Source organism: Punica granatum, chromosome 2 (assembly GCF_007655135.1).
Source record: "Punica granatum isolate Tunisia-2019 chromosome 2, ASM765513v2, whole genome shotgun sequence".
NCBI lineage: Eukaryota > Viridiplantae > Streptophyta > Magnoliopsida > Myrtales > Lythraceae > Punica > Punica granatum.
This window is the reverse complement of record NC_045128.1, coordinates 27318809-27390897: the sequence shown is the minus strand read 5'-3', so window position 1 is coordinate 27390897 and position 72089 is coordinate 27318809. Positions and strand designations below refer to the sequence as shown.

Here is a 72089-nt window from a genome sequence, read left to right as displayed (position 1 = left end):
CTCCAATTGGCCCATTGTACATATTTTAGTCCAACCCATCAAACCTTGGATGTCAACTACCTCAGGTGCCTATAGTTATTGGCAGTTGACAGTCCAAAACATCTCATGTTTAAACACTTACGTGGAAAGATCACTTAATCTAACTCTCGTCTCTATGTATTCACGACCGACAACGAAATAGACCAAAAATCCCTAGGGAATGCTTGGGGGAGCGCCATGATAGAGGTTCCTAAACCTAAGCCATTTTTCGACTTAATGTATCAATCTTGGGATATTTTCACTGAGCAATCTATTTACTATTAAGTTTCACTTTGCACATCATCCGTTCGATATATATCACACATCCCATGCATTCAACACATCAAAACAAAAAATAAAAGGCTTGATCATGGGCTTATCTATGGGCCCAATCTTAGCCAAAAGGATTGAGTATGGGCTTTTTAGGTAATTTAACAAACTTCAAGCTCCAAGTGGACTCCACCACCATGGGCTTTATTCTTGGGCTTCTAGGCCTCCCTCAGTGTCTAAATCTTCTTTGGGCCTCCATACACTATAGAAATTAGTCATTGGCATGCCAAGGCGAGACCTAGAGCTAATGAGCTCTCTAAGACCAAAAACTGAAAATTAAATAAATTACAACAAAAAATTTAATTAATTACAACCCATTGCAGAATAAGTTACATAAAAAAAATGACATAATCAATCACATTGATTTTCTAAAGCCCAAGACCATCCTCATGCCTTGAAATTTATATGAGGAAACAAAGTAAGAAAGAAATATAAAATCATGCCTGTTATGTAATAATTACAAAACCCTCCAAATATCATATATTTGGAAACATCCAAATCTTGAAAGTTACCAAATATCAAACATCTGGTAAATCTTCCAAATCTATCGTATCAAATATTGATACCCATAAAAGCCAATAGAATATCAAATATCCTATCTATCCATAAAATCCAATCAATACCTCATATAAAATCTATCTTAAGATTGTCTCAATATCTTATATTTAGATTACATAATATTCAGTTACATAGATTTTCTTTTCTTATTTTAGAAAATACTAAATATCACATATTTAGTTTATTTCAAAATGCACCAAATATCACATATTTAGTTTCCATGAAATCTATCTTTATGGATTTTATTATGTTAACATCTCAAATTTCACATATTTGATAACTTCCTATTTTAAAAGATATCATATAACTCATATTTAATAAATCCTCCAAAATTTCTTATCGATATCTCATATCAATATGTTTCCATAACTTACTAGAATATCAAATATTCTATCTCTATAAAATCGGATTTTATAGATATAAAATTTTGGTAAGAAATTATTCCGGAAACTACCGAAAATATCAAAAAATTGCCCATCACGCGATCGACACTATCATGGGACAGCCGCCGCGCCTCAGCTGTGTCCTGGCCAAGAAGACAATCGCCCCGAGATGGCCGTGGCCAATCAACCGCTGCTATTGCGCTGCCGAGCCAGACATCCAGGTGGACTGAGATCCTCAGTGGCTGTGAGTCTACACCCATAGCCGCGTTTTGTCACCGACCCTGTGAAGAAGGGTCGGCCACGAGAACCGTTCACATGTCTGTTTCGACGTCAACCCCAAAAAATTCGATAAATCCGTAATCTTCACCAAAATCTAGGCACATCTAACATATTCAATCGAAGGCGAAGGCGGCTCTAATACCACTATTGGAAAAAAACAATCAAATAGGATTAAGCTCAACTATCTTCTACCTCTAAATACAAAACATCGTGTGAGTGTCTCGATTGTCAGATTGAGTCTTATGTCGAGGGAAGAGAATACAAGTATGTGATTAACCGTAACAGCATGTGCATAGCATGTATTTATAGAGGTTTAGAGATAGATTACGTTACCAACATGGAGAGATACTTGATATATCATCAGATCCCATATCTTGATATAATAGAAAGTATATCTCATAATTATTGGAATTGTCCTTAATCGAATGAGCCGCAAGGATGGCCTTCGCTAATGGGCCTCGCTCGAGGCATCTGAACCTGCGTAGCCTATTAGCAAATTGAGCCTCAAATAGCTTCGTATGGCTCGCTGGGCCTTGTAGGCCTTATCGAGTTGGGGGCTCGGAATCCTGTCCCCAGCAATGTGTTTAGGTATCGGCTAGTATGGCTTTAAAGGGAATTGGTGTTGCTTTGTGTGTGTAGTAAAATAAATTGAGTCTTAATTGGATATTCACGCCAATTCGACATTTAATTTCACGGTTGAGGACTCTCACCGATCTAGCTAGTCAAATCTAGGACTTTATGGAAAAGGCCTTCAAGGTCTTGGGGGATCTTAGGAGGTTTTAGTCTTTCTGGGATTTCAACTTGATTACTAGTATAATAAAAATTGTAATGAAATGGAGAAAATGAAGAAATGGAATAAATTTAGGTAGACATAGAAAGATGGACTTGGAAGTTTTTTAGGATTAGGGACCTTACACCCATTTTGATTTTGGGGCTGTAAGCCCGTCCTAGACTTAGATCCACTCGGCCACGCGGGCCTTTGACACGTTTTGCTTTAATTAGGCAGAGCCCCCGACCCACATTGAGACAATAATTGGACTTTAAATCTGGGAAGGTAGAAGCAAATCCGTGAATAGGGCGCTGATTCAGGCGAAACTATGTCTTTCAAGCTTTAGTTTCGTAATAGGGCCCCCAGGTCCAGAGAATAGGTTCAAGATTGGTTCTTAATCTCCCAGGAAGTTAGTATTAAGACCCCTTCAGCGAATTAAATGAGTGGCTTACCGAGCTATTAATATAATATAATGGCAACTCAATCCCATCTGAGTCCCAATCTAAGATCGGACTAATCTAACCACTTTTTAAGTCATATTTCACTCCCTACACTCCCCGAATAGCCATAGAATTTTATTGGCCCCCAGGCAGTTCCATCTTGAAAAATTCACTCACAAATTAGCAATTGAAAACTAGCTAAAGTTTCGACTTTTTGTGTTGATTCTCACAAATGACACCAATATTACGAACTTCGAAATTGGAGTGATCCAGGTGCAATCCTCCTGAGTACTTCTGAGGAAGACTCTTCAAGCATGAACCTCGTACGCCTACATAATGAGAGATTTGGGTGGTATTCCAACTTCTCTCTTCAGTGTTCAAGCCATTAAGAGCTCTAAGGAATTATATTGCAAGTGCATACTCTCTAGAAAAGTTGGACATAGGCTCGGACAAAGATATATCATTTTACCAAATTTACCAGATATTTAGGATCTCATGTCCATATCGTATATATCTTCAATTAATGGAAGAATCCCAAGATATCCACTTTTTTATTAGCCTTTGAGTGCTGAACCAAAAGCTCTAGGCCGCATCACCTATCGCCCCTTGTTGGGCTCTGAACAGATATTCCAAGCCCATGTGCTATTTCAGGTTCAAGAATTTCGATCCCTAAGAAGAACCTTTTTGAAAAATTAGAATTTCATGTTCATGCAAAAATTTCAAGCTCTGAAAAAAGCTGAAAATTGTACCCTAAACAAGGGAACCATTTCTCATGTTGCCCATTCTTTCCTCGCACATCATTTGCTCTACTTCTCTCACGATGTTAGTCGTCACATAGTTGCACTTTCGATCTCATCTCCTTCCGATGCTTGATTCTAGCAAAATTATATGGCTTATTATATATTCTATAACTAACATGATCTCATTTAAAAAATTAAAGTTATATTATCTTTTTAGCTGAAATCTTATCCGAGAAGATTTGCTTAGAATTAAAATTTTGACAATTTATTGGAAAAGTCAACTCAAAAGTTCAAAAAAATTCATTTAATAATTTTTTGAGGCGGTCAAGCCAAGCCACCCCTTCTCTGCTTTCATTAATATATATATATATATATATATATATATTGAATTAACTTATCGATGCAATTTATTCCTAGGGCAGTCAAAAGATTTTTTTATGTAAAGAGTAAATTAACAAATTGTTTCCCGAGATATGCATGTTACATTAAATGCTTCCTCAACTCATTTTTCACATCACTTTCAGCTCGTACATTAAATATGCCGCTCGATCAGCCAGCCATTAAAAAATGAACTGAAAGCATTGAAGGGGCATTCTTTTATTACTTCTTACCTATTATTATTCACGCTTTACTCTCTCTTTCATTTCTTTATACTATTTCCTCCTCTATTTTTTTCTCTCTCTATTACATTTCTTTTGTTTCATTTTTTCGTATGAGTCATTTCTTTTCTTTCTCTCTCTATTTCCTTCTCTATCCAATCTATCCTTCCTTTCTCTTTCACTGAACCAAGAAGACAACCAAAAACAAACTGGAGATGCAAAGCGAACATGAACGAAAATCCATTGTTCTACCAAAATAATGTTCCAAAATTTCTCAAGTTTCTAATACAACAATCACAGCTAAGAAAATCGGATAAGAAGGGATTTGGGGAGAGAAGGGAACCAAAACTAGTGTTAGAAAACGTGAGATTGTTCTCGAGTTCATCAGCGATAGGGTGAATGAATCATAATGATCTCGATGAGGGAAGATGCACAAGCTCATTATCGAACTTCATCTCGCCATCTTGGTTCCTTCTTCATTCTTCTCCTTGTTTAAAATGTTCACGAAGGGCCAGATAGCGGGGGACCACCCACTGGGCCCACCCTACTAATCATCACCACGAACTAACTTTCTGCAAAACAAACCGAAATAGCAGAGCAGACTGTTAAAGTCCCATCCACTGATCACATTTAGACCTTAAGCAAGCAGTCAATCTTCAAATACAGAAATTAATTTATAATTTATCACCACTACACCAACGTAAATCAATGCGAAATGAAAGCAGATTATGTGTGCTGCTTTATTGCTAACTACTGGAACACAAGAATGCAAATGAAACAGTAGTGACAATCAGATTAGCATCAGGATTACCATTGAGCAAATGGAGACCACCATTACATGTGTGCAAAGCATCGAGCTGCATGAACACAAACCGAGCTCTACCCCTTCTTCCCTTTGTTCACACATGTTTAGTTACTAAATAACCTCCTGGTAGCCCCAAAGCCTTGATTTGAAGCCCCAAAGTTGTATCCACTAGGGACCAGACATCATGAACCCATAGAATCACCCAAAGGACAATACAACAACGGCCATAACCTAATTCTAGTCATGTAACCATATTTTTGAACTTGAATGACCCTATTCCAGCTCTGCAATATCAGCCTTCTAACCCATACATATACTGGTTGAGTAAAGCTCGAAACTTTATCTGAGAACCCCCCAAATCATCCATCGTTTCTCCTTAAAAAAAAAAAAAGAATTGCAGAATGTCAAGTTTTCAAAGAGAAGGAGGGAAAGGGGAACACCGACGAAGGGGGCAGCCCCGCTGCAGCTGCACACCAGATGAGCTCTGACAAGGTTGCTTTAGGGAGGGGGCAGATCGACCCTGGAGGCAGCCCCCTCAGGCCTCCTCCCCCCCGCAAAAAAAAAAAAAAAAATCTAGCCGGACGATTCCAATGCCTTCAATGAGGTCGCCTCGGGCTGTGGCAAGTGGGATTGCTTTACCGTCGGTATTCCCTCGTCAATCTGAAACGCAGTTTCTTCATTTCTTTTTTTCAACTTTTAAATATTTTGCTTTAGTTTAAACATAACCTTAAAGAATTAAAACGTTCAGGAAAGAAATGAAGGAAAGAGAACATAGAATAAAAAATTGAAGGAATAATGTCATGTCATAGTGTTTCTGCTTATTTGTTGACAGAAGATGGACGGAAGGCCCCTCAGATGTACATTGAAATAATCAAGGGTTGGATTGATATAAACAATTACTTAGAGGTAATTTTGACTTACAATCAATCTCTCCACTGCCAATTTGATAATTTACTCTTATATAAAAGACGCGAAAATTTTCTTTAAAATATATTGGAAGAGGAAATTAGTATGCTTGAGAAGGAGATTTTAAGCTATTCTCAACCTGTCAATTTTGCCACAATCGATTAGATACAGAGACATTAGTTAATACTCAATTTTTGGCAGTTCTTCATCAAGTGGGTCGGTCAGTACCGCGTGGTTTTTTTTCAATAATTAAACATACGAACGGGTGACACCAATGGTCACTTCTCTTTATGAATTTGCAAATGTTGTCTTACTATTGGATGATACCCATGGATGCCGAACCGATCCCATAGGATAGCTTGCTAGTCTAACTAGGTGCCTAGCACGTAACACATAATCCACATGGAGGGCACGTGTCTTCGTTACTAGCATTTACTAATGATTATGAAATGTTTTACAGGAGAGTTCGAATACTATGGGCTCGATGAGACTAACCGAGCATGATAATTGTGGTAGGATCATAAGCACAACTTTTCAATTCCTCTGTCTCATGTGCCTAAAACAAGCAAAGGATAAGACTCGGACAACACTGATGACCAAGGAAGGAATAGTTCTATCACTAGTCGAGTCCTTCTATATGTGCTGTTGTTCAATAACATTTGATGGAAAATCGGTTCTCGATCATGAAATTGATCATTATAACTTGCACCAACGAAGATGGGGTCTGCTTGCTCACCGGCGATGAGGTCGCCATAACAGATTTGGACCAACGATGGGAAAGTGGTCACAGGGCCTAGCTGTTCATGGGAGATGGGGTCGCTAGTGAGATGGTAGTTGTGACTCACTGGAGATGGGGCTGCCGAGGAGATGTGAATGCATCTTTCTCTGGACTTGCTTGGCGAGAAGACAAAGTGGGTGGAAACCATGGTGCCCTAACTCCCAAATCAACATTCTCTTCTTTTTCCCTTTTTTTTTGGTTATTTGCAATGAATGGAGTGACAATTTTGTCCCTTTTAATATAACATGTGAGGGGCATGTGTCTCTTTTGACTGAAAATTTGGCCGGAATTATGTCAAGGGTGCACCTTGCTTATTTTTCTGTAAAGTTAGGGGATAAAACAAAATTTACCTAATAGGTCAGAGGGTAAACTACATTTAACTCTTTGAAATACATAGTGAAATATAGTATATCGTTTAAATATAGCGTAATATAACAAAACTATAATTATAGTCCGATATCTTACTAGAGGGGAAATATTAAGGAAACAATTATATATATTTTAGTCATCTCACACTAAGAATCAAATTTGAAAGTAGATCTTTTTTGCTCATGCAAACTTGAAGGTAGGTTTTTTCTTCGTTTTCAGTAAGGTTTATTACAATACGCGTTATATCTTGGATACTTTCATTGATTGGAGGTTGAATCATATTTTTTTCATTCGTTTTTATTTATTTATTTTTCTCAATCATTGAATTTTTCTTATTTTCAATAAATTTATTCATAGGTCATTGCACCGCATTAAGATCTAATTGTTATTCTATTTTCTTGTGATCTCTTCAATTGTTAAGAGTTGGAGCTTTGAATATTTACGTACTTGTCATGCTCCTACTGTATTATTGGTTGGAAGAATTTTTTATTCCATTATGAAGAGTTGCAATTGTTATGTGAGATATATATTTTTTTAAGATGGCAATTGTCATTGTGTGATTTATCAAAAATTGAGTTGAATTGAATATTGAAAGTAAATAAAATAAAAATTATGGTCATTGTCGTAGAGAAAAAATTATACGTTTGATTAGATACCTTTTTCAGTTATTTATTTTCCTAATAAATAATTATTTAAGATTTACATTTTCTTATTTTTGAAAAACCGACACATTATTTCCTTTTCTCCACAATATATTTAGGATATTAAAATTCCGCTCTTGGTAAAATATACTTTGCTGTTGAACTCATTTAAATTTACACAATATAATTTTCCTGAATAAAAAATTCACAATGTATTTAAATTTGATATCACTTATTGTAAAAAATTAAAAAACATTCCCGTGCAAAGTGCGGTTTATCACCTAGTTATATATTAAGAGAGTTATACCAGTTTTTTGTTATTCAACTTTTTTGAAAAATATAATTATTATAACGTTGTATGTATGGCTTAATCTAGTAAAATCCCTAATAGAAGGAATGGGATACTTATTTGAAATATTTTCAAATCTTGGATTACCAAATAAATATACGAAAATGTAGCCCAATCGTTTGATATTTACTTTTATGATCAATTTTCATCCGATAAATGAAGTTAATAGCTTTAGTTCGAGGAAAAAGTTCACTCGAAAATATGAGTAATAGATTTAGAGAGATCTATACTCTACATTAACTATTGCAATAATTAAATAAATTCATTTTGCTTCATAAAAAAAAGTTTATCTATACAAATCAACCATAAATAATAGCTAATGAGCTCTTGATCTGGTTTTATAATATCGATTTTATCATTTTTGCTAGAATAATATATTATGGATCCTAAATGAAATTAAATATCTACTCAGATTTGCTCCATATATTCAAAACAGGCATTTATTAGGAGTCTTTAAATCAAAAACGTGCAATGCACAGGCACATACACCTAGATATATATTGAACATGCACAATGGGATAATCGAAACCATTATTTTACTTAAGATGTGCGTTAGGGGCCATGGTTCAAGACAAAGATGGCGGATTCCACCTATCGCAGATGTCATACTTGGCGTTGACGGGATTGAACAGACATGGACCATCTGGTATTATACTCCACATGCAGGCGACGCACCGATCTACATCTCTTTTCTGGACATATATATCGTAGTAATGGAATCCTTCATCCCACTTAAAGCTACAGAAGAACAACGTATTCCTCCAGAAACTGGGATAGAAATGGAACTGAAAGCGACCTTGAGGATGAAGCAGCTGAACACCGAGATCGTCATCCTTGGACTTGCAGTGGACGGTAAGATCGGCATCAAATGGAAGATCATTAATTATCACAACGCGTTGTTCGGGATATGTCAAGAATCGCTTCCATTGCGATGAAGGGGAGTGCAATTTCCGCAGCCCAAGATCTGCTCCGCTCGTGCTCTCGAGTAGAAGAAGCACCGTGAATATAATCAGAAGCCTCATATTTAAATTCATTCTAATGATCTTTTTTTTTTTTCTCAAAATTAGGGGTGAAATGGTTTAAATTTCACCATTTATAAGGAAGGGAAAAAAAGGCTAACCATAACTGGCCATAGGGTTTTGCAGAAAGGATTTTCAAATGCAATTCTTTTCTTGGGGTGAGTTTTCCAAATTCATTTAAGCTGTTTCATATTATAAATCCAATTATATAGGGCAAGTCAATGAAATTAAAAACCTGTTGCTTATAGGGCATATAATAATAGTAATATTATTATATATGTCAGTTTAGTGATAGTCTCTAATACTTGATTTTTGAACGGTATTTTCATATTTATATTCATTATGATAGGGTGATAAGTCTCCTACAATTAAATGTTTTTTTTCTTTTTTTTTCTCCTCAATTAAAAAAAATTATCTTAAGAAAATGAGATTATTACGCTAAATATCTCATGATTTCACCTGTTTCTCAAATATATTTCATAATTTTAAAATTACTTAAAAAAGTCCATAATTTACATATGGTTTCAAATTTATTCTAACGTTAATTTCTCTGTCAACATTTAATGTTGCTGCTGACGTGAAATATAAGTGGGTCCATCTTATCGACCCTTAAAGCCAGTGGATATTGAAATGGAAAAGTAAAAAGCAACAAAGGTAAAGAAAAGAGAGAAGAGTATTGTTTTCATCTAATTAATGGATGCATCAATTGTATATATTCGTCGGAATTTTTTACAATATAACAACATGTATCGACAAATATTTATGAGAGATCTGGAGATTTATATTCCTAAAATTCATTTCTTCATCGATATGAGTTCGTTTAAACAGTTCGGTACTTGTTTAAATAAGGTCTTAAATTTGAGCTCTTGTGAATACAGAAAATTCATACTGGGAAAGTTTTACTCATTAGTGGTTTTACTCATTTCGACATGATTAACGAAGAAACTCCCAACCGCAGTGTCCCTATATCGGGTGCACAATCCACCTCCTCCTTAGGTCGGTTCAGGTTGGTTTTAAAAAACAAAATCTTGGAAGTGGGCTCCTTTCGGACAGCTGTGACTCATACAAACGGGCCCTCGCACTGTTTGGGCCATCCTTGCCCCCGTCAGCTGTGCGCCTGCCTCGACCCATTTCTATTTCTTCGGCCTTTGTGTCCAAACTCTCATACTTCCAAATTCATTTTTACCGAAATGCAAAAAATAAGTGTAAAATATGGTCATATATTTTAAAATGTTTATAAATCCGGAAAACATATCCGAATCCAACTCAAATAACCTCGCATGCACCCGTTTAACCCGACCATCTTGGGTCAAAGTCAAACTGCACCAAGACAAGGTAATAGGGTCTTCAAACATTGACTGGCCATAATTTTCTTCTATGGAGTTTGAAATTAATTTTAGGTTCAATGCTAGCCTGTATTTATGCACCATACATGAATATATGAATATACTCAGTTTTTTCTTTCGGTGATATTTATACAACAGTGATTACACTACAGGACCCTATCTGCTATATTAGGGCGAGCGGGTTGGTAATAATTTTTTTTTATTTAAGCATAAAAATTGATCACTAATTTAATTAACCTTTTTTTATTTGTGAAAATATACATGTACTAACTTTTTCTAGTAAAAGACAAGGTTACGCCAACCTATTGACCAATGAGATTAATCTTTGCTTTGGGTATTGATCACTTGACCATGCCCAACGAATACTTTTAATGAATTTTGTACATGGACATTGCAAGTAAAATTAGTCCCTTAAAATTATCGAGACCACTTAAGGTCTATTATATTGTAATCATGGTTTTTTAATTAGAAATATTAAAAATCAATCAAGTTAAGTGAGAGAAGTGACGGCATTTATACCATATGATTATATTAATTAATATAATTTTTTAGGAAATCTTAATCATATATTGACAATAGAGATTTCGTAATTTTTAATCCCATATGATGATTGCCGCAGATATCATACTTGGAATCGACAGGATCCCAGACAGTGGCCATTTCACATTTGATACTATACTATACACGCATGAGACGCGCCGATATATGTCCCTCTTCCCAACAGATACATTGTATTGATGAAATGCTCTGATCCACTGTGTTTCCGACGAACCAATTGGGATTGAAATGAAATTGAAATCGCCCTTGAAGTTGAAGAACCTGAAACCAAGATCGTGGACCATACAATCCTGATCATCGGGCAGATTATTAATGAGCACTTCAGGATAATTGATTAATCGGTTGGATTTAGCCAAGGCGAGTTGCCGGTTACGCAGCACAAGATCAAGATCAGCTCCATTCGTGCTCCTTAACAAAAGAAGCACCATGATTATGGTTAGATGCTTCTTCTTTAAATTCATTTATTTTTCCGTCTTTGATAATGCAGCTTCGCCATATACAGCGGGCGATTTTACATAGAGGTTTCCCAAAGTTAATTCTCTTTTTTCTGGTAAATTATCAAAAATTGATTGTGGTTTGGACTATTATCCTTTTTCCTTCATGTTCATAGCTATTGTGTTTGTGTATATATATATGTAGTACATGATTTCCATGTTTTTATATCTATATCTATATATATATATATTGTAATCTGAATGTGCATCAGAAAAGTACTTCATTAAATTTTTGATGACAGAAATTTTATTTTATACTATCATACGTTAAAATTTTGATTGTTATTTTTGTTTTGTTGCCCAAGATTATACTGTTCCTTTTTCTGTCATTTTAACAATTTCATAGCTCTCAACTTTAGTCCTAACATGGAATGAGGTCACGCAGACTCTTAAAACCTTTTTCTAATATACTACTTTAAACTTTATATGCTTACGAAAGACGAGTCATTATCTAACCTGAAAACTTAATTTGATATGTGGAAAAAATTCAACCATGCATATGATACAACCAAAGTTTTCTCTTTAATTTTGCTATATCGAACTCCTGATGTCAACCTCTCAACCAAGTTTTCATCAATGAAAGATCTCAAATGCATCCAGTTCTATGAAATCTGACATGATATCGGAACAAACGGGTAACGGTTCGCATATGCTCTTTTACGGTGGAGTACATTCAACGAAGTGGACATTGGCCGTATCTCGTTATTTATATGAGGATCTAAATATTTTTCAGGCGGGGATTATTGCAAATGTCCTGTCATGCATTGCTCTTTTTAATAATTTGACCGTGACAAGTATTATATTCCGTAACTAGCGGCGCACTAATAATTAATTGCCGATGCGACCGAGATAGATAAATCATTTGCTTCTGCATAAAGCGATAATCCGGACACTAGATTACAAAAATAAGTATTTATTTATCAACATGGCTTGTTTCAGGTGATTTTCGTTAACATAGGGTCTTGAATTTAATTCTTGTAAGCACAGAAAATCTAAAATTGAGAGAGCCTTACATCTTAATGATAGATCTTAGAATTTAAATTAGCCTGGATTTATTGAGAATCCAATCACTAGGTGGTGCGCAAAAAAAAATATATATATATTTATTTTATGAAAAAGAATGACTAAGAGGAATATAATTTGGCCATAGACAAAAATCTTTTGACAATATAAATTTCAAAATACAAATACACACTTAGGTTGTGTTTGTTTGAACTTAATTTTAAGTGCTGAAAATTTAAAATCTAAATAGAATAAGTGCTTAATTGATTAAGTGAAAAGTGTTTGGTTGGATGAAAATTATAAAGACCGAAATTATATTTAGATAAATACCCAGTACTTTAACTTCTTTTCACTTTTACCCACATATTATTTAATTTTTTAAAATTCAGAAAATTTATAAAGAAAAATTGCAAAGAAAAAGGATTGAGGGTTTTGTTTCAATCGGAGAGGGAGGGGAGGTGGTGGCCCTCGATTTCGGCCACCACCGCCGTAATCAAGGTCGACGATGACGTCAAGGGTCATTGACAACCTCGCTTGAGTGGCGGTGGTCGGGATCGAGGCCACCATTGTTGGGAATTGGGGTTCGCCCCTCGTCTCTCTCTTCGATTTGAGGGGGGTCGAACCCCGATTCTCGAGGGGTCATCGGCGACCTTGCCTGAGCGGGGGTGACCAGGATCGAGGCCGCCGCCACCCCTTGCCTCCCCCCCACCCCAAAGAACAAAAAAAAAAAAAAAACCCCACTTTCTGATTAGATTTGTGAAAGGGGACCAAATCGAAATTCAGAAAAGTACAGGGGTACTGCTGTAAATATTAAAAAGTTTTCCTTGGACTGAGCGCATTAGATCAGAAAGTAAGTATAAATTTTCTACTTAATTTTCAGTGCTGAATTTGACTTAACTTAATCAATTAAGTCAATTTTATTTGCACTTACAAAACAAGCTAAATCTAATTAAGGCTGAAAAATTAATTTTTAACACTTAATTTAAGTTATCAAACAAGCTCTTAATAATTTTTGTCTATATATTATTACTGAGATTAAGTTTTTTTTTTAAATAACCAAATGATAAGGGTTGAAATTATATTAATATTCATAGATTCTTCTTATTTAGAAGGATCAAATTCGAAATTTTACTTAAAATAAATAGATGCCGACCTACCTGTATTAACCACAGTTGTTGAAGGTGCTTAATAGCTGGTTAAAGTAAAAACAACAAATTTTACCTACGATGGGGTCCAGTTTGCTTCAATTGGTATGGGATTCGATATCATCAATTCTGATGCCAAATTCTGATTGAAGACAAATTCTTTTACTTAGAGTCAAAAAACAAATTTCTATGGGCCTACATAATAGACGAACATCAACATGTAGGTCACAAGGAATCTGGACGTCTTTTACATATAGGTATATTATTATGTATTCTTTCTTTTCTTTTTTATTTTCTTTCAATGAAGAAAATAATTATCGTCAAATTTCAAATTAAACCATTCATCGGCTATGATGGAAGAGAACCAAATTTCGGAGAGAAAGCTTTAAAAAAAAATTAAAAATGATGTGCATGTCGTTAAAAGACATTCTAAACGCCTGGTCAAGATTGTAAAAAGAAAATATTTAAATAATTATGAAAATTGTCTAAGTACTGTGTTTAATTTATTTAAATGTTACGATTATCGGATCGATAAAAATTAGAAAAATTTATACCCGATTGACTTTCTTTTTTTTTTTTTTCAAAATAATGATGAATACCCAACTTCATCCTTTTCATTAGTAGAGAGAATCCAGACTAGACCAGGCAAAGACAATGCCTACGAAAGAGTTTGCCCTTCATCACTTCTAGTCCTATAATATACTTATAGGCTCGAGATATGGTATCACTAGAATTGATAACTCATCGTACTTTGTCTGTTAAATCTATTGATTTCCTTTGTTAACCTCCATTCATCAATCTTAATAGCTAATTAAGGGAGTCTCTTGTTCGATTTTACGGTAAGCATTTCAACAATATGGATGGTTCTATCAGTAACACGAATATATGTATTGGGTGACGGTCATAGTACCGCTCCAATAAAAGAGTAGGGAAAACCTTTAAATGAGCAAATCACACGTGATGATGTAATGATGAAAAACCTATAAGATTGTTACAATTAAGAATATTCAAGAAAGACCATTACAAATCCGGGAAGAAATTCAAAGTACATGAGATATATACTTACAAGATACAGATCTTTGTTTTTATTGTAAATATTTTGTTGGGACCGGTACTAAGGCTGTCACTAAATAGGTTATTATTTGGATGGAACACTATATTCAGCTGATTAGTTGAGTCTAATCTCATTCAAACGTCGCCTTAACCTTGTCATGGTAGTTTTGAATAATCGTATATATCACGCAAACCTAATTAAAAATTATTAGTTTTGAATTGCTTCACAAGATGAATGAGACGACATAACTTTCGATAACTCAGCTCTTCATCACCCTCCCTAATCCGTGATCTAAGTTGTTAGGCTCAAATTTATGAGTTCTTAAAGCTATCGAGAGCCTGATTGAAACAGGTTCAATAGTCATTATCGCTAAAAGAAGTTGTTCATAAGAAATTGAAGGATTCAAAAATGCCAAATAAATTTCCCTGGAAATGAAAAGTACATTAAAAAGGGAAAAAAAAAGCCAGTGAAATGGTTTATTGAAATGAAAATCATCATCTGGTAAAAGTACAAAATTCTCTCTGATGCCAATACTATAAAAGCCATAGACAACCACAACAGCAATGAAAATGATGTCTGAGACAAATATTGGAATGCAATGAACATTACACGTAATAGCCCCCACCAACCAAACCGTGAACCCACATAAGAATCTCAACAACAGTGGTTTTCTGTCCCCTCTCTATTCACAAACCGAAATGACGATGCTCGATCAAATATCGGCTGCCCATGTATGTGCTCAAACAAGATAAAAGGAATTTTCTATCGCAGATCCGACCTTCTCACAGGCTAGGCGAATCACAACGGCTGGATCTAGCAGTTTTGGTCCCAACACGTCCAACATTTGTTGTTCTCCTAGCCTAGAAAGATTGGGTCCATGATAGTGTTTTCACCGAGTATTGCAACCACCTCATCAAGAGCTAGCATCCATCCTGCCGGCTGCTTGCACCCTGTGGTGGTGTTTCTTGTAATGCCTCCCACCACCGTCGAATGTGACAGGATCAAACCACCAAAGGCCTCTTTAGCTTCTCGGGAATTAATCACACACTCCAAGGGGGGAACGCGGTACCGTGTCCGATCATAACAGTACGAGGAAGTCATGTGTTTCTTCCTCGGCCCCTCCATTGCGATTCTCTCCTCAGCCGTGAGCCCAACAGGGGGTAACATCGTCACAGACAGATGAAACCTTCTCTATGGGGTCCACTGCAAAACCACGGAGGACAAGATCGGTGAAAGGGGCAATGCAAGGAGAGTACTTGTAGTTCACGCAGTATTTGCCTCCATTCGTGGTCCAGTCCAAACCATCCCATATAGTTGCATAGAGCGACATCGGTTTGGATGGAAACGCCCCATGCATGGCTTTCATTCTCTTCACTCCTCTGATGGGCACATTATAAGATATAAAATCTACAAGCAACACCAAAAGGACTGCATTTAGGGATATACAAAGAAAGACGGATTGAGCAACGTATTCTACACTTAGCAACAGATTGCCATTCCTTCATCAAACGCGTCAAGTAGTGCCGTAAATTTTGTTGGAGGATATCTAGTGAAAGTTCGGAAACACTACTAGAAAAAGTGGCCCAGATAGTATGGTAAACTTCTTTGTTCGTCTTTATTCATGAAAAGATGGTGAGTTTTCGAACATAGTTTCCATGAACCCCATCAATAAACACATAGCTCATACTGTAAATAAAAGAAATAACTGAAGGAAATAGGGAATTGGGACGACTACTAAGAGTTTTGATCTTACATGATCTGAGAGTCTGTCCAGAGGATGCTGTACTGATGATGAAAATCATCGGAAGGACCATACCAAAGGCTGTGTATCTCTCTTCTCTGTCGACGCTCGTGCTTTCATTCCCATAAACATTGGTTTGAACTCTCCACTCTCTGCCTCTGATGTTTCCCAAGAAATCGAAATCAATTTCGACATGGTTCTTCTCAAACATGTCACCATTTGACATCTGCAACAGAGAGTGTGATTAATCATAAAGAACACTTATCGCAGCAATCAGTCCAGTAAATATAGCACGATAAAACTTCCCTATAAGGGAAAAGAAAAAACTTTTCAGAGGGTTTCAAGCGGGGGAGACCCCGAACCAATATGCTGAAATATATCATCTGAAGCTAAATATCAAGGTAGAAAAAAATCTTCCCATCGGATGTTAAGATCAAAATTTTCACATTCACTTCACTTTTGTATTATTTGTACCTAAAAACTTCCGATGACCGAGCCATCACTCCTGTGGTTCAGTGAATCATAGCAGCCTTAACGGTGAGTATATGCATAATTTTACGGCAAAGGTCAAAACCTTAAGACATTAATTGGAGTTTAAACCTGGCAAGTTAGAAGCAAATCGGTGAATAGGGTGTTGATTCGAGCGAAACTATGTCTTTCAAGCTTTACTTTCGTAATAGGGCCCCCGAATCCAAAGAATAGGTTCAAGATTGATTCTTAATCTCCTAGGAGGTTAGTAGTAAGACCCTTTAGTGAATTAAATAGGTGGCTTACAGATATATTAAAATAATATAATGACGACTCAATCCTATCCGAGTCCCAAGCCAAGATCGGGACTAATCTAACCACTTTTTAAGTCAGGTTTCACTCCCTACACTCCTCGATTAGCAATAGAATTTTCTTGGCTCATAGGCAATACCATCTCGAAAAATCTACTCACAAATTAGCAATCGGAAACAAGCTAAAGTTTCGACCTTTTGTGCTGATTCTCACAAATGGCACCAATGTTACAAACCTCGAAATCGGAGGGATCCGAGTGCAATCCCCGTGAGTACTTCTGATGAAGAATCTTCAAGCATGAGACTCGTACACCTACAGAAGGGGAGATTGGTTGGTGTCCCAATTTCTCTCTCCAGTGCTCAAGCCATTAAGAGCTCTAAAAAATTATATTGGACGTCCGTACTCTCTAGAAAAGTTGGACGTAGCTCTATATTAATAGGCTCAGAAAAAGATTATCATTTTACCAAATTTATCAGATATTTATGGCCCGTTTATTTTCAGGATTAAAATCATAAAAAATTTGACTTTAACTTTAACTCAATCCACTATACAACAAAAATACATATTTCTCAAGTCAAAAATTTTAATTTTAACTTTAACTCAACACACTACATAACATTTTGTCTTTTTTTCATAATCAAAATCAAAGTTATTTTAACTCTGAAACCAAACGCACCATTAGGTCGATATCGTATATCTATAATTAAGGGAAGAATCCCATGATATCCACCTTATGATTAGCCTTTGGGCGTTGGACCAAAAGCTCTAGGTCGCGTCACGTGTCGCCCATTGTTGGGCTCACAACAGACATTCCGGGCCCATATGATATTTCTGGCCCAGGAATTTCCATCCTAAGAAGATTCTTTTTGGAATATTGGAATTTCATCTTCAAGAAAAAATTTCAAGCCCTGATAGAGCTGAAAATTGTAACCAAAACAAGAGAACCATCTCTCATGTTGCCCATTCTTTCATCGCACATCGTTTGCTCTGCTTCTCTCACCATGTTAGTTGTCACATAGTTGCACTTTCGATCTCATCTCCTCCTAATGCTTGATTCTAGCAAAAGTCTATGGCTTATTATATATTCTACAACTAATAAGATCTAATTTAAAAAATTTAAGGTTATATTATCTTTTTATCTAAAATCTTGTTCGAGAAGATTCGCTTAGAATTAAAATTTTCGCAATATATTAGAAAGTCAACTCAAAAGTTCAAAAAAATTCATTAAATAATTTTTTAAAGCCGTCAAGTCGAGCCATGCCATCTTTGCTTTCATCAATATATATATATACATATATATATATATATATCGAATTAATTTATTTATGCAATTGATTCCAGGGCAGTCAAAAGATTTTGTTATGTTTTACTCTTATGGAGTAAATTAACAAATTGCTCTTGAGAAATGATTGTTACATCAAATGCTTCCTAAACTCATTTTTTACATCACCTTCACCCTTTACTGCATAAATGTACATTAAATATGCCCTTCAGTTTGTCAGCCGTTAAAAAATGAACTGAAAACACTGAAGGGGCATTATTTTATTATTTCTTACCTTTTTTTATTGACGCTTTACTAGTGTTATTGGGACTGGATCGGACCGACCAGTTTGACCAATCGGACTGGGAACCAGACCTATGTATAGTCCTATTAGCTTAAAAACAAAAAATGCATAAACAGACCGGTAAATCCAAAAAATTGATCGGTTTTTAAATAAACCCATGAAACCTATTCGAATCGGCTGGTTGCATGGGTCTAGGATTTTTAAAGGAGATCCGACCCAACCCCCCCTCCCCCCCTACCCCAACCAAATCAAAAATGAGCCCATTGAGCGTAATTGAATCTTGAAACTCTAGAGTCTTCTTCTGTTCTTTATTGATCGATTATGGACTAAAGGCTGAAAGAAACCCTAGTGGAGAGCCTCTGCTGCAGAGGAGCTTGCATTAATTTGTTGAACACTAGAATTGATCAGCCAGAGTCTCTGTAAAGCGCTTCGATTTGAGCTTCCTCTTCTCCTTCGACCATCAATAGCTTTGAGCTTCTTGAGCACCTGCCTTCTCTTACTCTCTTCGTTGAACGGCCGAAGGACTGATATCCTCCGGAACCCAACCATATCTCAACATTTCCCCATTTTGTATACGCCATGCAACAATTTCACTTCTATAAAATGGCCTCAGCAGGAGAAATTGAAACTGAAGGGCATCTTGGGCCAGTATCTCTTCGTCCACCAAGCCACTACTTCCCTGCCTCTGTTCAAGTTCTCTCTTGTCAAAACACAGCCCTATAACATCTATCAGAGCGGATTCAAAACCCTTTGGACTGATGAATAAAGATGCAATTGGTAAAGAAATTGGGGACCCTAAGACCTGGCTCACGACAGTTAAAATCACATCAAGAATTGAAATATAGGTCAGTGGCTCTGCAACTAAAATGCAATCATTTGCAGCTTCGAGCTTCCTCTTCTCCTTCCTCTTCCTCTTCTCGATCTAGCTTCAATTGAACCGGTGAGTGGTGACTTCCATTGTCCATCTATCGAATCGAAGAAACAAGGCTTCGATCGAACGCTTGCTACAATGATTTAAGGCAAAGAGGCTTCGATTGTTGCTGAGATTCAAGGCAATGGGAAGATGGGTGTGATTGGACAGAACATAACAGAGAGAGTCAAGGAGAGAGAATGAGAGAAGGGTTACTTTTGCAAAACAAAATTTAAAAAAATTGGGCTTGATTTTATAGTAATTATATATTATATAACTTTTAATTAAATCTGCGGTCCAACCTATCGAACACATAAACCCATACATCGACCGGTTTAACATCCGGTCTGGTTCTAATAACGTTGCGTTTTACTCTCTCTTTCATTTATTTATAGAGTAAATAGGCAATTTCGTCCCTGACTTATTTTTTATATCAATTTTGTCTCCGACTTTGCACTTTTGTATCAATTTCGTCCTTGCTACATCAAATTGGACCTCTACTTTGCACAGTTACATCAATTTAGTCCCTGACTATGCACGGTTATATCAATATAGTTCTTGACTTTCGCAACACAAGTCCATTAGTTTTGGCGTTACATCAGATCGATCCCTGGTTACATAGGGGCAAATGGTGTTACTATTCCGTTAAATTTGTTCAGGGACTGAACTAGTGTAATGCTTGGACAAATTGATATTACCCGAAATCATCATCTTCTTCCTCTGTCTTCTCTCTCTCTCTCTCTCTCTATCTATCTTCTCTCTCGTTCTCTCTCTCCACCCTTCTCTTTCGTCCCACAATCCCACTTCAAATGACTTTCCTCTCATCTGTCTTTATCTTCCTCATCCTCTTCCTCATTGAATTCCCTTCGGTAAGTCACTCGGATTCTTTAAAAAACTAGTCTCGTTAGAGTTCCAGAGACAAGATGAAACCTCTATAGAACTAGAGATTCATGTTTCAGTTCTTTTGAGACTCAAAAACCCGACAACTTCCATTTATTTCAAAAAATACGTTAAATACTTATATTTCTAGAAAAACCCCAGAAAATTACTAAAACTATGAAATTGAAATGCGAGTTCTTAGGCTCAAAAATCAATAAACATGGAGATCGGAGCGTGTCACGCGAGCCTCCCGAAGTTGCCGGGCGTCACAAGCACACACAACACTGTACAACTTATCAGGCCAACTTCGGTAGAGTGTTTTTATCTCCACAGGACTCGGATTTATGTGTTCTAAGTGTTTGTGGAAACCTTAGACAACAAGCTACCATTTAGAATCAAACGGAAGTGAAAAATATGGAGAAAAAAGGTCAAAAAACTAGTTTAAATCCTCTAGTTCATCATGTCCGCAACCGACTTTTGAATGCGATATTTTTCAATCAACTCAATCAAACTCGGTTATGTAAGATCCTGTAGCATCATACTGATCTAAGTAATGAAATTATATAGCAATTCCGTTCAAATAACATAGCTACAACGACCATTAACGCCTTCAAGCTTTCTCTCTCTAGAACCTAACGAGCTACACCTCAGGTTTCGGAGTTAAGGGTCACCTCGTCGCCTACCGCCCCAAAATCAATCAGATTGAACGCAGTCTCCCTCAGCCTCGGGAATGGTCGGGCCGCAACATGTGAGATTTATACCGAAGAAGAAGAATGAGAAGGAGAGGAGGAAGAAGAAGAGTAAACAAAGATATATGGGTTAAAAAAAGTCGGGGATTAATTTGATGTAACATAAGGACCAAATTGATGTAATATTTTCCACCATTTAACACTATCAGCGTTAATAGTTAACGACAGGGACCAAATTGATGTAGCAAGGGACTAAATTGATTTCGTATTGGAACCTGATCGATGCAACCAGCCCACAAAAGAGCCAAATTGATGCAACTATAGCATTAACTGATGTAACTGGGAAAGTCAGGAACTAAATTGATGTAACCGTGCAAAGTCGATGACCAGTTTGATGTAGCAGGGATGAAATTGATGCAAAAGTGCAAAGTCGGGGATGAAATTGATGTAAAAGTATAAAGTCGGGATAAAATTGATATAAAAAATAAGTCAGTGACGAAATTGAAATAACTTGTGAAAGTCAAAGACGAAATTGCCTATTTACTCTTTCTTTATACTATTTCCTTCTCTTTTTATTCTCTCACTAATACATTTCTATTGTTTCATATTTTCGTATGGGTCATTACTTCTCTCTCTCTATTTCCTTCTCTATCCGATCTACCCTTCCTTTCTCTTTCACTGAAACAAGAAGACAACAAAAAAAACAAACTGGAGATTCAAAGTGAACAAGAAAGAAAATCCACTTGTCTACCGAAATAATGTTCCAAAATTTCTCAAGTTTCTAATAAAACAATCACAACTAAGAAAATCTGATAAGAAGGGATTTGGGGAGAGAAGGGAATCAGAACTAGTGTATCAAAACTCAAGGTTGTTCTCGAGTTCATCAGCGATAGGGTGAATGAATCATAATGATCTCGATGAGGGAAGATGCACAAGCTCATTATCGAAGTCCGCCTGGCCATATTGCTTCCTTTTTCGTTCTTCTCCTTGATTTTAATTGGTTTGTAATGATTGTATCGTTGAATTATAAGAAAAATATGAAAAAGTAATGGATAATTGAAAGAAAGTAATGATTGTATTGTTGAATTGTGGAAAAGTAATGAATAGTTGAGCGAATTTAATATTAAAAATTGAATTAAATGGTTAAAAAATTAAAGAAAAAGAGAAAAGTAATAATTATATTGTTGACTTTTGTTGTGTAGTGAGTAGATTTAAAGTTAAAGTTCAAATTTTAAAAATCATTTGTGAGACCAAACGGACCAAAGTCTCAAACCTTAAGCTAGCAGTCAATCTTCAAATACAGAAATGAATTTATAATTTATCACCACAACACGAATGTAAATCAATGCGAAATGGAAGCAAATTATGTGTGCTGCTTCATTGCTAATTGCTGGAACAGAAGAATGCAAATGAAACAGTATGGACAATCACATTAGCATCTGGATTACCATTGAGCAAATGGAGACCACCATTATATGTGTGCAAAGCATCGAGCTCCATGAACACAACCAAGCTCTACCCCTCTTCCCTTTGTTTACACAAGTGTAGCTACTAAATAACCTCCTAGTAGCCCCAAAGCCTTGATTTGAAAGCCCCATGTATCCACTACGGACCAAATAGTTTTTAAATCGATAATATAATAATGAATAAGTTCATATGTATAATTTATTTGATTTCATAGTTTATTGCTGAAAATTTATAATATTAATAATTTTTCAGTATCTAATTTATTACATATAAAAGATTATTTAAACATCGACGGTAATTTCCATTATACTATCCATCTATCTATCCATCTGTATCTCTATAATTGTATATATTTATTTATTTATCATGATACTTATTTAGAAATTAGCTTGAATATGTTATATAACCGATTTAATTAAGTAAATTATATAATCTTCATTTGAAAAGACTATGTGTGTTTATTAGAAAAATCATTTCATGAAGGAATAAAAAGCAATTTTTCCATCATCATATATTTTTCAACTGGAGTATGAACTTATGATGCAACAAAAAACTGGAGTATGAACTTATGATAAAGCAAACATTTCAATTATAATATTCAACTGTTAAAGAGATTTGAGTACAAATTTGAATTGTTGAATCAGACAAAAAGCCCATAGCACGGGTAGTGGACTAATATTTTGGATATTCAACTTGATTTTATAGCATTCACTCATTTAAATGCTAATTTTTTAGCAAGTAGATGCTTGAGGATATGGGGAAAACAATAAGTAAAGGGGCCTTTTAATCTTTCAATGAGAAATTACTTCACTTTTAGTAATACAGGGGAAACATTTTAAACTTTTATAAATTCTTTAACCTCGTCTCCGGCAGCCTTTTCTTCGGGGGTGCGATGGCCAGAGGCAAACCCCAAAACAAAGATGAGTGCGCAACCATCAACCGCTCCCAAGCAAGAACAACTCGAGGATTTAAAATGTAAGGGGCATAAAGGTGAGTAATAGTATATAAATGTAAATTGCAATAAAGGTGAGTAATAAAAATCAAACATGAACAACTCGGGGATTTAAGAAAAAAAGTTTTTGCATCCACTCGTTAATTTGACTCACATGTTTGATTGCAAAATTATAATAGTACATGTATAGATCTTAAACAGAAGCATAATTGACATGAGTTCTTCAATCTTCACACCAAATCAGACAACACTCACTCCAAGCAAAACAAATCTTCAAGATGATTTTTTATCAGCATTTCAGACAATATATGACTCAGATCGAACTAATGAGCATCAATGTCATGCTGGAAGTTTCTTCCTCCTTGAAGGGATGGCGAATACGTGGAAGTACACTGGGAATTGAATGATGGCGAACAGGGTCACTGGCAAGCACATCACTGCGAATATCAGGTATGAAAAACCGTGTAGCTTGTTGATGTTCCCCATATTGAAGTAGAATCCCGAGCTGAAACAGACAAGTATGCTAGCAATGGATACAAAGAGAGAGGTCCAGGCGAACTGAAGCTGCCAGGGCAGGATTGCTGTAAAGTCCTCCAGCTCATGTCGGGCCGTGAGAATGGTGATGAAGAAGACAGTGGCAGACATGGAAGTGCAGAAGGCGGTGAGCGAAGAGATGGAGAAGACATTGAATGCGACTTCCCCTTCAAGTCTCTGAAACAATACAAGTAAGATCACAGCCAGCAATATCCACATCAAGGTGTCTGACATTTGTATGATTGCCATATATATAAACATATTGCTCGCTCACCGGTCTCCCATCATCCTTGTACTCTCCAGGAATGGTCGATATTGTGGCAAAGGCAACCGTTGCAGTCAGGGTTGCGATCAATGAGTACGCAGAGCAGGTCGTGGTGAGCCACTTATGCGCTTCTTTTCTCAGTTCTTTGTGTGATTCGATTAAGATCTCCTCAGCAGTCTGCCTAGCGTTGTTTCTTACAGCAAAAGAGTTTGACGGCATAGAGTTTTTAACGTACTGCAGTCAACCGGACCATGCAGTTCAACGATATGAAACAATACGAAAAATAATCCGATTGCAGCAGAAAGAATTTACTAACAATTAACTATCATGTGGTTTATTTACCTGATACCATAGAAATTCGCTTGACATCTTCATTACTGGCTGCTGAAGTTCCCGACATCGATTTTCATCGTACCGAGAAGCCAAGTGCAGAGCACTGTTGCCATCGTCATCGACTTGGCAGAAGACGCTCCGGTGCACCCACTTCAGCCTCTCTAGGGCCATGTAGACTCCCACGTGTCGATTCTCCGCTGCCAGTAACACCACGTTCTTCCTCTTGTTGTCCATATCTTTAATGGCCTCTGGGAACCTGTCGAGAATCAAGTCTACCATTTCGAAGATCCCCAGCTTTGCCGCTGTCAGTAGTGGAGTCTCGCACAGGGACAGATCTAGAAATTCAATTTAAGGAGGGCAAAATTAAAGAGCAAGTAAACAAAAAGTAAATTCGTAAAGGCAAAGGCGTGAAATACAATAATTTTATAGAAAAAAATCGAAAAATTCATTGAGATATATTAAAAATTTGTGACTTTTTTCGAGTCCAAGGGGCACCACCCCCTTGGATCCATCCCGGACCTCGCCTCAGTTGGACGGTTCAGTGGATTGTTGCTTAAAAATGATTGGACCTACCAAGTTATCAATTCAAACTTTTAAATGGAGATAAGATCCAATCGCTTATAAGTTGAGTGAAAATTTTACAAGTATTGTATCATTTTCCTAGTAATATAAAGCATTCAATGTGGACTTGGACCTCCTTCAATTTAGCCCATTATATCTCGAAAAAGACATATACCTACTTTTTTACTGCATAAAATAAACAAAGTTAATAATAATGCATTCAGGTGTTGATATTACAAAAGCATTCCTGGGGGAGGCGGAAGTCTGGCTCCCATTACATTGTGCACTCAGTTTAGTCCTTTCCAATTTCTGATGCAGTTTTTTTTTCCTAATTTTACTTTTAAGCAAGTGAATTATAGACTTAAGATCGGTCCATGTTAAGGCGCTCTTTGCTCATAATTAGTTACTCGAGCAACGTGCTCGCCTTACATGTGCGGACGAAAATGAAAAGAATGAAAATATACTATACACAATCATACAACGATTAAATTTAAGTGATTAAATAACAAATTAAACATCTGTCGAAAAAAGAAAAAACAAATTAAACCAATAGGAAAAATTTGTTAAGAAAACGAATTTTTATATCGTACACCGCCGGTAAAAATTCACTTTCCATAGGCGACAAGTGTCTTTATTAAGACCAAAAGTTAACACCGTTAGTTATTATTTCAATTGTAATCAATATCGTAGAAATTACCTTATATGTATTGTTTTCCTAAATTAATTACAGCTAAAGGAGAAAATTCTTATCCTGCGATATCATAATGAGATATATCAACTATAATATCATGATAAGTGACGAAATTTTCATAGGATTTGCTCTTCTTATTCTTTACTTCGCTTACATATTCCTTGGCGATAAAATTATTCTATCACACTCCTGAACTTCACTTTTTATCAATGTTATTAAAACTAGATCGGACATTGAACCGGTCGAGGTATGGGTTCACGGATTTATGGGTTCAATCGGGGGTTCGATAAGCCGATCCACACGTCTAATTAAATAATAAATAATGCATATAAAATTAAGAAAGACTATAATATATTAAATATATGCACAATAATTCAAATAATTGAAATAATGAATGAAAGAAAGTTTTTTTTTTTATTGAAGTTGTTTCTTCCTTTGTTATGCTTAAAGAGATAAAGGAATGATCAAAAGGACACAAATATGGTTATTGCCTAAATGGGTAAGAGGTTGGGCATATGACTTATAGGGAGGTTTAGGTCCTTAGTTCAAGTTTTCATTCATACAATTTAATTTTTCAATAAAAGGAAACCTATAGAACCGGTCGGTTCATATGGATTCGTTGGGTTCCATCCAGATTAATGGGCTCACCGATCTAAAAGTGCAACTTTAATCTTTAAGAGACCGGACCGGTCATAGCGCCAGTTCCTAGTCCAACCGGTCGAACCTGCCAATTCGGTCCGATTTCATTCATGCAATTTAATTTTTCAATAAAAGGAAACCTATAGAACCGCCCGGTTCATATGGGTTCGTTGGGTTTCGTCCGGTTGAATGGGCTCACCGGTCTAAATGTGCAACTTCGATCTTTAAGAGACCAGACCTGTCATGGCGTCGGATCTTGACCGACCGGTCGAACCAGCTGGTCTGGTCCAGTTCTGATAACAGTGCTTTTTTACGCTGAAAAATCAAATCTCTTGAGCATAGACAACAAATTATAGTTTATATAATTTGTTCTTAATTATAGAACAGCATCTAATTTATTAATGATAGAACACGCGTTTAATTTCTATAATCTCGTATAATATTTTAAACTTTTTGAATCTTTATATCACTGAACGTTATTACAATACTCTAAGCTTTTTCAATTTGTACACATCTTAATATTATTAAATCACTTATGTTTATAAAATGCAAAGTGCTAAAATTTAATGATAAGTTATTTTTTAGAGTTTTTATAACGTGCAAAGTTTCTTGTATAAAATAATTTCATGTAACCTTCACATATTGTGATAAATTGTTTCCCCAAACTAAAACAAAAAAGAATGATTTCCCAATAAGTTTCAATGGATTTAGAAAATCTATGTTATGCATAAGGTAACTTATAAATCTTAATTACAATTGAAATAAAAACTAATGAGTCAATGTTGGGAGTTAAATAGGAAATTTGTCGCAGAAAAGTTATTAGGTGATACTACCTCACCACATGGCGTGATGAAGCATCAATTAAATTGCATGAAATACAGGATTTGGTGCTAATCACTCGAATAATTACTATAATTATTCTTCATTAAATAATTCTTATTTTAAGATATTATAAGTGATTATTTAATGTACTATTAGACAATAGAGGGAGGTAATTGCAGAAGGAAGATAGCAGCGAAATAGTTGGTCTTAATTTTCAATTTTATCCATAACTTAGTGTTTATATTTTATATTTTATTTTTTCAATGATGTTTTTGAAAGTAGAATGTTAAGGCCTTCTCTAATATAAGTGATACAGATGATGTCGGCCTTTTTGATATACGGGATCCGCCTCCTATCAGCCCAATTAAACTCGCATTTTTTTTTTAATTTTAGATTTATTTTATGTTTGGATTTAGTGTGCAGAAGTGGCTTGTCAGTACATATAGTGTATATATGGTGTCTAGTGAGTTGCCGCATCAATAAAAGTAAGGATAGTGAGAGTGCCTCCATTTTAAAGGGAGGGGACTTACCAAATAGTTTGATATTAGTAAAAGGGGGCATTAGTAACGAATGCGGATTGGAATGGTTCAAATAATTTGTTATTTATTATTTTTAAATAAGATCTTTAGTTCGAATTTAATAATTTTGAAAATCTAAGACGAGAGAGTTTTAGCATGGAGTGGACCGAATTGACTAAAATTGAATTAATAAAGGCCTATTAAACTTTCATATACCATGATGCACACTGAAAAAAGTGATGCATCAAATTGTTTTACGAAACTACAGAGGCATTTTCTGCAATTTATCCTAGATAGGAAAGAAACAAATTATTACTTTTCACCTTTTATATATTTCCTAGCTTTTGGTACATGTTCTTCAAAACTGATTAACACGGCTTATAAAAAAAAAAAAAGATTAACACGGCTTTCAAAATTTATACTGTAAGTGTTTACTCAAACAGGGCGACCAGGTATTAGGCTGAGATATAGCCAAAAACAAAACATGAACGCTGTACGTCAAAAAAACAAAAAGAAAACTTCTTTGTTTGATATTAAAAAAAAAAAAAAGAAGTATACCTTTTGTAGGTTCATTGCCCGTGCCTTTTGAGGTACTTGATGCTGCATCTTCTTTAACTTCAGGATACATGGAAGCTTTCCCTTTGTCAAGCAGCTTTTTGACGAGTTGTGCAGCTAGGCAGTGCTTTCTCCTCATCCTAATTGCCGCCCGAATCCCTATACAAAATTCGGACGTGGAAGACCATAATTATTATGATTTTCTCCTTAAAAGCGGCATGAAATAATGATTGATTTACTAAAATTAAGGAATGAAAACTTTGAAAATTTGGATAACGCCGCTAAAGGCGTCCTTGCTAGCGGCCACGCATAGTGGGTCTGGGCCTGGCACTAGTACGCTCATTCGAGTTAGGTCCGAGTAGCCACGCATCATTCCCAAAACCAAAAATCCAGAAAGCCACAGAACAAAACCCCCAACCTTAAAAAATCAGAGAGAGAGAGAGGTGAAAGGGGCAAACCGCATAGGGGCTACCTGATCAATTGCCGCCCACCTCAAACAAGGTCGTTAGGTGCCAATCCGCCACCCGAGTAGACATTAAATAGGATAAAAACGTGTCATTTTGGACAAATTTGGTTAAAAAATAATATTCCATGTCGGTGGCCATGTTATCTTTCCATTAATGAAGTTGATGGTTGGACTAGATTGATTGAACGAAACAGTGACGTTGAGACTAAATTAATGCCAAATTTTTTTGCAGGGACTAATGTGACGGCAAAATGAAAATTGAAGGACAATTGTAATAACTATATCGATAGTTAGTCCGGTTGTATTCTCAAAATTCTCTAGATTTGATTTAACTGTTATTTTTATAGTTATTTTGACATTTGATTCTCCTACTTGTAGATTATAAATAAGCGAGTTTGCAATGTAATTTTTTGAAATTGCCAAGTACAGAGAATTATCTTCTACTCACATGAGTCGGCCTCATAAGAAATATTCCGTGTGCTCCTATCTCTATTCTCCCTTCAAAATTATATTAAATTTTACATGATATTAGAGCAGTTTGATTCAATAGCTGATTTGTTGAAGTTGTTGATAAGCTGCTTTTCCAACGTAATAATAAAACGAACTGTTTGTCGCCTTCCCTTCAAACTGTGAAACTAGTATCTACCGCTTTCCCCACGGGATATAAAAATGGCTTTTTGTTGCCATTATTCCGGTGAGATATCATTTATTATTGCATTTCTGATGAGTATAAAATTGCCTTTTACTGCTATATGAGCCTGATATAAAATGGCTTTTTATCGTATTTTTGACGAAATATAAAACAGATTTGAAACTACTTGATTGGTGAGATATAAAACAGATTTGTGGCTGCTTGATCCGGCAGGGATATAAACAAGAAACTAAATATATGTGAAGTCATCATTGTATCAGAATTACTCTATGAAGATGTCCAAGATGAGCATCTCGTACATTTTACATGCTCCTCTTTAGAAGAAGTATTGGAGATATCATTCTATCATTTAGCAAATAGAATATTTCAAATAAGATTATATCAATTGTTTAGGTAGTTTATATTTTTCCCTAACATTCTTCGTTGATTGAGTTGTTATTTTTATATTTACTTCTAAATTTGATTCTCCTACTTGTAACCTATATATGTATATATATATATCACAACTTAATTTCTTGAGTCGTCCTATACAAATAATTATCATCTACTCCTGTGACTCGGTCTACTGATAATCGCATTCGCTCCCATCTCTCTCCTTCCTTCGACAATATATTATATTTTGCAATCAGTTTTGGGGTCTTTATCACCTGACTGTGTGTTTGGATATAACTCCTTAATAAGGTTAGGGGAGGAGAAGAGGAGAGGAATCTCTGTTTTTCACTGTAATATGTGGAAGCCTAATGTTCGAGCTAGATTGGCCCAAAAGAGAGGAAATGTTTAAGCTTTGACTTTTATCGGGGTGACGTTAACCTTATTTATATATGCATATTAAGGGGAAAGGACCAAAAAGGAGGGTATTTTGTTCTTTTTGGATAAGTTACTTTAGTATGTTTAAGTGAGAGAAGATGAAGGGTTAGCGGCTATATATTTATATATACACATGTATAAAGTTATTTACAACGCATTAAATGGGGTTAAAAAGACAAATATCAAAATAATATATGCTGAAAGTGTAAATGTATAAATAATATATATATATATATATATATTAGATTCTTGAACCCATGCGTTGCCCAAAATTTTATGAAGAAACTTCTAGTTAAATGTGAAAATGATAATTAATAATAATTAATAATAATTTATAGTTTATATTAATATGCAAAATTTTATTTTTTAAACTATAAACTTTAAAAAATACATAAATTTTAGATTATCATGTTGGATATATTCAATTCATATGCAAAGAATCTATATAATAATTTCATATACGTCATTTCCATAATTTCAAATTCCTAAAAAATTCAAATTTTTTTGTTTCATTAGGTGAAAGATTGATAATTATAGAATATTTATAATTTTATAATTTTAGTATTTGTTTGCACTTTACTTGTCTCACATTAAATAAATCAAGTTAAATGAATTTGAATAATTTTAGATGAAATGATCTAATCACTTCAATGGAAGATTTACACTTAATTAAGTTTTAATAAGGTTAGCGCTATAGTACTTCTAAAAGTTTGCAATATAATGGAGTCAATGTAAATAAATTAAGACTGACATAAGTTTTAGGCAAAATATTGGTTGTATATAAACTCGTGAACTTTCTGGGATGCGAAGTTATTATATAAACTTTTATAATCAATTTCTTCTAAAATTTATTTTCAATTTATACTGTTAAATATAAATTAAAATTTAAAAATTAATATAAATTAGAATAATAAAATGATAGAACCTATGTGTGGAAGTTGGTGTACTTCCCTTGATTAAAAGAGATTGCTTTACATGTTTGAAGTTATTGTTAACAAGAAAAAGTTTTTCTTTGTTGATATGTTGAGAACAATTAAGAAAAGTGGGGGGGGGGGGGGGGGGGGGGGGGGGGGGGGGGGGGGGGGGGGGGGGGGGGTTGGTGGGGGGAGTAAAATGCACTTACAGTCCTTGATGTATGAAAAATGACACATAACCCCATCTAATCAAAAAATAAGCACTTAACTCCATTTGAATAAATATGAACCATAAATTTTGAATTTTACACGTTTATTGTTTTAGAGAACAAGGCCACCATGTTACATAAAATGTTCGTGTAAGCCCTCTCTTATTTTTAAAATATACTCTCTAAATTTAGAAATAACAAATTGAAAAATCACACGAAGTTAAAAAAAAATGAAAAGAAGCCAGACGAAGAGAGAGGGAAAAGGCCTCTAGCAACGTTGCTTCAAGCGATATTCATCAAATGCAGCCACCATCATCCCGTAACTATTTGATGTGATTACACGATTCAAGAAATGGTGCTCTTATCTATGGATATGACATTTTTTGTTGTACTATTTCCATCGTTGGTGGCCGAAGGCATGCCACCACCGCCCACGACAAGGTTTCTAGCATCCTCTGGTAACATCGCCTAGGGCAATGGCGGCCGTTGACGCCTCAATCGCCCCTTCCTCTCATTACTTCTCTCTCTTCGAAGTTTTTAGCTTCTCTTTTTTTATTTAATTTAATTTTTTATTTCTCAAATAAAATAAAATATTTTAAAGATAAGAATTTTATGTAATGTGGGTCTTGTTCAATAGAAAATAATGTAACGTTTTTTAAAAAAAGAAAAATGAAAATTACAACCCTTATTGGTCTTTTTCCCAAAAAAATGACGATTTGATCAAATAAGTCAAATTGGGTTAAGTGCTTATATTTTCAACAAACAAATGGGGTGTCATTTCTCAAAATCTCAAGGGAGGTGATTACAATTTACCCAAAACAATATAGAAAGAAGATTCTTTTATGGGAAAAATTACACTGTAAGTCCCATAAGTTTATTGTTCTTGAAATTTCGGTCCTATAAGTTTCATATTGCCGGACTGGTCCTATATGTTAGGTCGATTAGGCAGATTTAGTCCTTTCCGTGAAAGGGCGTTAACACCTTGCCAATGTGGACACACTGGTGTTAATTCTTTTCAAATTGCCATCCTGATGAATTACGTGGCACAAATTAATTGTCAAGTTTCCATTTTGCTTGACAAAAGTCAAAAAAGTAAGAAATATGGGTTTTTAATTAAATTAAAACAAAAGAAGCTCCAAAATGTCTAAATCGCCTCCCAAATCTGCCGAGTTCTCCATCGAAGAACATCATCAGAAATCATCATTTCCAGAATCTCCAAATCCAAAACATATAGGACCAGTCCAACAAGTACGAAACTTATAGGACTAAAATTGCCGAACACTAAAATTATAGGACTTCTGGTGTAATTTTCCATTGGTTAATATATATAAGTGAAAAATGGACAGTTAGATTGGGGGTGGGACTACGAGAATCAAGGCAATTCGCAAGAACTATATTTAGTTGAGAGATATCAGGATATTGAAGAGGCATTCCAAGAAAAGTGAGGAATAAATTGGGCATGGAGGGAAGATATACGGATTGTGACAATTAATTAAATAATTGTTGACTATTAATGCAAAGAAGATGGATTGAAATTTATTAAGAAGTACCCATAAAAAAATAAAGAAAAAAGAAATAGATTAGAAAGTGGGGGTCTTACTTATGATACACAAACACAATATAATAATTTTATGAATAAAATATACTATTTTCTCCTTTAATGGGCTTAAATATTTGTGATCTAAGGTGATGATCTTTTCGGCCTAGCGCAAGGGCCGTCCCTTGGTGGTTGAGAGAAATTCCTACATGGGGAAACTCTGTCGCTGGCCTCACCGTCGAGAGGGGCTACCCTCCCCTCCGATTGTGTTCATTGTTTTTCTTTTATTTTATTTTCTATATGTTCAATTTATTTTATTTTTTTATTTTTCCAATTTTCTAATTATTGTGTTATTTTTCACAAAAAAAAGATCGAGGACTAAGTGGCGTATTTTAAAAGTGGGACTACCTCTTGCAAGTCAAAACCAATTAAACTATAGAATTTGAACAAGCAGCTAAAGATGCGGCCACATATTCAATGTTACGGGTCCCCCATTTTTAGGAGAAAGTCCTGTATGTAGCAGGTATACCATGTGACAATATCATAAATCAATAAGAATTTATCATTTTGATTTTTAGTATGTAAACAAAAATAAAAAGATCTATCATTAAAAAATCTATTATTAACAAAATTAATTCATTGTTGATAAAAATAATATTTTTTATGTGTAATGTAATATTGTGGTATATTCGTTAGACACGAGACCTTCTCCATTTTTAGGCGTATACCATGAAAATATTATTCTTAGAATTGAAGTATTAGAAAAATATGCCCGTCAGTAAAAGAATCCCAACGGGAAGGTCTCAAAATTCCAATTTTAGGAGAACCACCAAAATCATGGAGAGAAAAGGCAGAAGAAAAGGTAGAAGAAAACCAAAAAGTATTGAAATGGAATTGTTGCAAGCTATTTGTCAAAATCTTCAGAATCTTGATGTGTTTGGTTTTAGAGTTAATAGAGTTGAGTTTTGATTTTAATTGGATTGTAATGATTATATAGTTGAATTATGAGAAAAAGTGTGAAAAAGTAATGAATAGTTGAAAAAAATAATGATTATGTTGTTGAATTGTGAAAAAAGTAATGAATAGTTGAAATGATTTAATATTAAAAATTGAATTGAATGATTAAAAAATTGAAAAAAATGAAAAAGTAATAATTGTATTATTAATTTTTGTTGTGCAGTGAGTAGAGTTAAAAGTTAGAGTTAAAATTTTAAAAATAAGAATGTAAAACCAAAAGGAGCGTTATGGACTAAGTAAAATGCCAAATATTGGCTTATTATCTGATCCATAACTAACTTACTTCTGAATATAATTGATATCGCAGATAAGATAAATACTCACTGCCACGAAGGAGTGGGACGTAGGTCACGGTTGCAATGAACGACAAAATAAATCTTGTTGTGAAGAGCAAAATCTCGATTAGTCCTTTGCAAATTGCCAGGGTTTGTCCGCAGCAATGATCCATTTTCTTATTAATCGATCCTCGATTTGGTCCTACATACAAATTACATTTTTAATATCAATTAGAATTCGGAATCTTCATAAATCTTGATTTCAAGGAAGCAAGTGGATCCTTGTCTCTAGATCATAAGGCTTACTTACCTTGTAAATTTTTCTCTGCATCATCTGCACTACCACTTGCATTGCTGCGGCCGCGACCTGGAAGTTGTACAAGCATGCGTTATAATTTTTATATATATACGAGAGAGTCAGAAAAATTTAAATAAATACTGAAAATTTGTGAAATTTCAGTATCATATTAATATATTTATATATATATATATATATAACAGACTTTTGAGCACTGCAGCTTTCAGGCCAGGCTGCCCGACTCGATCGAGCTAATAGGGCTGGGTTGGTTGAGTTAGGTTGAGATCCTGGTTGAGTCCGCGCTCTATGATTCAGTTTAGAATGCATGGCAGAGAGAGAGAGAGAGAGAGAGAGAACAAACAGAATATAAGGCGGTAGAGATCGTTGATGATATGTGGGCATTGTGAAACATCATTGCCACTGCGCTGCCCAGTTTCTTCAAAGTCTCTTCTGTCCTGCTCTTCATCCCATGTGTGTTCTGGGACGTATGTGCCTTCCCACAAGAAATTAACCGCGGTTTTCATTATCGATCACCGAAAAGGAAAATGGAATAACTACAGAGATGTGATTGGTGGCAAGAATTGGGTGTACATTACGTACATATGTATGGGATGACAGAATATGGGCCTAGATCGAAAGAACCAATTGATCGGAACGAGCGGGGCTGAAGCGCCAGTACATGTAGAGGTGTCAGATTATTTTCGTTCATGGTGTCCACAAGTTCTGGGTAACAATGTATAATTCGAAGTGCAAACCCTGTGGAAAAAAATCCCAGGAAAAAGAAAAATGTCACATCACTTGCATAAAGTAAGCATCATATCATCATCAGTCTCGACAATGCACCTCTAAATGTACAACAATGACACTCGAGCTCACCGTAGTATTCTCCCTTGATGGCAAAGTGAAGAATGGTATCGCCATTCTTGATCAGCATGTCCAGGGGAATGTCTGACTCGCCATAACGGTATCGCAGGTAAAAGAACGCCTTCTCTTGGCCGTGGCGGGCAGCTTGAAAAAGCGGAGTCTCACCTAATGTGTTTCGAAAAAGCAGTCCGAATAATTAAAAAATCAAAAAAAAAAAAAAAAAACAGAGACCAAAGTTAACTTTGAGGCCGACAACTCATAGACGCGTGGAAGAGATGCTCGAGATATGCCGAGGAGACAATAATTATGACACGATGGTCTGGGCCTGAAATGACGCATCTAATACATAGTGCTACTTTCTTGACGCTAACTGTGCTACAACCTTATCGTTATCATTCGGAACCAGACATGGGATCGAGATAAAACGAAGGTATGATCATACGACAAAATTATGATAATTGTTTGTTATATTGGAGTGGAATTGCATGCATCGATCATGTGAATGTTCAGTTGATTTCTCCTATATATATTTCGCTACGTACGGACAAACCTTCCTTATTTCTTTCAGCAATGAGGCTTTTGTCTTGGGAAGATATGCACCAACACAAATCCAAGTTCCCGATTGCTGCGGCCAAGTGAAGAGGTGTGTCTCCCTGATCATTCTTCATCTTCAGGATCTCCAAAAGATCGCCTTGGGGTATCCCTGCGACTATGTCCCGTACATGCTTTGTCTCACCACATGCTACAGCAACGTGCAATGCAGTCTCCATGTTGTTATGATGCTCTATGATTTCGCAGGAGAGGTTGGTATAAGCATACACAACTTTGTCCCACTTGCCTTTCATGGCTGTTTCGAAAAGCTTATCAATGTTGATAATGTCGATCGATCCTGAATCAATCATCGGCATTTTGGAAGGATAGAGGGGCGTGGCTGATTGCTGGGTACACTCAAAATATCACTCAGGCTCAGCAAGGCTCTGCTTCCTTTCCCTTTTATAGCTGGGCTCACCCCCCAAAAAAAAAAAACTAAAAGCAAAAATATTTACACCACCTAGCATATATTCTTTTTTCTTTTTCCGAACATTGACTGTTTGATTAAAAAAGCATGGACAGGAATTAAAGCGGCACGCCATTCCGCGAGTATATACGTTTCGTAAATGTTAGGGACCGGGCTTTGGAATAAACATAGGCTTTCGTTTTAAGAAACTACTAGGAGCAATGTCGTGCTTCGTTGGGGCATACAACACACATGTATTATTATTTCTTGTATTGTCATATTACTCTATTTTTGTTTAATACCAATATGTTATATTAAGCACGAAATATTAAATCTCCCTAAAACCAATAGCTACATGCTCCTTTAATATTTCTCAAAATCCATAGACATTTTCGGAACGAAAATTTTGAAATTTTGAAATTCGAAAAATAATCAGCTTGATGGGAGTTCCAATTTGCATCGATGGAGATCGAATCCCGATAAAAATTGACATTGAATCTCTGTCACGTGTCGATTGTAATTGCTCGATTATTTCCTAAATTCAATCTTTAAAATTAGATATCCAAAAATTATTTCGAGACCACCCTCGTGCTCAAAAAATTTCGAGGATCGACATTATGCAACAAAATATTTTCCAATCTCGATTGTCGTCCTGAATTTTGAAAAAAATCGAAATTGATACGCATAAGGCTTGAAATTTTCATCTTTTCAATTAGATACCCGAAAAATTATTTGAGACCATTTTGTGTTCAGAAAAATTCAAGGATTAATATTACATGGAAAAATATTTTTTAATCCTTAGTTTTATTCTAATTTTGCATATCGAATTTGACGCATGTAGGGGTTTGAAAATGTCCCGTAGAGTATTTTCTCTGAAAATCTAAAATTAGAATTAAATTAAGAAAATGTCCCGATTTCGAAAGCAATGAGTGTCGATAAATGAAAAATGTGGTCGCGTCCTCTCCGAGAGTCTCCAAGCGTGATGGACCAAAACGGGGTACTAACAACCACGTCCAAACCAAACATAGGAATCATGTAGACCTAAGAAATTTAAATCAATTTTCCCGGAAATTCCCATGGATATCCACATACCAAACGCCATCTTAGGGTTTGAGCGTGCTAGCCACTTCAATCAACAGCTTATTGGTGAAAGCAAGAGATGAGAAAGAAATCCCGCCCCCTTTCTCCTATGTATTTACATGTATAGTAAACACTAGGGCTATTTCCACCCCTGTTTGGCTAATCTACCCCATTTATAGTTTATTTTACCAAAATACCCTGAGACATATTAATTACTCTAATTCATATGGACAAACCCTTAAATAAATCTCTCAATTCTATTTTCTTCCTTTCTTAATCACCACACAATTTTATTTCATTTATACATTTTCATCTCTATTTTAAATATCCAATTACAAAAAACTATTTTTTAACTTCGAGCAATTAATGAGAGAAAAGTATAATATTACTTTAGAAACAGAAATCCTATTTGTTTAGTGTTCCATTGCTTAATTAAAAATCCTTATGAAAACATAGAACCGAATCTTCGTATTCAAACAAAATGATTTTCAATGGGAAAAAAAAAGATCATTTGTTTACTTGTTGATTATTTGTTAATTGTGCCTTTTTTTTTATTTGCTTGTTTGTTAGTTATTTGTTTTAAGAAAATGTATATACAGGTGATAAGTTCGTGTTTTTTCAAAGAATAGATTTACACAATTGTGCTCATACAATTATACTTTTTAATTTACTTAAAAGTTAGTTACATAACTTTTTAAATTGTGAAAATATTGTTTAAATATTATTCATGAATTTTAATTTCTAATAATACGGTGGCATTAAATTAACTATATTATATGAAAGATTAATATTATCACCATGCTAAATATTATCACCATGCTAAGTAAATGAAGAAAAAATGCATCTAGTATATTGTCTTCTCCTAATAATTCATTTGCCAATCTATCTACCTTGAAGATGGCCAAGAAGCGACAACACTGTTTCAAAAGAAGTACACATTTCCTTAAATATCGTGTAAAGAAATTGCTTTTGTAAATATATATTTGGTTATGTTTTTATTTTTTGTGAATCAAGATTTTCAACCAATTAATAGGATATTGGGGGAATAAATTTGTTCAGTTATCAATAGTTTATAGTAAATGTGAAATTTTGTATATATTATAGGAAAATGAATATGTAAGGTAAAGTGCCAAAAAAAAATCTTTTGTGATACTTAATGCGATAACAATCAATAAAGGAAGAGATGAGAAACCAAAGAGTGATTTAAGTGTTTTATCCATATCCAATTAGAGTAGTCAATGTGTTGTTGAGGGCATTTTATACCATGATCAATAAAGGGAGAGGATTAGCCAAAATAGGGTGGATAGAACCCAGCCTACAGCAAATTATATATATATATATATATATATAGTAAATTAAATCACCAAAGGTGTTGACTTAGTGGTTAAAAAGTTTACTCCCATGTGCTTTGATAACCGCAATATTCCAAGTTCAAATCCACTATAGTGCATTGTCAAAACCAATCGTTATTTGTGGGGAAGACACTGACTCTTGTTAACTATACTCAGTCTTTGATGCTGTTACGCTGATGGGATCAGTGTTTGCACTGATTGTTCAATTTGTCTAATATGTTCACGGTTGAATATGAAAGCCTAAACATTGCGTAGCAGGGCGACAAGATTGTCGTCACTATTGCCCATCATTATTTATTTATCTATATATATATGACGACTCTTGCATCCTTAATGAAAATTTTCATTTCTCGTTTCCTTGACAGTGGGTGAAAAAACTTTAAAAAGTTTTTTAGATCTATGTATTAAAATTCTTGTTGAAAAGTTATATGCGATCGTATTATTGTTGTGCAGACTCGAGTTTCGTCTCATCGGGACCCGCATGCGTGCACGTTGATTGCACGATTTGAAAGTGCCCATCTTCCCAGAGAACGCATGATGGACACGTGTGAGAAGGAGTCATCATTACCTGTTTACAACCCAGAAGTCGAGAGTCGATGAGCTACATGGGTCTAAAGGTAATGGACACATCTAATTACTAAGGTATATGGTCTACAGAAGCGAAGGTTCCAAGTTCGGAGATTCTGTTACGTGCGGCCTATATCCAGCACGCCCTATCGATACTCTGATTTATCCAAGGTTTGTTGTTTTTAATTTATTTACTGCATTGATAAGGTTTCGCTTAATTCACCTAGTTGGACATTGTAAATTGTGAAAATGATCGATTCGGTTTAAGAGACCAAAAGAAGAGCGGATCCTCAGGTCAGGGGATCGATCCACCGTCCTCGCGTCTCGGTTGACCACACCATGATGGCCAGTTCACCGTGTATACCAGGCCCATGACCCATGTGGTCGCCCACTCGTCTCGAGGACCCGTAAACTGACTAGATTGGTTCCGACTCTCAGACCTTATGCTTGCTGACCGGGATCGTTACGAGAATAAATGTACACATAAATGCTTCACAAATGTACTCTCAAATAATAAATACAAATTACAACAACGAGATCCTAATCAACTCGTGTTCGGCCAATATTCTGTTCTAGCTCACTGTGAGGTCACCGAAATCAAAATTAATGCGACGCGGGCTCGTGAGAGCCGAAGGTCGAGTCCAACCGAACCAATAGATTCCAGGAGGACCGAGTGGTCCTTGAGATAACCATGGGACTGGTTGAGCTCCTAAGTGATTGTTTAACCTCATTTCACGCATCTTGACCTGAGTCATCCTCCACTCGGATACTACTATGGTCGAAATGGTGACTCGAGGCTATACCTCATTCCGTACTCAAATCGCGAGCACTCAATGTGTGTGGGGGCGTTGGAACCCGTGATCGATGATTTGGGGCGTTGGACCCCATGTGAACCATATTTATGGGTTCGGGCTTGAACCGCCACAAAACAAATAAAAATAGCTAAAAACTTATAAAAATAGATAAAAACGGACAAAAGCAAATAAAATAGACAAGTATGTGGATTAATTATTATGTTTACATGATTATCATATTATAAACCGGGGTTGCTTAACAGACACGCCTCTATCCTAAATAGGCAAAACAGAACAAATGCTTGTGATAAGACTCGGCCATGGGCTGCCCTGAAGGGTACATAGCATTCGACTTTACTTAGAAAGGACTTGACAGACATGATGTTTGCAATCAAGCCCTGAGGAGGTGGGTTTTTTTTAAGTTGTTCTGTTTTGTGATACTACCAAATTAACCGATTATGACATAAGTGTGCTTTGCCTGAAACCTAAAACCTAGGGTTTTGTCCAGCCCGTTTCCTTGTGTTTATCGTATCGAGTATAGGATTATTCCGGTTTGGTGTTTTATGATAGATAAACACAATCTAAGCACAAACTCAGGGAAATGGGGGCACGAAACACCACTAGAGTGCCAAAATCTCTGGACATGTACCATGGAGGACCAGACAACCTTTCACAGGTCGTCCCCGTTCATGCCTCTAGTCCAATTCCCTAAGCGCTCGAATCTACGCTAGTGTGACAGAAACATGGAGACAAGAAATGGAAGGTAAACGAGTGACAATAGCACCTTGACCGGCGTCCACTCATTTCCTTGTTCGGTATGTTTCAATCATCTTAATGTCTAGGGTGTTGAGGATCATGAACCGATGGTCATGCCCTTGAATTGGAAAAATATGTGAGTATGTATATGAAAAATCGAAACCATGTGACGCGGACTATCAAAAGTCAGTAGCCGGTGTCGACCGATTCTTTGGATCCATCGGGGTCGCAAGGATTGGGAAAGAGCCAAGAAACCAGTCGCTCCGCCCGGAAGTGGTTTAGGAAGAACTCATGCAGCCCGACTTGAGCCGCTTCAAATCTTGCCCAGACTCGAGTCAAGACACACGAGTGCTCCCTACATATCCATGCTATGCGTGTCACGTGTCTCGGTGCTTTTGTGAAACTATGGGTTTTAAGAGGGCGTGACCATTAGTTTATGAACCGTTGATGTGATTATAAATTATTGGCCGGTTTATGCAACTTATTAGAGAGCCAAGTGGATTAGTTAGCCAAGTGAAGCGCCTTGATTGCCCCATGTGTGGAGTTATTAATTTGAATTTTTACCGAATGCTTTGAATTTGTGGGTTTCAGACCATCGGGTCGACCATGAATGGATCGCTCGAATGGGATCCTAATCCCCGACCGTCCATGAATTAAAACCAATTTTGAACCGAATTTACGTGATTAATCCGGGTTGTGCGAGGCTCTAATAAATTGACAAGTGATACTTCGCAACACACGCATCATTTGCACACAATCACATCGATCTCATCAATTTCACTCATCCAACACCGGAAGACCTATGGCGTGATACTAAGATAGAGATTTATGCATGATCCCAAGAGGTTCTAAGGATGAACTAGCTCGGAAGATCCTCGATCACTGCAGACCGAGGCAGCCTTCAAGTTGGGACTCAATCTAAGCCTATGTAAGTCTCCACGTCGTCTTCGAGTCCCACCAGCATTGGCCTAGTGTCTTCCCATCTCTTTACCTTTCTTCTCGTGAGACATGCAAGACAATAAACAAGCACGAGAGAAGCAGACCAAAGGCAAATATTCAAGCCATGAATGAGATCAAGAAAGATAAACTTAACGAACTGAGCTCTATGGCCCTAGCTCAAATCTGGTCATAGTTCGTAAATCCCTTAGGTTGACTCTATAACATTCAAAATAGCATGAAATGCAGAGAGAATTGATTCTAAAGCATCCAAGCACAATGGCGACTCATCCAATGACTCGAAGGCGGACAAAACAAATCTCTAAGGGTCAAAATCAAGACAGATCAGCAAGTATCGAAGTTATAGATAAACCTTTGGCTGCCCATAACGATAAGAAACCAACCTCTGTAATCGTTCAGTTCGGCCATATAGTTAAGTTTAGCATATAGCCTTTGACATCAAGCCGAATGTGTACATTTCGAACAGCGAACCATCGAGCAATACAGCCCATATCGTAATCTCATCACTAAGTCATTCATATCATGTTAAAGGAGCTCAACTTGATCAATAAAGCATCGTCCCATTCATTCCATACCTCGGAATCGACCTAAAATCGACGAAATCATCTAAACGAGCTCAAAACGATGAAGGAGACGTGGCATAACTCAGCCACACAGTTAGAGACAACATCAAGTTCAATAAATTGAGCTAAAACACCATGAATTGATCAAGAGATCACCATACAACTCAGCATCTTCATCTGTGCAGTTTCTAGTTATCGAAATAAAACAAATCGTCAGAAATCGAGTCACGAACCTGCTCCTGACTCAGCCTACAGCATAAACGTGACTTTAAGTTGTCAAAATCATGTCAAACGAGCTAGCACTCATTTATGGATTGAGTTTCTGGGTCGCAGCAAAGCTGTAGCAGCTCAAAAGGAGCTCGTGGAGCTCGAGGGAAACCACAGTAGTAGCCCGGGAGCTCAGCGCGGGAACCTGAACCTGCAGGAAGAAGTAAAAGAGCGACAGAACAGCCTCAAACAGACAAACATAGATAGCCACGGGGAGAGAGAAAGAGAAAGAAAGGGCAAGGATACGAGGGACTCAGCTCAGGTGAAGAAAAGGGGCAGAACAGCGGCTAGCTAGCTCAGTAAGGAGCTCGTGGAGGCAGCAACACACCAGTTCAGGGAAGATAACGAGCAGCTCAGTAGACGGGAAGAAAGAGAGGGGAAGTGGGTGCTGGTGTCTGTCCTTTTTTTTTTTTTTTTACCGAGAGTGCTAGAGGGAAGGAAGAGGAAGAAGGTTGATGGTGATCAGCAGGGAGACATGGATAAGAGAGGGCTGGAGAGATCGAGAGAGAAAGCTGGTCTCATTCTCTATTGATTGCTGGTGTTTATGGAGGAGACTGCGAGGAAAGAAAGGAGAAGGTGTCATGGCAGGTCATGGTTCTGTGACTACCAGCAAGAAGGAGAGGAGAAGGATGGATGGTTAGCTGTCTGTGTAGCCGAGAGGGCCAAGGAGAGACGGTGGAAGTGCTGCTGCTGTCGGGGAGCTCGCCCAAGACCAGCAGGTGCAGCAGGGGAAAGGAAGAAGCCGAAGCCGAAGTCGCAGCAAGTTGCGGGCTTGAAGGTTGAGCTGAGAAGGCTTGACAACATCCCTTCTCCTTGTGTTTTTTTCTTGCCGAGAAAAAATAAATAAATAAAAGAGGGAGCCAGAGTGAGGTAGAGATAGATCGTTTTCAGCCGATGGCCGAGATCAAATAATAAAGATTTACATATCTATATGTGTGTCTATATTTTAATGATGTTTTAATACTAAAAATATTAATGGCGTGTTTATTTTTATGGTTAAAATTACAAAAAAATTTAACTTTAACTTTAACTCAACACACTACATAACAAAAATACACATTTCTCAAGTCAAAAATTTTAACAATAACTTTAACTCAACACACTATACAATATTTATCATTTTCCACGATCAAAATCAAAGTTATTTTAACTTTGAAATCAAACGTACCATAAAAATTTGTGTTTAGATACTGGGATGGAAATCTAATTAAACTAATTTAATTTCTTAACTATGCTTTATATATTAAGAAGTAGAAAATTTTAAATAGAGAAAATAGACTAGAAAAAAATGCACCTAAGATGTGTGCCTACGTTCGGATCACCTACGAACGTAGGCACACATCTTAGGTGCATTTTGGGAAAAAAGAAGAAAAGAACTATTTGTGCATGAATTCCGGTAGTTCTTCGATGAAATTTGTATTTTTCGATGGTTTTTATGTCAAGAATGATGTCATATGGTGTCTAAGTAGTTTGTTAGTGATTTTGATGGTTTTGGTTTTCATTTGGTCCCATTTTGGTAGTGGTAGGTGCGGATTGAATCAATGAACAGATTTGTCAAGGTTACGCATCCACTTTTAGAGGTTGCAACGTTGGAGATGGAGTAGAAGTCAATAGGCTCAATGTTGCAACGCTCACTTCTGGAGTTGTAACACTGGACGTTCTGCCATTTTGTCCTCAAGAGCCGACTTACTTTTAATGGCGAAAAATTGTAGGCTTCTTTTTGGTGATTAAACGGCTAACTTGCACTGTTGATAAGGCCTTATTAATGAGAGTGAAACCAAAAAAGCCACTTTTTGGATTGCTTATACCTATATAAAGGAGGCTGGTAGAAAAAGAGAATGGGGCCATCACTCAGATCATCACCTCTCTTCTTTCTTCTTTTCCAATCTTGTTCTTGCGAAAGAAAGGAGAAGAAGAGGGCTGCAGCAACAAGGGAGACAAGGGAAGAGCAAGGCCATCTTCACTTAAACAAAGGAGAAGAGTCTAGCTCAGAGTCGGGAGTCGAGAAACAAATAACACTCGAAATTTTCTCTTTATTTTTCTCATGTTACTCCTTTTGTTGATCATGATAAATCTTTATGAGATGATGTATATTTTGGCCATGAACTAAGATTGTTTCTTGGGTTTCAAGGAACTTGATGTGTAGTTAAATCTTGATACTCTCTTGATCTTTTTGTTGAATTAATCGAGCTATTTATTTTGTATCCATGCTTAATACAAATTGTTGCTTGATCACCAACTATATTGATGTGGTAATAATCTATATGAATTCGATAGAGTAAGTAGGATTTGGACGGGATCAAAATATCCTATGTTCGACTTTTACTACTCAAGAAAGTCGAGTTGTTTCGTTTGTCGAATATAGCTCGCCTTAGACACCTTAAATCGAGATTATTGCTTAATGAGTCTCCATAAATGGCAATATCCATAGAGATATAGGAAGTTGGTTTAAGTAGATATCTTGCCTAGACAAATCGAAAGATACGTGGGGAAGAACGTCAAATCTCTGGATTATATACTCGGTTCGTTTAAAGAAAAGAGAATATGTGAGACCTAAAATTTTTTATATTTAAATAGCATACGTATACATATACATATACTTACATTCTTATATATATATAAATAAATCATACATTTGTTTGCTGAAGAGGGAAAAAAAAAGAGTGATGGCATGGGCCCCACGTGGCCTCAATTTCCCCTGACCCATTCCACCGCGGCAATTTTTTTTTTCCCTCTATTATTCTCCATTGTTCCTCTTTTCTTTCGTTTGGGGGGCTGGTGGGTTTAAAAGAAAAAGAAACAGAGAAGAACAGAGGCGGTGAGAGAGAAACAGAGAGAGAGAGCTAGGAGGGGTGAATAAAGCTGAGAGCTCGGGAAGTTTACGGAAGAGGAAGAGGACTAAGCTTAGAGTTTTGATCTGTAAGTTGATTTCCCTACCCTTAATACTATTATTCGCCGTGTCTAGATATGGTTAGATACATCTCAGCTCAGTCTAAGGTTCCAATAATGATATAAATTTTGCAAATTGTTGGTCTTTCATAGTTTAAGCATCATTATTCAGTACTTCTAGTATAGATTATTCTTGTTCTTACTCGAATTAGAGCATGGGTGAACTTGAGAAGTTAGATTGGGATGTGTTGCTAAATCAAGGAAGTGAATGCATGATGAAGTATTATGCTATGTAGGCATGCATCAACCGATTGATATGAATTTTCATGGCTTGGATATGTTGGAATGAGGAAGGTTATATGCTTTAATGATTTTTATTTTTATAGTAATATACTATACTGAGTTGTTTTGGTTAATGGACTGAAATTTTCTAATAAATTATATGGATAATAATTCATTCTTCGCATTGATTTCTTGTTGATCTTGGCCTATTTGGGTGGAAATTATATAATAAGGTTGGATAGTGATCTCATAAGAGTGCTTAATTGACGGTTGTGATAGGAAGTTTGTTTTATAGTAGAATATTATATTCAAATATGACATTGAGGTCTTGAATTGCTGTGATGAATGTTCAGAAGTCTCCAGTTAAGCTTCCTTAATAGTGATCAGCTAAAATATATGTATTGTGCAAGTTGATATGAATTGAATTATATGCATGTGAGCTGGAAAGGTAGCTGAAGAATAACGATTATTGTTCAATTTGTATTAACTAGATATGATTAGTAAATTCAATTATATATATTGTTATTCAGTTATTAAAGTTCTAGTTATTGCTATTTTTGCTTGAGCGAGTTATTATAAATTTGTTTTTTTTAATAAATAATATTGGGTAGGCAAGGTTAGGAGAGTACCCTCTGCTGCCTTGAATTTTATGATGTTGGATTCCTTGTATGGAGTACTATCTAGCTATTGTTGTTACTGCTATTATATATTTTTGGTCTTTTGTGAGTCTCTTAATTACCTTGAAATTGATAAGAGCAATCAGGTTTGTTTAAATCGGAAATTATCGAGATGGCTGGAGTGGAAACTTCGATTTAAAGAGTTGGGTTGCTGCCTTGTGCTAATCTAGATTGGGTTGAGATTTTCTATTTTGGTGTGAACGATCTTCATTAAGTTGAAACTCATCATGAGAAATCTATGGATAGATTAAGTTGGCAATGTATAAGCATATACATATTTATACTTCATAATGAGTTTTTAATGGAGATTAAGTGAGCGTTAAAAATGATTATTGATATTTTAGTTACGAATTTGCTCATTTTAGTGTTTAAAATGTTATTGAGAGTCTTGTAAGGATGATTGTGCAAAATTATGTCGAGGCAGCAGATTCTTCTGTGATGTGAAATAAAGATTTGAGATAAAAATTAGCTTCTTTGCTCAATCGAATCCATCTTGTTTGTTGCATCATTCCATGAAGCATTATTCTGTAGACTTTTCTAAGATAAAATTATAAAGAGATCATAGGGGTTAATGAGGTTAATCATTCTTATTGTTAGATAAGCATACTAGAGACTAGTATTGGACTGTTTTTCCATGAAAACTACTCTAAGACATATTGAAATGGAGAACTAGCTTGCAATATAATCTATAATTTTAGGGGAATAACGTACTGTCAAAGAGTATGATTAGTTACTTTCTGGTGTAATATATGCTTATAAATTGATTTCTTGTTAAATTTAACATATATCAGGAATGGAGTACACCAAAGCTATGTATCTCGAAAGCTTGAACTTGGTGATTTACTTTTGGGAGTTATCGGTGAGTACTTCATTCCATTGTGAAATGAGATATATATATATATATATACATATATTATGCGAGTACTCTATTCCCTTGTAAAATGATGTATTATAGTTATATAATTTATTTAAGAAGAATATAGTGATAGTTAGATTAATGAATGGGTCTTGTTATGTGGTGTGAAATGATTTGAGAGGTATTGTATTTTATGTTTATTTTGATTTGAGATATGCAGTATGATTGTATATGTTGATTGTGTATGAGATATGTGATGATAATGTGGTGCCATTGTAATGTGATTGAGATTGTGCTCGTGTATGATGATATATGAGGTGCGATGGCATGGTTGCAATTATTTGTGCTTGTGATTGTTGTTTGATTATAGCCATGGGACTGCTGATTCGGCGGTTTATAAATAAGACGCCTAGACCGCTGATCCGGCGGGATACAAAAAGGGACGCCTAGACTGCTGATCCGGCATGATACAAAAATGGACGCCTAGACCGCTAATCCGGCGAGATATAAAAAGGGACGCTTCGACTGCTGATCCGGCGGGATACAAAAAGGGACGTCTAGACCGCTGATCCGGCGGGATATAAAATGGACGCCTAGACTCCTACTGCCGGAGGATAATGGGCAGCCCCCGCTTATGAGACATGGATATTGAGAGTTGAGGATGATATGAATGAGATGTGCGGGGTCACGGTACCGTCTTAACTCAGTTGCGAGGAAATGCAATCCTATGGCTATATTGATTGGTTGTGTTGTATATTTTTGTATGGTATGTTTGTTGGAGATGTGATCATTGCTGAGATTCCTGGAGATGTGATGATTGTTGAGATTGTCTTTAGATGTTCTGTGAAAGCTGTGTTGTTGCTAGAGTTTGATCTATCAGGTGATTCTATTGTGAGGTTCTATGAAATACTAATGAATGGATATTTGATGTTTATGTGACACTTGATATTAAAGAAATAGTTGGAAGAGCAGTGTGTATTTGTTATTAGTAGAACTTAAATTTAATTACTGCATCGAATATGATTATTATTGTAGTTTGTATCTATATATATATACTAGGTAATTGTGCGGGTGAGCTGATAATTAGAGTGGATGAGATTGTATTATTTATTTGAATATTTGGTTATTTGAAATTAAATATTTATTTAATAATAAGTCATTTTGTTTTGGAATATAATACTCACTGAGATGCAGTTCACACTCTACATATGTTTTTCAGATGAGATAGGAGCTAGATTAGCAGCACATGAGAACTCTTTTGATATCGAGGATCAACTCGGAGGACTAGGTAGGGACCTTAGTTGTTTGATATGTATTCTTTTTGTATAGAATGTATTTGAATATGATACGACCTGAAATTTTTGTTATTTTGGTTTAGTGATTGATTGAGAAAAGAAAATTACTCTCTTTTGAGACGTATATACATATTAGAGTTTACTAGATTAGTTTATATTTTTGGGAGTTATGGAAAGCATGTTTTATATGAATAGTTATGGGATAAGGGATATCGCGGAAATATAGGGAAAATTTTGCCGAAATTTCGGGTCGTGAAGTGTATAAAAAGAAGTTTAATGAACATCAAGTGAATCAAGACCCTAAGTCTTCTAAACATAGATTTTCACATAACTCTTTAGTAATCTTGCTTACTAGTATTACTTTCTTTAGTCGCATATTTCATTACTACCTATTTACTTGACTTCTATTGACTGTGTTATTATTAGTGCTTAGCTATAATTTAGGATCAATTATCCATGGGAAAGACACTGCACTCACATCTATATTACTTGATATGATGCGTATACTTGTAGATTTGTGAAATCTAAAATATCCTCACAACACTTATATCGTTATTTCTTGAATTACAATATTATACTATAATATTTTTTGTGAAACATCTATGCTATGGTATAAAATGCCAAATGTAACATAAGGAACCAAAGTTTACTTCCACAATATTAGTCCAACATATATAGATGCTTGATTTCATCAATAAATTAAATAAAATTAATTGATTTCACAATATTATTCATTTTTTATTGATTAGTTGAAATTTCATAAATTTAATGCTTATTAAGCTGTTTTAAAAATATATATGTAGAGAGAAGGATTTAATGATGATAAATTTTGCTTAAAAAGAAAGAAAAAAATAGAAAAAAAGAATTGCAAGATCAATTAGAGCCTAAAACATCATAATGGAAAAATATTATAACACTCAAACAACGCCAAACTCTTTGTTTCATTTTCCACTAATTTTATACAAATAAAAGTTACGCGTAGTATCACTTTGAATAAAATAAATATGCATGTGAGTATAAAAATGATGTTCAACTCTACTTTTGCAAGATATGTTAAGTTTGAAAATCTTTTTTAGGATGTGTAAGAGATCAAAAGAAGGAACAAATATGAAAATTATTCAAAGTTTTAAAAAATGTTAGAAATGAGGGAAAATGGGTAAAAATAAGACGGGGGCTAAGATATGTTAAATTATAATTTTTTTTGAACGATGTGAGAAGGGGAAAAAAAAAGAGGAAACAAACTTGAAAAATATTTAAATTTTATAGAGAAATGTTAAAAATGGGAAAAGGAAGGGGCAAAATTAACTTATTATTAAGACTGTTTCTCGATTTTTCAATTTCCCAAATTGCCCCTCATGTACTTACGGAATTATCACTTGTGCCATTCCTTTATTAAATAAAGAACTCACAATATGAACCCCTATTAACTAATTGTACATGCCCGTTCACTTGAACATAGAGCGTCAATCCTCACATTAGACGGACTCTTGCTGTCTTTCCTTCCACACTCCATTTGCCTGGGCACTCAACGAACGGAGATCCCATCATCGAGCATGATAAAACTATTCATGTAACTACGTCCCTCATCCTCTTTCAGTTCGTTTTTTTTTTTTTTTCTTTTTCTGTTTGCAGGTCCATCCATTTCTTCATGCCTTATGGTCCTCCACTTCATCTTCATGAGCGCTTGTAATCAGCCGTCCCCTCTAAGGGCTACAAGCCGTTCGATGAATTGCCTCCTCAATCCCGTACATATGCATTTCTAGTGCCCATCATTCTAATTGATGTGACCTTCGATCACGATTTTTTTTTTTTAACTCGGCTATAGCTACTCACTGAAGAGCTCCGGTTCGATTAGTTACTATTTTTTTTTTGTCTCTTTTTCCTTTTATCTTTTCTAGCCTTTGTCTGTTCATGGAAAATAGAAACATATCAAATTCTTACAAACTCTAACCAGTACTAACGATTTTCACCAGCAATTTTCAACGGAAAATTGATGCTAAACCTTGTTTAGACGTTCATTTAAATATAGGTTGGCCTTCTGTGTTTCTCCTGGTTCAGCAATGTGTGGATGTGTCTTATCAAAATTTGGATGGTTAGACAAATGAATGCTATGATAAGTGATAAGCACTGGAGATGATAAAAAGCCTTTTTAAAAAATATATATATATATATATATATGCAGATATGCTCCGTCCCGACGATATGTTCCTTCTTTGTTTTTTATCAATACTTTCTCCATGGGGTAAAAAACAGAGAAATATAAGATATGTTTTTGTTTGACTTTTCATCAAAATTTGAAGTGGTTTATAGCTATTAATCCAATAATAGATTTTTTGGGAGGAACACACTGGATATTTCACATCCTGAAAAAATATGGCAATCACTCTTGTCCGTATGTGCTGCTAATATGCTATTGTTCATCTATTTTCATTTTGGCACTATCAATTGTTTGAATTGGTTTATATGTTTCATGCTTCCACAAGTGTAGAAGAGTTGCCGTTTTCCATTTTATTAACTAATAATTTGGCATTGAACGTGTGCAATCATCGAAGGATTTATATGCCATTGCTCTGCTCTTGAGGGGTTTACCCCGAGCTCTCTTGTGATTCCCCTCAGATGCGGACACTTTTGGAGCTCATGACCAGATCAGGTTTCACATCCCGAATGCCATACAAAGTCATTAAATTATCTATCTTTATTGTGATTTTGGTATTGGTTATATCTATTCCATTCCTATAATAAAAAATGTGTAGCTCTATGAAGTGTTTTCACACGTACCTACAGTTACGAATTGTATCTCTTCAATTTCGTAAGTGTGGTATCCCCACTCATTTATCTGCCTTGGTACCTTTCGCAAACTTCGACCCTCGACTCTGTCCATGGAAAAAATCACGGTGCTGCTCTACAGAATTAGATTTTACCCTCTCCCCTTCACCATTCTACTCCCTCTCTCTCTCTCTCTCTCTCTCTCCCCCCCCAGTCACAAACAAATATTCTTGGGAAAAAAGAAAAAGAAAAAGAATTTATACTACGGAAAGAAAAAGGGAAAAATTATCAACAAAAAATCCTTCCTAAAGACGTCGTATGAGTTTCTTCTTCCTGAAGACAACTTCGGTGTCCAAGCCGAAGCCGTCAAACTTCCTTACGTGGACGACGTTGGAGCGCTAAAACAGGGCCACCAGCGGCTTGACGGCGAAGAGGTCGTAGGCAGAGTACTTGTCGGCACGGCAGGAGAGGGCAACGTGGAGGACGTAGAAGCGGCCAGGCTTGAGGGTGCGCTCGATCTCCCACGAAGCGGTCCGGGTAGAGCTCGTGGTCGAACACATTAGAGAACTCGAAGTCGAAGGTGGCGTCGGGGAAGGGCTGGCGGTGGAAGTCTCCCTCGACGACGAGGGGCGGTAGGAGATGAGGTCGACCCCGATGGAGTAGTTGACGCCGACGGCGCGGTAGGCGGCGACCTCCTGGCAGACGCAGGCGCCAACGCATAGGGCCTTGGAGGAGTTGGAGGTAATAAGTTCAACTAGTGACCGGTTTTTCTGAGGTTGAAAGACTAAAGTTTATGCTTATAAGATTGTTTTGATGAATTGGTTCCTCAATCTACTTAGCAAACATTCAAAAGGGTGCCATTTCATGTTAGGCGATATACAACAAAGATGGATGTATAACAATTAAACGGACTTATTGCCGGTGCATTTCTTACTAGACCTGATGTGCAGATATGGACCTACGAAAAATAAAACTCGAACTACGAGTTATATGGATTGCCACTGGGTTTAGGCGAAAATTTGGGCGATGTTAGTAAAGCCAGAGCAAACCTTACCGAATTAAACCAAACAGCTATCCATCTTACTATCCAATTTACAGAACCAAATGGAAATGATGTGGAGACGAAGCAAGATACCAATTAATTAATATTACTCCGTAAATAAATTTCAAAAAAGGTGGCAAGTGACTTCAGCAAGTTTGTGAAGGCCTAGTTAAAAGGAAGATTAATATTGAACCTATCCTTCAATATTTATCGGGCAGTCTCGCGCTTTACGGCTTTAGCCATTAATAGATACGTAACATAGAAGTTAAGAAGCGGAGGTGATGGTAACCGATAGAAACAGATAACATGTGATAAACCCGAAATGGCGATGAATCGCAATGATCACCGCGTTTTATTTACAAGTGAGATTAATGTTGATTACTGCTATTGTCAATATTTACAATCAAACTTTTCAAATGCTACTTGGATTAATACATCTTATTATCCAAGTAAATGAACCTCCACCCGAACATACACAACATCGAGAGGAGGCACGACCAAGATTAGAAAAGAATAACCTTATTCAAACGTTATTAGTCATAACCAATAAATTGCCATCATCTTCACATATTGAGCTTTTCATGCACCTTCATCAAATAGTAAATAAGAATTTATTTAATGTTACCAAATATGGCCATCGAGCATTTATGAAAGATATATGTGTTAAAATACCAACTTTTCTGACGCGGTGCAATAGCGACTCAACTAAGGTATTATAGATTTACTGAGTCTTGCCTCGTAATTCACTTAAAAAAAGAAATTTTATAGATTTGATTATTACGATGAAACTATGGACACTATTTTTAATCTTTTTATTAATTATTAAAATTTATATTTTATTATATTAAACTGATAAATTTCCTTCCTAACGTTAAGAAACACCACATTTCCGAGGTCTCCCATGAGGAAAAAAGGGATCCATACTGATGGCTGACGTGGGCCCTACGCGAGTGTACTAACGAACGGTGACGCTCATCCATCCGCATCTCCAGTCGCCTCATTCCCAAGTATACTGTATACAGCTCCGCACTCAATCTCTCTCCCCCCTCCCTCCGCGGACAATCTCTCTGTAGTCTGTACAACGAAGTCACCGGCAGAATTACGGTACTACCCCTCCTCCCATTCCTCTCGCCTCTGTGCCCTCACGAGCGGGGGGCAATTCCCTCAGACCGGACGCGACAGCGGGGAAACCCACGTTCCATACCAAAGAAGCCATCCTTTGATTTCCGAAACTACCCCGGCTGGACAAGAAAGTCACAAGCCATGCTTAGACAGTCCTACTTTGACATTAGTCCAATCTAGTCCCTGTTTTAACTCTTTAGTCTTATATTCGGTCCTTGTACGTACATTGGATTTCAAGTTCGTGCATCCTGTTGTAACTATTTTAATCAAGGCCCTTGAACTGGATATATCATCTAATGCGAAAGTTTGGCCGAACATCAAGTTGTACATGTGAATTAAGCTAGCATGATTGCTGCTTATCAATTATTTTTTTCATTGCTGCTTTAAAACAATAGTTCGAAAAATGTTCTAAAACCGGTCATCTTTTGCCACCGTTGCAGGACTATGCTCGTGACTTCATTGAAGTCGGTGAAAGCTCTTTAATCTAATCCCTTTAAGGTCTTATATCCTACTGCATATGCCCATTAATTTTCTAATTCAATTCACTCTCACATGTAGTCTGCACTCAATTAGCTTCACGACTCGAATGTATTATTACTATAAGCTCCAAACAAGTCTGTCAAAACCTAGGAGGATTCCCACCCTCTGACTTGGAAGAGCATGCTTTCCTTACTAAGATAGGGACCTGCATTGCAAGGACTCTTGTTCGCTAAGCCAGTTCAAGATCCTTTCGGGCCTCTTGACGTATAGGTTTGCGGAGTAGCAGAGTGTGCAGACCTTTGCCGTTCCATCCACTTGCTGAGACTGTCAAGCTCGATTTTCAAGGTGATCCTTTTGCGTTTCTTTTTTTTTTCGGTTACAATAGGAGGCTCGTGGTCTAATATAAGGAAATAGTAAGGAAATCTAAATAAAGTGGCACGGGTAGTCTCACTGATGAGAATCAAACCCGGAACCTCTAGGTTACCAGATGAGAGTGTTAGCCACTGCACTACACCCCTTTCTCAATCCTTTTGCGTTTCCGCATAATGGCTATCACTGTGCTACAAATTCCTGATGTTTGGCAATCTATATCCTTTGAGTTGGGAAACTAAATTTTCATAAGGTACGATAAACAGTTTGGATAAAGTATTATGCTCTTCTTCTATCAGACTTATTATCAGCTTTTAAAGTACTATTATTTTAGAATTTCTATAGTCTTATCTCTTTCATATGAAAGTTTTGCCCTGAAGATAGATCATAGCGATAAGCTAACTAACAAGTATGAACTCCGGTCATATTATGTTGTTTTCTGTACATGCTTGTAATGGTATTGTAATATAAGTTGTTCTTCATGCATTCTTTATTTTGGATTCTAGGTTCTACAAATGGTCAATGCGAGCAAGGGTGCGAGGTGCTAATTCCCATTTATGGGATGAACCATCAGCAAGGATATGGCATTTTACTTACCCGAGTGGATATGGCCATGGGCATTCCAACGTTGGATCTACTGTGAACAACATACCTTTTGGCCAGTCCCTCTACCAGATGGAACTCACTAATACACAAATATTGGTACTTACCAAGGTATATTTTCTCATCATCCATGGTGTTTCCTGCTCAACATGAAGAAATTGTATGAAAAATTGTTAGTTCTTTCTTTCCATATGCAGAGCTTTGACGGTCACATTCTAATTCACCTTTTCAAATTGATTTAAATTGACTTATTGCTTATTATTCATGAGCTTATAACCCTTGTTGGATTAGTGCAGACATGGAAATATTTATCTGTCCAAAAACCATTTACATCGTGAAAAGTTTGTAAGGGTTCAAATTCGGGGAAGCAAGCCCATGAAGCTTCTCAAGGTAACAACCTAACTCAAAAGCGGAAACTACTTAATAATGGGTGGACCGTATCTATATTGTCAATATTATTTCATGAGGAGCCTCATCAAGCTTGGAATTGTTTCAATTCGTAAAGTGCGAATAATCTTATGAATTTGAATTTGAATTTGAATTTGAATTCTTGCCTTGGTTTAATAATATATTTGGAAGTCAGATTGCTCGTCTTCTTTTCGTATATCATATTCAAATTTTCATGGATAAAATTGATAGTCCCCAGAAAAGACGTAAATGGCTAACTACTGGACTGTGCTGCTTTTGGGTCAAGGTACTGATGCAACTTCCAATATTAGTGTCGTCAAGGACATAATTTGCGTCGCCACGCTCAGTCTTGAAAAAAAGAGAACTCGCCCCTTTGAAGTTGAAAAGGGACAATGGGAGAATCGATCAATTCAGTCCTCCGAAGTGCTTTAGCATGCGGAAACCTTCAAATTCAAGGAAGCATATTTCTTCCATCACCAAGGAGGAAGACTCCTTCATTATTTCTTGGAGGTAATGAATGGGATATTGGAGACAGACGACTCCCTCAATGTCCAAAATGATAGACTTCAATCGGTTGCTTGGTAGCCTTGCATGTTGCCACAGCTTTTGTGCTTCACTTCCTCGCAAAATGTTCATTTTGATTCAATAATCTTCTAGCTAAAATGCTTCCTATGTATTTGCACAATTTATATACTATGTACATGGTTCAAATTAACTTCCTTTTGTTTTCATTGATAATGTTTATTTTTATTCATGGAGGTATCACTCACATGATTTGTCTCTCTCTCGTTGACAACTATAAAAATACCATTCAGGCACTCTTTATTAACGTCACGCAATAAAAAATTCTACAATGAAATAAATGAGGTTCTACTTTGTTTGAATATATATCTATGTTATAACGTTGACATATTCTTCATTTTTAAAAAATAAATTATTGATTATGTGTGCGCGCCCGAATTTCGTTTCGTCGGGGCACGCATGCGCACGCCTAAAATGCAATGCGGCTTGGGAGTGTCCACCTTCTCGGGGACGGGCGACGGACGCACGTGAGAAGGAGTCGCCACTACCTATTTACGACCCGAAAGTCGAGAGCCGGTGAGTTGCTCGGGTCTAGGGGTACGGGGTACACCTAATTGCTAAGGCATATGGTCTGTGAAACCCGAGGTTCCGAATTCGGGGGTTTTGTTACATGCGAGCCTATATCTCGCATGCTCTATCGGTACTCTAACTTGTCTAGGCTTGCCATTTTTTATTTAATTACTGCTTAATTAAGTTCCGCTCATCTTACGCGTTTTGACACCGTAAATTCGAAGAAACACTCCGACCGTCCGCTCTCCGACCGGGATTCTTACATGAATAAACGTACAACATAAATCCTTACATTGTCCTCTCAAATAAACAAAATACAAATTACAACAACTGAATCCCGGTCAGTTCGCGTTTGGTCATTATCCCACTCGTGCTTACCGTGTGGTTTGAAAAGACTGAAATTAAAATTAAGGTGCGCACTCGGTGTTTAGGGGATTAGATCCCGTAATCTACGATTGAGGCGTTGGACCCCATGTGAATCGTATCCTAAAGGGTCAGGCTCGACCCGCATAACAAATACGTGTAAAAAATGTAACAAGTATGCGCAAATAAACAAACAATGAGATTTTGTTATTGCCGAATTTACGTGAGTTAATCAATTATTATCCGGGGTATCTTGGCATACAAATCCTACCCTAAAACAAACAAACAAGATTATGGATAGGGTATGTAGCATTCGGCATTACTTTAACGAACTCGACAGACATGATGTCTGTAGTCAAGTCCTGAATGTGTGAGTTATTTTTAAATTATTTTGTATCGTGACAATGTGGCTTTTACAGATTAAGAGTGTTTTTACCTAAAACCCAAAGCCTAACCATCTACTTGACTATTTGCCCATGTTGATTATGCCGAGTTTGTGATTAATCCGTTTTCTCATGTTTTAACCCGTTCTAAACACAAACCTACACTAGAGTGATGGCAGGACAAGAACCGGTAATCATGCCCTTGAATCGGTAAATATGTGTGTGTATGAAAATTAAGATTACGTTACACGTATCTCGGTGCTTTTGAAATTGTGAATTTGAAAATGGCATGGTTAACAGTTCTTGAACTGTCGACGTGATTACAGATTATTAATCAGTTCGTACAATTTATTTAAAAGAGTCCAGTGATTTAATTTAGCCAAATTTAACGTCCCGATTACCCCGTATGTAGAATTTTAGATTAATTAGAAATTTACCGAATGCTTTGATTTACGGATTTCGAGTCGTCGAGATAGCCATTTGGTTGACCGTCCGATAAACTCTAACTTCCGACATGGTCACGTTGTATACATATAATTACAAAAAATAAAATATTTAAATGGGACACATACATTGTCGGTGGGTGATCCAAGTAGAAAAGGGTCGGATATTTTTAGAAAATGTCCAGGGGACTGAATTGAATGATTTTAAAAGAGCAGGGACTGATTTGAAAATTCGGATGAAGTTTCGGGGACCAATTTGAAAATTCTGAAAAAATTGGGGACTACGTAAAAATTACTGAAAATATCCCAGGACTTGTTTGAAATGAATTTGAAAATCTGGACTGATCTGGAAATGAAAAGATGGCCCCAGGACTAAACTGAAACAACTTGGAAAGTTCCTTGGGATGCTTGAAAAATTCTGAGAATTCCAGGACTGATTGGAAAATAGTAAAATGACTGGGACTTGATTGAAAGGAAAATTTGAAATTCGGGGCAGATCTGAAAAAGGTGAAAAAGGCCCCGGGACTAAACTGAAACAACTTGGAAAGTTGTTTGGGATGCTTGAAAAATTCTGAAAAAAATCCAAGGACTGATTGAAAAATAGTAAAATGACCGGGACTTGATTGAAAATAATTTTTAGAGTGCGGGGCAGATCTGAAAAAAATAAAATACTTCCTCTGGACTGAAATGTGACAAAACGGAAAGTTCGTAAAATCGAGTTCGGGACAAATCCGATCACCCACGCGACCCAAGAACACTCATTTCACATTATATCCATCAAGAAAGCAATAATATTCAGGAAAGGAGCCCTAATCATGCCACTAAGTCGAGAATTTACCTAGTCCGGAAAGTTGAGGGACTTCTCTGTAAAATTAAAAAAATCGCCGGATGAAATCGGGTCTGATCGGATCGCCCGCCCGAAGGAGAAACCACTCGAAAAAGCGCTAGGCCGGACTGGGGATGTTGGGCCGAAATGGGCCGAACTTCTGGGTTAGACCTGCGAAAAAAATGAACTGGGTCGAGGCCCGTTAACCGAAGGCGGTCGGGATCGGGGGGCAGCGGCGGCGGCGACGCTGCGGGCGGCGGTTCACGCCCCTGGACGCCGCGACGAGGGCCGGAATGGATGCGGGAGATAGCTCTGGGCGCCGCCGATGCTTCACCATGGTCGATCGGGACCTCACCGGCATTTAATCAGTCGGAATCGGGGGGAAAAGTTTCGGTTTTCCGGCGAAAGTTCCGAGTTCTCCGATTTCAAAATTCGCCAAATCGAGAGCCAATTTTCGGTTTCTTTTTCCTGGGTCGTGTTCGTTCTCCCTCGAATCCTATTTCTGTTTAATTAATTGCGATTCATTCCCCTTTTCCGTTGAGATTTCGGCCGATCTTGGAGGAAATCGCGGAAATCCGCAATTTGGGGATCTTGGGGCCGGCGGGGATCGCGGGCAGCCGGCGAGCGCTGCCCAGCCCTGCCCGAATTGGTTTTTTTTTTTAAAAAAAAAAAATAAAGGCCGGCAAGTCACGAGCAGCTGGTCAACGCTGCCCAGCCCTGTCCGAGATTTAAATCTTTTTTTTAAATAATATATATATATATAATTTAATTTAATTTTAATTTAATTAGTTAATTAATTTTAATTTTAAATTTTTTTTATTTTTTATGAAATAGGTAATAAATTGGGAAAATGACGATTTTGCCCCCCTGGAGCCGATGGACCGAAATGGGGTGCTGACATTATGGATAACATGGAAAATGCACGCTACGTGCGACACACGTGATTTTCGACTAGTATATATAAAAATACGAAGGTATTTCTCCAATTTTTATTGTTCCCAAAATATCCTTATATACTCATGACTTTTTAACACACCATTTCGATTTTGTAACTTTTAGGCCGCATGCTTTCAAAATACCAAAAGGAGCCCTATGACTTCCTGACACACCCTTTTAGTTTAGTGGCTTGTCGGGACTTCTTTCTATTTATCGCTCATTTTCAAAATTCTTGTGACCTCAAATCCACCTCGATCAAATTAGCGCAGGTACGTTTGACCAATTTTTTAATATCGATTGAGTTTCTATACCAATAGCCTGCTTTTAAACAAACCGTTTCATCAATAAACGTTTCTCTTAAAATATTATTAAATATGTGTAAAACTCAACGACTTTGGTTCTTCACAAATAATATAAAAATATATCCTTATGTTTCCATCCAATTATATGGGAAAAACACAAAACAAAAAGGAAGGGAAGTACTAAATCAAGAATCACAAACTAAAAAAAAAAAGGGAAAACAATTCTGCAACCATAGAGTGTCGTCGTCTCTTTCATGTGGAATTGACAATTGAGAAAGAAGAACATAGTCTTTTTCAATGTCCAGTTGAGAGGCATATAGGCTCTATACTATAGAGGGAAAAAATAATATAAAAAAAGGAATAAGAAGAGAAAAAAGAAGATTCGCTGCCCATTTGAAACGGCAGCAAGTACCAAGAGATGCCTAGACACGGGGGAGAAATTGAAACAAGGAGCGTGAGTGGATACTAATACGCCGAGAACCGGTTAGAACCTATTAGTTAGGGTAGAGTCTAGGTGGATTTAATTAAAAATTGGGTAAGGTTCGGATAATGAGTTATGGAACTGATGAAAGCCGGTTCCAATTTCGATTTCAACATATAAAATATCCAGAATAGAAATCGGAATGAGTTCTCGGAACATGTAGCTTTTTTTCCCTATAGTTTCTTATAGTTTATATTTTGATAATATAATAAAATTGCTAAAATTAAAAATGAAAACAAAAACCAAAACCTAATAACACAATCTAATCGTTCTCTGTTTCTCCCTTTCTGTTCTCTTCCTCTTCAACGACTACGAGACCATAAAAAACCAAACCTTAACACACCTAATCGAAATCAACCTCTGCAATCTGCTACTCTGATCGTCACCTCCGTTGGACTACTGCTGCTACTGTGCTGCTCGTCGCCTCTATTCTAGTATGATTAGAATTTCATTTTGATTCGTGTTGCTCTGAAAGATGATTTTCAGCAGTGGGCTGGCTTTGATTCCTAATTCTGCCTGTGTTCTGACCTGTGAGCTTCTACGATTTTGTGTTGGACATTAAACATAAGCTGCTTCCTTTTTCCATGTTTGTCCCTTTCTTTCCTCGGAAATAAAAAACCACAGAAAAATCAGAGGGAAAGTTTTGTTTTGTTTTTTTTTGTTTTGGCTGGGTCAAGGGAAAAGTTGTCATCTGCCAAATGCTCTTGTCACTGGTGTTAGTGTTGACGCTGATGAGGGAAAAAAAATTTCCATCACAAAGGATCTTCGAGTCCTCCTTTTCGTCTCCGACCGCCATTTCGTGACCTGCAAAAAGGATTCTCGGGTGGTTGTCCGAGAGCCCTTTCCAGCACTCAAGTTACTGGTGTCTTTGAAGAGTATATCCGAGCGGGAGAGATTTAGGATTACCTTAAGGTTCCCTTTTATAGAGGAATGGAGATAATGAGTGTCAAATAAAACGTAGTGGGCCTTGATAATGAACCGAATGAGCCACAATCATGGGCTTACAAGCCTTCTCGGGCCTTTTTTTGTCCAGCTGAAGTTCCTATAAAATTACGGGCGGAATGCTCTGTGGGTCGAAGTTCACCTTCATATCAAAAGTCATATTAGAATTCCCAATAAATTGGATTCAAAAACAACAAACGAATTTCTATGGAAATGAACGTTACATCAAAAACGAAAGGAAAAAAAATGAAATGGTTTATTGAAAAGAAATCATCATCCTGTCAAAAGTACAAAATTTTCTGTGATGCCAATACTATAAAAGCCACAGACAACCACAACAACAATGAAAATGATGTCGGAGACAAATATTGGAATGCAATTGAACATATACACATAGGACATAGGTAGTCTGTCATTGAGTGATCTTTTGAAACTCTTACAAATAATATAAATGTTGTCTTATAATCGTACTATACTACTTATAGAATTCAAAGGTCATTCAATTTCTAAAGCCCATGTGTAATGTATAAATGGTCTTTAAGAGGTAAAACAAATCTCACTAGTTGTGCATTCTCATCATCTTCACAAGACCAAAACAAAAGCTCTTTTTTCTAAAGGTCAGGGAAGTCCAATTTTTATTGAAATTACAAAAGTATAGATTTTGCAAAACATTATCAAGAAGTATGAAAAGAACTATAAAATTTTAACCAAAATAAGATTAATACCGTCATGGGTTGGTTTAAGTGATTCGGCGTTTATTTTGCTTAAGCAAGGTTTGGGCTTCAAATCCTTATGGATTCCGAAAATCTAAGCTGGGAGAACTTTACTTTTTAGTGGGCGACTCGGCTCGACCGGATTAGTCGGGATCCAATTGGGTTTCCGAATACCAGGGTTCAGACAAAAAAAAATCAATAAGAGATAAATTTTAGTCAAATATATTGTCAAAAAATAAAAAATTAAAACAATTGAGTTCCTAAGGGAAAAATATATGTGGAAGAATCTCGCTAAATACCTATAATTTATTGGGAAGGTGGTCACCATTATGTTCAATATTTCTAATTATTCTAGTCCGCGCATGTGGGTCTTGCATTTAGTTTTGTTAATTATCGCAACACCTCTGCGCGGGCCGTTTCGTCTAGTTACTATAATTTCCATTGCCTCAGATGTTTCCAATGTTTATATATACTCCCTTCTTTATTTTTCTAGCCATCTAATATTTCTCCAATTTCAAATCCTTTCTTTATTTTAAGACTTATTGTTTTTGGAAGCAAAGATATTGATTAGGTTTTATGAGCAAATTATATATTAATTTTTGTTACTCGGTGATTTTGCAAATTTGATTACAACCTTAAAAGGTAGGGTAGAATTGTAAAATAATTAATATAGTATGGTTAATTTATTAAATTGAAAGAAGGTCTAATTTAACTTTAATCGATGAGGGGAAAATCATAACCGCGTGAATTAATTACTATTACAATTGAAATACCTGAAAATCGAAATAAAGATCCTTTATGCTTTGATTAAAGGCACAAATTATTTTTACGAAAAGATCAATGTAACGGTAACCTAGAGTGAAACACTAACCATGAATTAAAAATCTATTACGATAAATATAGCATAATATTGCAATAACTGAAGGCTTGACGATTTAATTAATTGACATAATTATTGCTGTTGCTTTCTAATGTTTCCAATGTTTATGTATATTCTTGTTTACCCTTCTTTCTTTTCCTAACCTTCTAATTAATTTAACTTTGATCGATGAGGGGAAAATCATAACCGTGTGAATTATACTATTACAATTGAAATACCTGAAAATCGCAATAAAGATCCTTTATGCTTTGATTAAAAGGCACAATTTATTTTTATGAAAAGATCAATGTAACTAGGGGTGATCGGTTCCGGGTACCATTTTTTTTCACGATACTCGGATCCTATACTGTAAGGAACATGTTTTAAGATTTTGGAACCGGACCCTACCATGTTGAATCCTGGAACTGAAACCTACCTGGAGCCTGTATTATATCACGGCTTTCGAATACCCCGTTGGATCATGTAAATTTTTTTTATCTCGCTAAATAAAATTAAAAATGTCTCATCCATAATCTATAATCACACAAAACAGAATGTCGATAGATTTAGATTAATTTACAATACATTTACAACAAAAATAATATGTCTCATCAATACATTCCCACAATTAAACATCCGTGATCTCACACAATAAAGAATAATATGTCCTTATAACACATGCATGAACCAAACATTGAAAACAAAATTAGCAAAACACAAAGGTAATCTTTGAGAGTAAACACAAAAATTAAAATAGCCGGTGTTGAATTAGTTATTTTAATCAAAAGAAGATCCAGATGACGAAAATTACTTGGCTGTCGCATCAGGAAAAAGATGGCAGATGTCTGCTGAAGCTGCTTGCATTATCAATAGACACGTAGACACTGAAATAACAGCTTTTTCACTGTCCACTCAGACATCCATATCTGCATTCTATTTTTGTGAAAGAGTTCATTTACTCTTTTCTTTTAATTAGTACCTATTAATTGGATCCGGGTATCGATTCTAGTTCCGGTTTTGGATACCCTATATGTAGGAATCGGAATCAGAATCGATTTTCATTGGTTTCTTACTTTAATACCCGGATCCTATCCTATTTTCAATACGAGTTACCTGGACCCTATCCTAACAGATAGGTTCCGATCAGTTTTGGATATACCCAGTACCCGTGCACATTCCTAAATGTAACGGTAACTTAGAGTGAAACTCTAACCATGAATTAAAAATCTATTACGATAAATATAGCATAATATTGCAATAACTGAAGGCTTTACGATTTAATTAATTGACATAATTATTGTTGGTGCCTTCTAATGTTTCCAAAGTTTATATGTATTCTTATTTACCCTTCTTTCTTTTTCTAACCATCTAATTAATTTAACTTTGATCGATGAGGGGAATATCATAACCGCGTGAATTAATTACTATTACAATTGAAATACCTGAAAATCGCAATAAAGATCCTTTATGCTTTGATTAAAAGGCACAATTTATTTTTATGAAAAGATCAATGTAACAGTAACCATGAATTAAAAACCTATTACGACAAATATAGCATAATATTGCAATAACTGAAGGCTTTATGATTTAATTAATTGACATAATTATTGCTGGTGCCTTCTAATGTTTCCAATGTTTATATATATTCTTATGTACCCTTCTTTCTTTTTTTAACAATCTAATTCTTTTAACTTTGATCGATGAGGGGAAAATCATAACCGCGTGAATTAATTACTATTACAATTGAAATACCTTAAAATCGCAATAAAGATCCTTTATGCTTTGATTAAAAGGCACAATTTATTTTTATAAAAAGATCAATGTAAAGAGTGAAACTCTAACCATGAATTAAAAATCTATTACGATAAATATAGCATAATATTGCAACAACTGAAGGCTTTATGATTTAATTAATTGACATAATTATTGTTGGTGCCTTCTAATATTTCCAAAGTTTATATATATTCTTATTTACCCTTCTTTATTTTTCTAACCATCTAAATATTCCTCCTCCAATTTCAGAGGTTTTCATTTGTTTCAGAGATATCGATACCGAGTTTTATGAGCTAATCTATATATATATATGTATATATATGAAAACAAAGAGCGAGCCAAATTCTCATGCCGCCACCTCATTAAAAATAAAAAACGGAGCTCTCGCTATGCCATGTCATCGCTAATGTATTAAGTAAATTTTGTATATTCTTTTATCACTAAATATGCAATAGAATATATAAATTATATGCATACAGTCCAATATAATATATCCAAGGGAACAAACTATTCACTAGACTGTATACATTGGCGAAATTGAAGCATAGTTTTCTATTTTTTCCCCTTAAAATATGAAAACTCAGATTCATTACGGTACATGGGACGGATTTAATAAGGCCAGTTATTAAGGGGGACTGAAATTTGTGAGCCACTTGAATGATGCCTAATTATGGATACAAAGAATAAATATAGTACATAACGATAAATTAAATTAATAAATATAATTTTAGGAAGTTCAAATTAGAATAGTCTTTATATCTGATACTATAATTTAAACGAAAAGTGAAAGTGGTAACTGTCATATAAATTACTTAAGACCTACCTTATTGTAAAAGATATAATATATATATATATATATATATATATGAAAAAAAGTCTCAAACTAAATTCTCACATCGCCACATTATTAAAAATAAAAAATAAAACTCACTTGCGATACCACATCATCATTTGTATAGTACAGAAATTTTAATATTCTTTTTTATCCATTGAAAAATATATATTCGTAATATTCTCTTATTTAATTTATATATTATATCCATAATTAGGGAAAGTGGAGTATATAGCGAAATATATTTTCGATGGTGGCATATTAGTGAAATATATCCTAGTAAGGGTATTTGAAATACATAGTGAAATATAGTACATTGTTTAGATATAGCGTAATATTACATAACTATAATTATAGTCTGATGTCTTAATAGAAGGGAAATATTAGGGAAATAATTATTTATATATTTTAGTCGTCTCGCACTAAGAATCAGATTTGAAAGTAGATTTTTTGCTCATGCAAACTTGAAGGTAGGTTTTTTATTCGTTTTCAATAAGGTTCATAACAATACCCTTTATTTCTGGGATAATTTCATTGATTAGAGGTTGAATAATATTTTTTTCATTGGTTTTCATTTATTTATTTTTCACAATAATCGAGTTTGCCTTTATTTTCAATAAATTTATTCATAGGTTATTGCACCGCATTAAGATTTAATTGTTATTCTATTTTATTGTGATCTCTTCAATTGTTAAGAGTTGGAGCTTTGAACATTTAGGTAGTTGTCATACTCCTACTCTATTATTGGTTTGAAGAATTTTTTAATTCAAATTTTTTATTCCATTATGAAGAGTTGCGATTGTTATGCGAGATGTAGATTTTGTCAATATGGCAATTGTCATTGTATGATCTATCAAAAATTGAGCTGGATTGTATGTTGAAAGTAAATAAAATTATGATTATGGTCATTGTCGTAGAGAAAAAATTATACTTTTGATTCGATACCTTTTTCAGTTATTTGTTTTCCTAATAAATAATTATTTAAGATTCTTGTTTTCTTATATTTGAAAAACAGACACATAACTTCCTTTTCTCCACAATATATTTAGGATATTAAAATTCCACTGTTGGTAAAATATACTTTTGTATTGAACTCATTTAAATTTACACAATATATTTTTCCTAAATAAGAATTTCACAATGTACTAAAATTTAATATCATTTATTGTAAAATAATTAAAAAAAATTCTCGCGTAAAGCGTGGGTTATCACCTAGTTATATATTAAGAGAGTTGTACCAGTTTTTTGTTATTCAACTTTTTTGAAAAATATAATTATTATAGCGTTGTATAGATGGCTTAATCGAGTAAAATCCCAAAAAGAAGGAATGAGATACTTCTTTGAAATATTTTCAAATTTTGGACTACCAAATAAATATACGAAAATGGACCCCAAGCTTTTGATATTTACTTTTGTGATCAATTTTCATCCAATAAGTAAAGTTAATAGATTAGTTCGAGGAAAAAGTTCACTCGAAAACATGAGTAATAGATTTAGAGAGATCTATACTCTACATTAACTATTGCAATGATTAAATAAATTTATTTTGCCTCATCAAAAAGTTTACCTATGCAAATCAACCATAAATAATAGCTAATGAGCTCTTGATCTGGTCTTATAATTTCGATTTTATCACTTTTGTTAGAATAATATATTAGGAATTTTTACTTAAAATGGCCCATGATTTACCCGTTTTGTCAAATTTATCAAATGATTTATTTTTTGCATCAAATCTATCCCGACGTTATCTTTTCCGTCAACATCTAACGGCCGTGTTGATGTGTCATGTGGATGGATAGTGGGTCATACTTGCCACGTGGGCGCCACGTCAGCACGGCTGTTAGATGTCGACGGAAAAAATAATGCCAGGATAACTTTGATGCAAAAAGTGAACCATGTGATAGATTTGACAAAAAAAAGCATATGATAGATTTGACAAACGGGTAAATTATGGGTCATTTTAGGTAAATTCCCCGAATATATTATGGATCCTAAATGAAATTAAATATCTATTAAAATTTGCTCCATATATTCAAAACAGGTCTTTATTAGGAATTTTTAAATCAAATCCGTGCAACGGACAGGCACAGATGCCTAGATATACATTGAACATGCACAATAGGATAATTGAAACCGTTATTTTACTTAAGATGTGCGTTAGGGGCCATGGTTCAAGACAAAGATGGCGGATTCCACCTATCGCAGATGTCATACTTGGCGTCGACGGGATTGAACAGACATGGACCATCTGGTACTATACTCCACATGCAGGCGGCGCACCGATCCACATCTCTTTTCTGGACATATATATCGTAGTAATGGAATCCTCCAGTCCACTTAAAGCTACAGAAGAACAACGTATTCCTCCAGAAACTGGGATAGAAATGGAACTGAAAGCGACCTTGAGGGCGAAGCAGCTGAACACCGAGATCGTCATCCTTGGACTTGCAGTGGACGGTAAGATCGGCATCAAATGGAAGATCATTAATTATCACAACATGTTGCTCGGGATATGTCAAGAATCGCTTCGATTGCGCTGAATGGAAGTGCAAGCTCCGCAGCCCAGGTTCTGCTCCGCTCGTGCCCTCGAGTAGAAGAAGCACCGTGAATATAATCAGATGCCTCATATTTAAATTCATTCTAATGATCTTTTATTTCTCAAAATTAAGGGTGAAATGGTTTAAATTTCACCATTTATAAGAAGGAAAAAAAAGGCTAACCATAATTGGCCATAGGGTTTTGCAGAAAGGATTTTCAAATGCAATTCTTTTCTTGGGGTGGGTTTTCCAAATTCGTTTAAGCTGTTTCAAATTATAAATCCAATTATATAGGGCAAGTCAATGAAATTAAAACCTGCTGCTTATAGGGCAAGTGTTAATATTATTATGTTATATAAGTCAGTTTAGTTATAGTTGTTAATACTTGATTTTTGAACGTTATTCTCATATTTATATTTATTATGGTAGGTAAGTCTCCTACAGTTAAATGTTTTTTTTTTCTTTTTTTTTTTTTCGTTTTCTCCATTAAAAAAGATTTATCTTTAAAAAATGGGGTTATTAAGTTAGATATCTCATTATTTCACTGGTTTCTCAAATCTATCGCATGATTTAAAAATTACTTATAAAAGATCATGGTTTACATTTGATTCAAAATCTATCATGGTATTAATTTCTCCATAAACATTAAATGACGCTGATGACGTGGAACGTAAATGGGTTCATCATTGCCATAGGGACCCTTCGCCCGGGATAGATTTGCCAAAAAAATTAAAACTATAAGATAAATTTGAGAAAAAAATTAAAATCACGAGATATGTTTGAGGCCCACTTACATTTCACAACAAATTGAGGCCGTGAAAGATTTGGAATAAGATGTAAATGATAGGCTTTTTTACATAAATTTTAAAGTGATAAAATGGCAAAATCATTGAATATATGGCGTAAAAATCCCTAAGAAAAAAAGCCTTAGTGCAACAGGATATGTTCTCATTTGAAGTCAAGAAATTTCAGGTTTAGTTTTTATAAGTGATACTTCTGGTGTCAGGAAGCCGTTCCAAGTGAGTTGCTATGCAATATCAGCCGTACATCCGTGTAAATATGCGTATTCCATGGCTAGGCAGGATTAATTGACAGTTGTGTCTGAGAGCTGAGAACATGAATCAGTCGATGGACGTGACTTTGAGTGTTCAGCCACTTGCACTGTTGCTACTCTTTTTTGGATTACATAGACAGGTCCATGGGTAAGTCAATGAAATACAAATGCCACTCTTTTTTCAATAAATCTGTAAGGGCATAGGACTAGGAAGCCTGTTAAGCTCAACCCATGAGCCAACGGACTGCCAAAAAGCCCAGTTGAGTACGGCCTTAAAGCCAGTCGAGATTGAAATGGAAAAGTAAAAGGTAATAAAGGTAGAGAAAAGAGAAAAGAGTATTGTTTTCATCTAATTAATGGATGCATTAATTATATATATTCGTCGGAATTTTTTACAATATAAGGACATGTGTCTACAGATATTTATGGCAGACCTGGAGATTTATATTCCTAAAATATTAAAGAAAAATTGTAAATCTTCTATTTGAAAATAAGGTAAAATTCTACACGGTTATAAATTTATAATTGTACAAAGTAAATCCATTTATTCACCGACGTGAGTTGATTTAAACGGTTCGGTACTTATTCCGCTTAAGTAATGTCTCAGATTTGGGTCATTGTGAATACAAAAAATCAATACTGGAAATATTTCACCATTTAATGGATCAATTCAGTTCGACAGGATTAGCCGAAATCCGAATATCAGTGTTCACACCGAAAAAATTTCATTTCTATTCATTTTAACGAAGAAACTCCCAATCGCAATGTTCCCTAAAGCGGGTGCACTGTCCACCTCCTCCTCAGGTCGGTTCGGGTTGGTCTATAAATAATAATAAAAAATAAAAATAAAAAAATCTTAGAACTGGCTCCCTTCCTCAGCTGTGTACCCGCCTCGACCCATTTCCATTTCTTCGGCCTTTGTGTCCGAACTCTCATACTTCCAAATTCATTTTGACCGAAGTGCAAAAAATTAGTGTAAAATATGGTCATATATTTTTAAATGTGTATAAATCCGGAAAAAATTTATCCGAATCCTATTCAAATAATCTCGCATGCACCCGTTTAACCCGACCATCTTGGGTCAAAGTCAAACTGGACCAAGACAAAGTAACAGAGTCTTCAAATTTTGACTAGCCATAATTTTCTTCTATGGAGTTTGAAATTGATTTTAGGTTCAACGCTAGCCTGTATTAATGCAACATACATGAATATATGAATATACTGAGTTTTTTTCTTTCGGTGATATTTATACAACAGTGATTACGGGTCCCTATCTGCTATATTAGGGCGAGTGGCTTGAAATTCTTCACCCGCGGGACCCCATCTCCTCTTTCTTTAAATTAATTTTAGTATTTTTTTTAAATTAACATTCTTTAATTTAACTAAACGATATATATTTTTCATGATTTGCTCCCCTGGTATTTAAAGTCTACCGAGTCTCGACTGTCAGCACCCAATTTTAGTTTACCGGCTTCAGAGGGGTAAAATCGTCATTTTTGCCACCCGTGAGGCAAGTATTTCCGATTAATTACTTGAGTATTCACGACTTTTTGAAAATAGCAAATTTTCCTAATTTAACACCAATTTTATGATTTGTCAAAAATAATACCATTTGGAACGTTTTCGAATTTCGCGTACATCGACGTCAATTTTTAAAATCCGGGACAAAATTCGAGATTGAAAACAATTTTATCACATAATATCGATCAACGAATTTTTCTGAGCACGATGGCGGTCTCGAATCATTTTTTTAACGTCTGATCAAGAAGTCGGAATTCTCAATTTGTACGCGCGTCGAATTAAAAAAAAAGAATAAAAAAAGAAACGGTCAGAAGTCAGAAGTCAGAAGTCAGACTTCTGACCGTTACCTTTTCTTTCGTTTTTCCTTGTTCTTCTTCTTCCTCTTTTCTTTTCTTTTTTCTTCTTCTTTTCCGTTTTCTTCCTTTCTCCTTCAGCTGCCGATTGAACCCGAGCCTGCAACCACTCTCCCGTCCCCTCCTCCTTCTCCGCACGTCACCTTCTGCCACGATCGTTCCTCTGCACACGTTAACTCCGGCTCGCACGGAAACTGCCGAACCGACTCCCTCTCCTAGCCCGACTCGGGATCCCGCAGCTCGGTCGCCCCTCAGCGGACGACTCCTCCCCACAGCTCGACTCGGCTCGTTCTATCTCTCTGTGCCTCTCTCGTTTTTCAAACCCGCAGCTCGATTGCGACTCTCGGCTCTCGGCTCGATCTCCCCCTTTCTCTCTCTCGGTTTGAAGAAAAAAGGACGAAACCCTCAGCTCGGGAGGAACCCCGCCGAGAGCTCATTAAAAAAAAAAAGACCACAGCTCACACACTCTCCCGGAGCTCGCTCAATCCTCCCGAAAAAAACCGGCAGCTCTTCCAGACGCCCCTTAGCTCGGAACTCACTCTCTTCCCCTCGGCTGGATCCTCGACCCTCAGCTCGAGACCTCTCCTCTAGCCCGCAGCTCTCCTATTCGCCTTCAACTCCCATGCCCACACTCCCTCATCTCAGACACCAGGAAAACCGGCAGCTTGTCCTGCTCTCCCTCGGCTCGTCTCACTCCCCAAGCTCAGAAGTCGCCGCGACTCGTCAACGCACCCGCTCGGACCACCATTTTCCGTCTCTCTATTTTCGTTTTTTTTCCTAACCGAGGCTCCGCGGATTTCGGGTTGAACAGGCACGCCTCCCAACAGCCCAGCTAGCGCCATCGGCCCGGCTCAGCCTTGCGGCCCAGTTCGACCCCGGTCCAGCAGCCCAGCGTGACCCAGTCCAGTTCGTCCCCGGTCCAACAGCCAACTCGCGCCGGCCTACTAGGCCCAGTCCACCTCCACCAAATCTCGACCTGTCACGGCCCGGCCCAGCTCGTCCAGCATTTTAATTTTTTTTAATTTTTTTTATTTA

General features: G+C 36.1%; 1 protein-coding gene, 1 long non-coding RNA gene and 1 pseudogene across 2 annotated transcripts; 1 reads left to right on the top strand and 2 right to left on the bottom strand.

The window, feature by feature from the left end:
- Nucleotides 1–15236: 15236 nt before the first annotated feature.
- Nucleotides 15237–17492, bottom strand: LOC116195191 (annotated as a pseudogene).
- A 6183-nt stretch (nucleotides 17493–23675) lies between these two features.
- Nucleotides 23676–36491, bottom strand: LOC116194101. Its single transcript, XM_031522821.1, has 10 exons — nucleotides 36073–36491; nucleotides 35535–35687; nucleotides 35259–35414; nucleotides 35020–35151; nucleotides 34671–34727; nucleotides 34410–34562; nucleotides 28487–28642; nucleotides 24707–25032; nucleotides 24374–24598; nucleotides 23676–24276 (listed from the first exon to the last, which is right to left on the bottom strand). The coding sequence occupies exons 1-10, from the start codon at nucleotides 36428–36430 to the stop codon at nucleotides 23905–23907; spliced, it is 2088 nt and encodes a 695-aa protein (XP_031378681.1). The 5' UTR covers nucleotides 36431–36491; the 3' UTR covers nucleotides 23676–23904.
- A 9141-nt stretch (nucleotides 36492–45632) lies between these two features.
- LOC116194720 lies at nucleotides 45633–48530 on the top strand. The gene is made up of 3 exons (XR_004154511.1): nucleotides 45633–45774; nucleotides 47495–47562; nucleotides 47930–48530. It is a non-coding gene; the product is annotated as an uncharacterized LOC116194720 (long non-coding RNA).
- The last annotated feature ends 23559 nt before the right edge of the window (nucleotides 48531–72089 follow it).

Bases quoted from the DNA above. Each gene is read 5' to 3' on its own strand.
- LOC116194101 (XM_031522821.1), bottom strand. From the start codon at position 36,430: ATGCCGATGATTGATTCAGGATCGATCGACATTATCAACATTGATAAG. The intron at 35,688-36,072 runs GTTTGTCCGTAC...GAAACACATTAG, and splicing joins TGCTGAAAGAAATAAGGAAG to GTGAGACTCCGCTTTTTCAA. The intron at 35,152-35,258 runs GTACGTAATGTA...TCTTGTGGGAAG, and splicing joins TTCTGTCATCCCATACATAT to GCACATACGTCCCAGAACAC.